The sequence below is a fragment of the Humulus lupulus genome, chromosome 4, assembly GCF_963169125.1.
Source record: "Humulus lupulus chromosome 4, drHumLupu1.1, whole genome shotgun sequence".
NCBI lineage: Eukaryota > Viridiplantae > Streptophyta > Magnoliopsida > Rosales > Cannabaceae > Humulus > Humulus lupulus.
Genome location: NC_084796.1, coordinates 25,482,896 through 25,554,984, shown reverse-complemented (window position 1 = coordinate 25,554,984; position 72,089 = coordinate 25,482,896). Strand labels below are relative to the sequence as shown.

General features: G+C 38.3%; 2 protein-coding genes across 2 annotated transcripts; one reads left to right on the top strand and one right to left on the bottom strand.

Annotated features, from left to right (window-relative positions):
- The first annotated feature begins 33,124 nt into the window (after positions 1–33,124).
- Positions 33,125–36,752, top strand: LOC133830229 (pachytene checkpoint protein 2 homolog). Its single transcript, XM_062260159.1, has 14 exons — positions 33,125–33,392; positions 33,515–33,578; positions 33,728–33,834; positions 34,171–34,238; positions 34,602–34,705; positions 34,788–34,892; positions 34,976–35,065; positions 35,151–35,226; positions 35,322–35,391; positions 35,490–35,560; positions 35,717–35,807; positions 36,001–36,128; positions 36,224–36,349; positions 36,441–36,752. Exons 1-14 carry the CDS (start codon positions 33,266–33,268, stop codon positions 36,579–36,581), a joined length of 1,368 nt encoding a protein of 455 aa, XP_062116143.1. The 5' UTR covers positions 33,125–33,265; the 3' UTR covers positions 36,582–36,752.
- A 50-nt stretch (positions 36,753–36,802) lies between these two features.
- Positions 36,803–38,899, bottom strand: LOC133830227 (pentatricopeptide repeat-containing protein At3g48250, chloroplastic). Its single transcript, XM_062260158.1, has one exon. It carries the CDS (start codon positions 38,800–38,802, stop codon positions 36,913–36,915), a length of 1,890 nt encoding a protein of 629 aa, XP_062116142.1. The 5' UTR covers positions 38,803–38,899; the 3' UTR covers positions 36,803–36,912.
- Positions 38,900–72,089: the final 33,190 nt, after the last annotated feature.

The window sequence follows — 72,089 nt, the reverse complement described above, 5'->3', positions numbered from 1 at the left end:
AAAACTTGATTTTTTAAAAAAAAAAAATAGGACAATCGGTTTGGGTTATATGGGAATATATTTATAGTGTGTGTTATGAAGAAACAATGCAACCTTTCACATTCTTAATAAAATATTTTGGATTTCTTTAAAATAAATAATAAAATATTATTGAAAGAATAAATAATTAATATGTGGTAACTTCCCAATGTAAACACTAATCATGTATTCACATTAATTAAATATTATTTCTATTTTATAAAAGAGACTCATTAATTTCGGCCACCTATATTTTAATAAGCAATTTCACAAATTAAATGCATTTAACAAAAAACAAAAAAAAATTCAAAAACCGAAAAAATAATAACAATATTAAACTATGTCATTTAATACAAGAACCACACTTTCTTAATTTAATGAATAAATAATTAATATATTGTTACTTCCCAAATGTAATTAGTAATCATGTAGCAACATTTAATTTAATATTGTCTTTTTGAATCATGTATCAATAAATTTTGGCTACTACCAATTTTTATAATTTAATATTAAATTTTTAATAAAAATCACCCATTAATTTCAGCCACTATAATTTTAATTACAAATTTGACCAAATAAATGCATTAAAAAAAAATCAAAAACCGAAAAAATAATAACAATATTAAACTATGTCATTTAATGCAAGAACCACACTTTCTTAATTTAATGAATAAGTAATTAATATGTTGTTACTTCCCAAATGTAATTAGTAATCATGTAGCAACATTTAATTTAATATTGTCTTTTTGAATCATTTATCAATTAATTTCGGCTACTACCAATTTTTATAATTTAATATTAAATTTTTAATAAAAATCACCCATTCATTTCAGCCACTATAATTTTAATTACAAATTTGACCAATCAAATGCATTAAAAAAATAAATACAAAATAGCATTAATAATTTAAGACACTTAATACAACTACCACAATTTTTTGATTTAATGAATTTAAAAAAATAAAATTAAATAAAAATTTGATAAGGTGAAACTGTATAATTTTATTATTGGTAGATATTTACAAATTTAATTAATTCTTATCCTAAACTAAAAAAAATTCGAGAATTTAATAAATCATTAAATTATAGTATTGATTTGATTTGACTAATAATGAGAATTATTTTAATAATACAAAACGAAATTAGAATTAAAAAAACCTTAATTGAAAATTTTAAAATAAAAATTTGTTTGTTGTTTCAAAATAAAATATATATATTTGTATATTAGGGACATTATATTTGCACTCCAATAATATATAAAGACACTCCATTAATTAAACAAAAAATTAATTTTATATTCATTTCTAACACTTTTTCTCAAAAACAATTATTGACATTATTTAATTTTTTTTTTGTTAATTTCAAAAAGCTTATTTTATATTATTTTCATCATTATTTTTAAAAAATAATGTCTTTTTTTTATGAAAAAGCCTCTTATTTTAACAAGTTTTTAATATATATATATTAATATTATTTATTTAATATTTAAAAAAATATTATTTATATGTATTGTTTAAAATATGAAAAATAAAAAAATTAGAAAAATGTAAGCACAAGTTGAAAAAAATATAATGCACTGTATATTATTACATATAGTATAGGTTATCTCGGTGACTAGTGTACGTTGGAACGGTTCATTATGTCATAATTAGGTCTGCTTAGTGCAATGTTATCTAGTAATAATTTTTCAGGATCGGATCCCCTTCTAAATTCACTACTATATCTTAGTGAAATGTTATCTAGTAGTATTTTTTGGGATCGGATCCCCTTCTAAATTCACTACTCTATCTTACTCAGCATGACAACTATATGAGACCCTAGCGGTAGTATTGGTTTACTAGTGTACGTTGGAACGATTAATTATGTCATAATTAGGTCTGCTTAGTGCAATGTTATCTAGTAATAATTTTTCGAGATCGGATGCCCTTCTAAATTCACTACTATATCTTAGTACAATGTTATCTAGTAATATTTTTTCGGGATCAGATCCCCTTCTAAATTCACTACTATATCTTAGTGCAATGTTACCTAATAATATTTTTTCGGGATCGGATCCCCTTCTAAATTCACTACTATATCTTAGTGCAATGTTATCTAATAATATTTTTACGGGATCGGACCCCCTTCTAAATTTCTTCTTGTCACCCCATAATTTCAAAATTTGTGTGTAAATTAAGCTTTGAAAAACAAACCAAGTAATTTATTTCCCTCCATTTTGAAATTTGAATTTTAAAAATCATGATCCTTAATTTTAGGGTTAATTTTTTATTCAATGTTATTTTCAAGGCACGTGGCGACCCTCTCTGCCATGGTGGCAGCCTCGGCCTCCAGCTACTTAGCCCTGGGCTCCTCGAGCTCGGCCTTCGTAGCGGCCAAGGTGACATGCGCAACCTTTTCGCCTTCTTTGGCAGCCGTCAAGGCAACCTTGGCACTTTGCTCTTGTTGTTGAGTAGATGCGAGAGTGGCCTGAGCAGTCTGGAGCTCGCCCCTGAGCTCGTTAGTCCTGGCCCTGGTCCGGGCTATGCTGCGGTGTAGAGCCAAAGCCGCCTGCAAAGAAATAAAGAGAGTAAGGCACATGCTGGGAAGAAAGCAAAGGAATTTAACTAAGTAAGCTTACCGTGAGGTGTTGGGTTTTATGCCCTTAATAAAACCATATTTCTTATGTAACACGTTATTATTATCAATAAAAGAAGTAGAAATCGTTTTGTTTATTCAATTGCATTGTTCGCTTGTTTTATTGCATGTTTATTCAATTAATACAAACATTCATAAAATCTTGAGCATATGGATAGTTACAATTATAGTGACTAGGTCACAGTGGATTATAGTTGTAATTATATGTTCAAAAGAACGAGTCCTAGATTAGATCAGTGCATTGGATTTTCACTGATTAGGAAATCTACGATATGATCTACTTACACATTAGGAGTGTGATGTCTTGTCCAAGGCATTGACCAAGTAGATATGATCGGATGTATTTGGTTACATCGGACTAGGACCGATATTGATTATTGATTGATAAATAAGTATCGTTGTTATTGAATCTAATCAATATCACAATGTTGACCATAGGTTAAGTCGATCTTAATTCTGAGTGATAATATTCTGCTAATTATATTATTTAAATCTTTTGACTTGTTCGTTACCAGCTTACCCTACGGTCTAGCCCATACTTACATCTTGGAGATTTAGTAATGAAATTGAGTGGGAGTATTATTCATAGATATGAAATCTATAACTTCTGTATGAGAAGTGAAAAGATGATTTCCTTAATTGCTTTGTTCAAAAGGTTAAATGATTGAGATCTCATTTCTGTGATTAAGTTCACGGAAATATCATTTATAAGGAACTTAGTGGGAGTTAAGGATAAAATACTGATGAGGGGTAAAACGGTAATTTTCACCCAACTTGTTAGTAAGTCATCGATAGAGGATTGACTAACTGTAATGGTTATAACAATGGATAACGTATTTATGGTTTGGAAAATACGTTCTATGAATTCAAGAGTTCAATTCCAAGTCTATAGTGGAGTCACGAGGAATTAATAAGGTAGTGAAATTATTCGTAAATAAATTCACGGTAACTTATTGGAGCTTGATTTCATGGATCCATGGTCCCCGCATCACCTTTGAGTAAATCATCTAGAATGTCTCAATTAATTGATTTAATTATCAATTAGGATTTTTTTTAAAGTTGACTAGGTCAATTTTGGAAAATTTATAGAGATATAAGATTTAGAGAATAAAAGAGAATATTTGGGTAAATTTATTAATATTGATAAATTGGTGTCAATATAAATAAATAAAAATTAAATCAAGTTTCAAATTATAATTAGTTAATTTGAATAAGGATTTAGTTAATTAATTAAAATAAATAAATAAATAAAAGGTTTTGAATTTAGGCCCAATTGAGATTTAAATTCAAAATAAAAGTATTGGGCCCAAGTCCTTTTGTGGGAGCCCAAGGCTTTTATCTTTTTGTTTATTAGTTTAATTAATTCAAAATTTAAATTTAAATTTAAATTTAAATAAAGCCCATTAAGTTGTCTATATAAGGAATATGATATCTAGGGTTTTCAGAAGTCAGTCTCAGTTGATTTATTGGGTAAGTGAAAACCTAGACACTCTAATCCTTTCTTAGCCACTTTCTCTTCTTCTTTTCTAGATCTCTATCTCATGTGTTGAGAACCAGCCCACACTAGTTCTAGATTGATCAAAGGATTGGTGAGGAAGACTGTGTTGCTGATCTAGTTCAATCTCTTGATAATACTCTGCTACAGAAAGGAATCAAGGGTTAGAGAGATTGAAGGAAGGAGTTGTACCAGTTCCGCTGCGTATTCGTAAGTTTCTACATCATTGTGTTTATGTTAATTTACGAATCTAATGTTCATATGTATGTCATGTTATTCTATGTTTCTATTATGTGTTTGAAAAATAATAGGAAGCATGCATCTAGATTTAAATTCCAAGATCCTACATGAGGTTCATCCCCAGCGCGGACTCTATGACATTCTCGAGGCTCCTCGCCTCGATCTCCCTCAAGTCCCTCGGGTTGGCCTTATAATAATGCTCCACCGTGTAGCTCACGGTCTCATAGATCGTCCCTCGGAAGGTGTTTGGGATTTTCTCCAGGTCTTGGGCATTAACCGGGATGTGCACAATGGGAGCGGGGACTGACGGAGTTCCAGCTAGTGCCTCCTATTCCCGAGTAGGGGCTGGAGGTCGCGGGGGAGGTGGAGGCATACTCCTTGTGGAGGCGGGGATCTGACTTCTCCCTTTGGCGGGGGACTTGGAGGTTGTCTCGGAGGTAGGAGTCTTCTTGGTCAGCCGGGATCTCTTGACCAATGGCCCGGATGGTCCGAAGGAAGGGTTTCCCCCCTGGAAGATGGATTACATGGCGCTATCTCCAAGTTGTGCCATCTCCTTGCCTGAAGCAAAAAGAAAGGAACATCAGCATACATGTAAGGTTGTTTTATTATAAGAGAAATCTAAATGTGTATTGAAAAAGTCCTACCCTCCGAGCTGGAGGAGGAATCTATTGCCACGACCTTCGGCCTTGGAACTTCTATAGGGGAGTCTAAGGTTATTACTTCACGAATCAGAGAGGGTTCTGGGTCTGGATCTACCTCAGGACTGGACTCATCTACATATTGTCTAAGTCCTGGAGCGACTACACCCTCCAGAAGGGAGGGCCACGACCTAAGGTTGGTCACGTACTCCTCGAAAGGGAAGTTTAAAAGCCCCCGCTATGAAGATCAAAGATGACGTCATAGGTCACGAGCAGGGGCTTGGGGGGCAAATGTACGCCCTGAATATTCGCACACACTTTGGCGGGCTAGAAAAGGGCCTAAATCGATCTGCCGCGTGTCAACCGTCCACTCGGATATAATATGCATGCATTTTTCATCATATCATAATATAATTCACATAAACATATATATAATCATTTAATAACATCAATTATGGCCCTCCCGGCCTCCTAATCAAGGTCCTAAACCTCATTAGGAAATTTGGGGCATTACAACAACTATCTGAGACTCTAACGGTAGTATTGGTTGACTAGGATACATTGGAACAGTTCATTATGTCATAATGAGGTATGCTTGGTGCAACACTATCTAGTAATATTAGTTCGAGATCGGATCATCTTCTAAAGTCTCTACTGTCTTAACTAAAAACCTATAGGAGAACTATCCAAGACTATGCGATACTTAGTAATATAAGATCGATTTGGATCACCTTCTAAAGTCATAACTCTATCTTACTCTATAGGATAACTATTTGAGACTCTAGCGGTAGTAATTGTTATCACGGTGACTATGGTACATTGGAACAATTCATTATGTCATAATTAGGTCTACTTGGTTTGATGTTTTTTAGTAATATGAGATCAGGATTTGATCACATTCTAAAGGAACATGTATATTAAGTGTAACTCTAGGTACATCTTGTTGGGTAAGTATATATCTTTTTTTAACATAACTTAGAATTTTGTTCTTAAAAGAAATAGTTTTACTCATTTCTTTATTTTTTTGAAAAAATTGCCAAATAAAATTTTAATGTACATTACATGAATCTAAAAATTTCAATCCAAGATTACCCTAAAAAATGAAATTAACAATAGATTAATCACCCTCAACGAAAACTTAAATTTTGTATGCATGTACACGTACGTTTGGCCTTATTATTTTTAAAAAATAAAAAAAAACAATAATAATTTATGCAATTTAATACAATTAGCACAATTTTTTAATTTAATGAATTTAAAAAATTGAAATTAAGTACAAATTTGATAAGGTAAAACTTTCTAATTTTATGATTGAAAGATATTTAACAATTTAATTAATTTTTATTAAGAACCAAATAACTTTTGAGAATTTAATAAAACAACCAAAATATAATATTAACTTAAATTTATTAATAAACAAAATTTAATTTATAATTTAATTATCGCTTATTTAAAATCTAAAAAATAATATTCTAAATTAAATAATCATATCAATAGAAATTATGATGGTAACTTATCCATGTCACCAAGTGACCACTATTTATCTTCCCTATATTTTTATCATGTAACATATTTCAATCACTGTTATTAATTGTACCTATAATTTTTATTAAAAAAATAATAAATTTTAATCTTTTATTCTCTCTATTTTATTTTAACACACAAGTTTTTTCTATATATTTTATAGATCTCCTCCTCTTATATTCTCTATACATCTCATCTTTTGCTTATAGTTATAATGAAAAAGTAACCATTCTAGCCCACAATTATGGCTCCTCCTGAAATTCTAGGAGAACCATACTACCAAATAGTAACAGGTGATACTAATAACACCATCAAACTAGGTGAAGGTTTCGATTCTTTCTTTATCATTCACATTTTCGCAAAAATTTCATGTCATCCACTGACTAGTAGGGAGCCAAGTTTTCCAAATTGGATGGTCGACAACGGCATGGAAGACTCTATTTGTTGCGATAATATTGTATTTCTTTCACAACAAACGTTGATGGCCAATGGCAATAATCATGCCAAAGTTATCATTGACGAGAAGCTAGGTGAGACCCATCTCCATCCTTCTATATTTTTTCTTTCTGATAAAATTATTGATCACGCTCGAAAGATGTGGAACAAAGAGGATTTTTATTTTTGTGTAAAAGTGGATGTTCATGTTTTTATTTATGATCCTCCTCCACAACACGATTCTAACATTGATGTTAACGTTGATAGTGAAGATTACATGGATAATATGACTATTAATCTCGTGGCAGCAAGCTAGCAGACCATTGAAAGATTAGAGAAAGTTTTGAATAAAGATGTTCAAATTGTATGTTCTGTTTGCTTTGAGAATGTTCATGTTGGTTTGGAAGCTACGAAGTTACCTTGCACACACACATATCATGATAAATGTATTGTTCCATGGCTACAAACTAGCAAATTTTGTCCAATAGGTAGATTTGAGATAGTTTAAAAAAAATCATTTTTATATTTATTACACAAATTTCGGCATGTATAAAATCATATTATATACTAATAATTCGATTTATTATTTACAATTTTAAAATTTGATTTTGAAAATGTGGGAACATTTGAATTTCAATATTCATAGAACAAAGCATTGCATGTTTCATTAGAAATACAATTTTTCATTTGAAAGTGACATATTCATCTTCCCAATAAAATAATAAAAATAAATATAATAGTTATATATTTTCATAAATGAATTAATCCACATTTATTCCACCAACACAACTTTATGTACACTTATTAAATGACATGTTCAATTTAAAAGGCAAAGGTTCATAGAACCTATACGTATTTTTGAAAAACCCTACTTTAATGCAAAAAATAAAATAAATCCAATAATATTTTGAAATTCATAATTTTTTACATAAAAAATAATTATTATGGATGTAAATTGTTCAACTTCTCATATTAATTTCCTTAATTCTCTCATTTTTTATTCATTCTTAGTTGTTATTATCTAAATCCTATTATCATGTTTAAATATAATACAATATTTAATATTTTCAACCACCGCATTAATAATATTAAATGCTATTATAATTTCAAAAAATTTAAGATTAGTTCTATTGTTTAAACATTCTGGTGACTCTTCATGTCATGTGTGTTTAATTAAAAAGCAAAGGTTCATAGAACCTACACATATTTTCGAAATTATCTATTTTTTCACCAAAAATTCAATCATAATTTTCCAATACGATTATCAATACATTTATTACACTGCATGAATAATTAAAAAGAAAATGTTCAAAGAAGCACACATATATTTTGAAATTTATATTAAAGAAATTATAGAAATTTCTTAAAATTACAACTTTTCAACTTCCCATAAAAACACATACATTTAAAAAATTTATAACAATTATATTATCATACAATAATTAATTTCTTTAATTCTCTCATTTTTGTATGAATTTCGAAATTAATTAATAAATGTTATTGTGTAACTCCTATTATCATGTTTAAATATAATATAATAATTTCAAATTTTCAATCATCCCACTAATAATATTAAATGCTATTATAATTTCAATTTTTTTAAGTGAAGTTCTATTGGTTAAACATTCTGATGACTCTTCATGTCATGTGTATTTAATTATAAGGCAAAGGTTCATAGAACCTAGACATATTTTCAAAATTTTGAAATTATATTAAATGCTATTATAATTTCGAAATTTGTAAGTATCAACTTTTCAACCACCCCACTAATTATATTAAATGTTATTATAATTTCGAAATTTGTAAGTATAAACTTACCAGTCAATTATTTTTATGACTTTTCATCTCATGTGTGTTTAATGTCTTTCTTCATTCTAATATTAATATAATCAATTTAAATATAAAAATATAGTATTGAGAATTGGGAAAGCTCAATTAATTTGCATAATTAGGGTTTACACTAATTATTATTTTGAACAATTAAATATTGAATATATCTTAAATATAAAATGCACATTTTCATATTCAAAGCTTTAACCAACTATCTATATCCTAGCATAAAATAAAAAATTATTAAATTAATTTTATTAAACCTATATTTCGGCTACTACATTTATTAGAGAGAATAATTAAAAAAAAAACTAAATATGGTATTGAGAATTGGGAAAGTTCAATTAATTTTTATAATTATGGTTTACATTAATTATTATTTTGAAAAATTAAATATTGAATATATCTTAAATATTAAATGCACATTTTCATATTCAAAGACTCTAACCAACTATCTATATCCTAACATTATATACAAATTTATAAAATTATTTTTTTAAACACATATTTCGACTACTATATTTATTAGAGAGAATAATTATTTTTTAAAACATAAAATAAATATAGGATTGAGAATTGGGAAAGTTCAATTAATTTGCATAATTAGGGTTTACAGTAATAATTATTTTGAAAATTTAAATATTGAATATATCTTAAATATTAAATGCACATTTTCATATTCAAAGTGTTGACGCCGTTTTTCGTCAACAGATAAAAGAAGAGCACAAAAACAATGAATGACCAAACGAAACAAACAAATCAAACACACGATTTTTTACGTGGTTCAGCAGTTAAATCTGCCTAGTCCACGAGTCTCTGTTATTAATCTAAAGATTATCTCTGAAAAATTCTTTAGTATGAATTCTCCAGAGTTTTCTCTCAAGGATCAGAGTTTTTTGTCCTTTACAATGGTGCATGGCTTCTCTATTTATAGAGAAGGATGCAGAATACTATCCCACATATTTTGGGTAGTTACTCTTTTGTGAATAAAAATAAATGGCTTTAAATGCCTATAATCAGATAAAAAAGGAAACGTCCCTGAAGACCAGGAAACGCATAACTGATTAAATAATATCCCACGATTCTTGGGGATTTACATTAATAAATGAGGATTACATCTCATGTTTATAATACTTGTTGATATTCAAAGCGGCGATCGCGTATCTCTAAGGCTCTTGCCTCCCAAGTTTCCCATCATTGCCCGAGCCAGTGACATCTCCCGAGCTAACGTGGCTTTCGAGATAGTACATCGAGCTCAAGACCCCTGCTCCGAAGTTGTTCCTGAAGATAAGGGTGCTCTCAGAGCTACCTTTCGAGATCGAGATCATTTCGAGGTCACGATACTCGAGGTCATGTATTGTACTTTGCAGGCTCGATTTACAACCCTAGAGCATGCCCTAACCCTCACGAGACCATTTATTTCGAACTCAGCTTTCGAGGTCATATTTACTATAGCTCGAAATCTGGGTATAACACAAAGAGTCTAACCAACTCTAGCATTAAATTAAAATTAATTAAATTATTTTTTAAACCCTAATTTCAGCTACAAAGAATAATTGTTTTTTTAAAAAAAAATTAAATATAGTTTTGAGAATTGGGGTAGTTCAATTAATTTGCATAATTAGGGTTTCAAGCATTGAGTTACTATGCATTGATATTTAATTACCAATTTTTAAATTAAATTTCAAACAAATTTCGAAATATATTTAACTTTTCTGTTGACGCCGTTTTTCGTCAACAGTGAAAGAAGAGCACATAAACAATTACTAGTAATGACCAATTAAAAAATGACAACACAAAACACGATTTTTACGTGGTTCAGCAGTTAAATCTGCCTAGTCCACGAGTCTCTGTTATTAAACTCAAGATTATCTCTGAAACTTCTTAAGCATGAATTCTTCAAAGTTTTCTTTCAAAGTTCAAAATTTCGGTCCTTTACAATGGTGCATGACCTCTCTATTTATAGAGAAGGCTGCAGAATACTATCCCACATATTTTGGATAGTTACTCTTTTTGTGTAAATAAAATAAATGGCTTTAAATGCCTATAATCAGATATAAAAGGAAACGTCCCCTGAAGACCAGGGGGCGTATAACTAATCAAATAATATCCCACGATTCTAGGGGATTTACAGTAATAAATGAAGATTACATCTCTTATGGACAACACTTATAGATATTCAAGGTTTTTATCATATATCTCCAAGGCCTTAGCCTCCCAGATTTCTCGTCAGCTTTCGAGCTAATGACATCTCCCAAGGTCACACGGCTTTCGAGATCATATGTGCGTCGAGCTCAGGACCCCTGATTCGAGGTCATCCCTGTGGATAGATGCGTCTCCGGAGCTACCTTTCGAGATCGTGAACACTTCGAGGTCACCATATTCGAGGTCGTCTCAGTCTTGCAGGCTCGATATTTAGTCCTAGAGCATACTCTAAACCTTACGAGTCCAATCGTTTGTGAATCCAACTTTCGAGGTTACATTTAACATAGCTCGAAATCTGGGTATAACATCTTGCCCCCTCAAAAGTATTTGTTCGAATCCTAAGAGAAGGAAACTTTTGAACTACTTTCTTCGGGAACCGTACCGTCATACACTTTTGAAAATGGACACGCGTCAGCTGGGTATTGCTCATTTGTGGTACTTGAGTACCTTGGAAACCTGCCCACGATCATCCGTCTGCCACCTTTTCAGCGCCATCTTGTCATTGATCCCCATCCGTTGGATCTTGCAAGGATTTCATTCAACGCCCCGGATTAATCCCCTTTTTCCATCTATATATATGAGACCCCACTCATCATCTTCTTTTTTATTTTCGTTCACTAGGAGCAAGAAAAGAAAAGAAAAAAAATGAAACCAGAGACCTTCCTATAAAGCTTCTATCCCGTGCATGTTTTCTCAGCCAAAGAAACAAAGAAACCTTGGTTTGTTCGAGTCCGTGAGTTCTTATTTGCAACCTCTCCTTCATTCAATGATCTCTCTGCAATCGCCATTATTGTGTAAGTATACAATCTTTGTTTTCCATTTTGTCAATGTTTGTTCACACTGTTCTTGATGTGTCTGTGTATGTACTAGTTTACATCCTTAGCATAATATGATAGGAGATTTCTATCCGATAGGCTCTTATGCTTTTTAGATTACCAACACAGAATTTACATCACTGGTTCATACCCAGTTTTGATGTTTGAGCAAGATTCCTGTTTTCTGGGTTTTAAAATTTTAAGAGACGTTTCTTGTACACCAAGATTTCGGGTAAAAAACTTTGGCTTTGGCTAATGCACGAAACCCAAGGCTGCCTTTTCTGGTTAACCGCCACTCTTTTTTCCCCTGATTTTCAGGATTTTCAAAAAATTATCCACTCTCCTCTCTTTTTCGTGGAACGCACGTCCTGACTCTTTAATAAGGGTCCTAATATATAGCTTGTTTTGTTCCTAAACCCCGAGCTCGTCTTTTCGAACTCGTAATTCTTGCATGCATGGCCCTCACCATTTTTTCTTTCTCGCTAGATGTCACAGAATCTGGAAAGACGGTGGGGGTCGTTGTTGGCAATTCCTTACGAGCCAAAAACCCCTAGCCCAGAATTGCTGTTCGCCCGGAATCAACGTCGGATAAGGGAGTACGAGATTACGCGCGAGCAGGAGGATATTCGAGCTCATTATCGCCGTCAGATAGACGAGGTTATTGAGAAGAAGAGGAGAATTATTTGGGAGGCCCTTTATCCGGAATCCAATTCAGGACCTAGGCCGATTCCCCTCGACCCTGCACTAAAGGTCACTGTCGCATACAATCCAGGAGAGCTTCAATTTTCACTAATGGGGGAACCTTCTTCCTCACAGCCGAGGAAGGAAATGTTCGAGGTCGAGCACTATTGGAGCTCAGTTACCTCGACTAGTCAGATAACTGACATCTTGGCCCTCCATGGCCTCAGCTTTTCAGGTTCGTTAAAGTGTCGAGCTCCGACCGACCACAAACGAAGCTGCTTCGCCCCTGGGGGCCGCGACGCCAAGGTGAAATACGCGGCATGGAGCCAGGAACACATGAGGGTGGGAGCACTGTTGCCCTTGAAGTATTTTTTCAAGGACTTCATGGATTTCATTGGGTTGGCTCCGTTCCAACTTAACACCAATTCTTACAGGGTGTTGTCTGCCCTGAGGTCGTTATACCACGAGCTGACGTGGGAAGGACCTTCGCCTCAAGAGATTTTATATCTCTTTTGTCTGAAAAGCAACCCCTCCCGAGCTCAGGGAGGAGATGGCTTTTATTATCTTTCGAGCTATCCCAAGGAGAAGAAGGTCTTTGAAGATCTTCCCAATCATTCGCCTGATTTCAAAAGGGCCTTCTTCTGGACAGACGGTCTGTCCCCGTCTCGACACTACTCGTTCAGGCGGATTCGTAAGTATTCTCGTTATTTTTGTTTCTGTGCTCAGGACTTTATCTCTTAGATCCGTACTTAGTTGAAATATGTTTTGTCTTTCAGCCAATTTTCGGCGTCCCACTCCTGACGATACAATGAAGGAGCATAGAGAGACCCTGCTCTAACTCCCCCATGGCAGGAGGTCTCTCTTATTCCTTTTACACGAGGATAGGCTCCGAAAATGCGGACTTTTGGGGGAGGGCCAATCCACCTTTGACTAGTCCAATAAAAAGTATGAACACTGGGAGCAGGTGCCTTTGCCCACAGGCGCCCTCCCTCCGAGGAGAGAAGCGAGGCCGCCACTTCCAGTTCGCATAAGGAGTCCGCTGTCGGGTAATGAGGCTAATGATGAAGCCTCGAGCTCAGATTCGGATGAAGGTAAAGCCCTCCCTACCTTGAGAATGTGGTCCCCCACCTTACTAAAACATAAAGCCCAATAGGTTAGTCTCATGCCCACAGGATAGATACCACTTCTACATATGGAGTTAGGTAGACGACTGTGTCCATAGGTTTGATAGTGGGCTCGGGAAGTATGACACCATGTATACTATGGACGAGGTGTGGAACGGGATAGCTGTTAGTACGGGACCAACGATTATAGGGACCTTTCGAGGTTATCACCCACATATAGGGAAGGCACTCCCCCTGTCTCCTCTGAAGACGGGGGGATTTCATGGTCCCCAAGCTCGAGCTCGGGGGAGAGTTCCAGTTAGGTTTCCTCTATCATCACTTTATATGTCTGTATGATACCGAAACAACTTATGCTTTTCTCTTTTACTGACTCACACTGTGTTGTGACTTATGCAGGCAAGATGGATTCCGACCTCGACAACATCATCGAAAGTGGTGGCGCCAAGAGGAGCAAGCGTCCCAGAGCAGGGTCGCTGAAGACTGACCGGCCGAGCAAGGGCCCCAAGAGGTCCAAGAAAACCCCTCCTCCTGCTCCGCCGGTTTCGAGCTCCATCGCTGCGGCGACTTCCCAGGCCGGCGCTTCCACAGTGGCGCCGTCCTCGCAGGTCGTCGCCTCTGCAGTGGCGCCGACTTCGCTGGTCGGTCCCTCCATTATGGTTGAGCCCCAACCTCCTGTGGTGGTTCAGTCATCCTTTGGTCCGCCTTCTAGAAAGCCTTCTGCTTCTCGAGCTCAGAAGCTATCAGTTTCCACCCACATGGATGCATATGTGGTCAACAATGCCGCTGGGTCCCATGGGTCTACGCTGGTCTCGGATGTTATGTCTCGGATCGGCCAGAGCTTTGGCAGTCTTGAAGCTCCCCAATGGAAATGCTTGAACGATACCCAAGACTGCACTGTCCTCTATGAGAAGAGTATCGAGCTCGCTGCCGCGGTAAGTGTCCTTCTACAATCCTACTTCTTGGTTATAATCACACTGACCTGGTGTTAATGATGATTTTTTCCTTTTTCAGTCTCTTGCCTTTACTGTCCAGCTCAATTATAAGTTGAACAACGAGATCCACTCGAGCAGGTCTCATGCTCAGGAGGCGAAGGATCTCCACCTCAAAGCGAGCGATGATCTGAAGGCAGCAAATGCAAAGCTTGAGGCAGGAGCAAAGGAACGTGAAGGCATGGCCACCGAGCTCGAGAAGCTGAAAGCTAAGCTCGAGGAGCTTAAGAAGGAGAATGCCGAGCTCGCGGGTCTTAAGAAGGAGATCACCCAGCTCCAGGAGACCAACAAGAAGCTTGAAGAGGAAAAGGCTGCCACCTTTGATATCATGGAGGATGAAAAAGCTCATCTCCTTTCTGAGTACAAAGAGAAGAAGGATCAGGCGGTTGACTCGGCCATGTATCGAATGTGGGCCAACAATGAAGATCTGGACACCAGCTTCTTAGGTCCTCACGAGGCGACACTTCTTGACAGGTGGAATGCTCGGCTCGAGAAGGAAGAGGCTGCTCGGCTCGAGAAGGAAAGGGCTGCTCGGGAGGCTGTTTCGGAGGGAACCCAGGAGGATAGCCATGCTATTCATCCTGAGGAGTCCGGTGCTGCTGATGCTGAGAAGGCCAAGGAGACTCCTCTTCCTTAAATCTGATCTCGGGGAAACCATCTATTGGGGCTGCGTCCCCTTATTTTTGTAATTATTTTAATTTATGCCCACGGGGCTGATACAATTCCTTTAAATATTGACTTATATGTGCTTTACATTTCTTGGCTCGAAATATTTTGCACATTTTTTATGGATGAATCATTTATGTTTATTTATTCATACAAACATATTGTGGATTTAGGCTCGAAGCTCAATGCATTCATGCACAGTTTGTTCAAATTATCTGCTTCCGACCTCGTTATTTTTCAAAGTCGGATATTACTTTAACCATGAACCCGAAATTATTTATATGGTATGTAATGTGAATGATTTGGTTATATCTTTCTTGCTTAGTCACTTTTCCTCATCCTCGGTCTTTGCTCCAAGGTTAAGAGTTCGAAACTATTATTCTTTAAGACATTCCAGCCTCGATCTCGATTTATCTCGAAGTAGGTTTAGGTTCCTACTTATCGTCGATTAGTTTTTTGGCTGGTTTGTTCCAAACCTGTTAAGTTTGCACATCTGGTTAACAACAAACGTTTTCTGTTTTTGATAATTCAGTTATGTCCGAATTATCTAAGCTCGCGTATCTGGTTATATCCAAATACTTTATGTTTTTTATAATTTGGTTATGTCCGAACTATCTAAGCTCGCGTATCTGGTTATATCCAAATACTTTATGTTTTTGATAATTCGGTTACGTCTGAACTATCTAAGCTCGCGTATCTGGTTATATCCAAATACTTTATGTTTTTGATAATTCGGTTACGTCCGAACTATCTAAGCTCGCGTATCTGGTTATATCCAAATACTTCATATATATATATATATTTTAAGCTGATGGTATATATACCAATGATGCCCCCTTAATATCCTATGAGTACGACCATAGGTTATTAAATTAAGAGAGATTGCAAAAATCAAAAATAAAAAGAGATAATATACTGATCGAAATAAATCTTTATTTGATGGAATTCAAAAAGCAAACAAACTAATACAGATAGAAACTCATGGTTATAGGCAACACTTTTCCTACACTACTGATAGTAAGGTCTAAGGTGTTCGCCATTCCATGCTCGTGGTACCATGCTCCCGTCCAATCTCGCAAGTTTGTACACACTGGGACGGATGATTGACTCTATCTGGTATGGTCCTTCCCAATTCGGCCCGAGCACCCCAGCTGCTGGATCTCGCGTTGCCAAGAATACGCGTCTCAACACCAAATCTCCCATTTTGAACTTTCGATCTCGAACCCTCTTGTTAAAATACCTGATAGTTCGTTGCTGGTAAGCAGCGTTTCTCAGCTGAGCCTCTTCTCTCTTTTCTTCAATCAAGTCTAGGGTTTCCTCGAGCTGAGTGTGGTTAGAACTTTGATCGTAAATCTGAGTTCGGATCATTGGGATTTTGACCTCAATGGGCAACATTGCCTCGCAACTGTATGCTAGAGAGAACGGGGTATGCCCTGTTGATGTTCAAGCCGTGGTCCTGTATCCCCAAAGGTCTTGGGGCAATTCTTCGGGCCATCGTCCCTTGGCTTCCTCCAACCTTTTCTTCAGAGAACTTTTGAGAGTTTTGTTTACGGCCTCGACCTGGCCATTCGCTTGAGAGTAGGCTACTGACGAAAAACTCTTTATTATGCCGTTCTTTTCACAAAAGTCGGTGAACAAGTCACAATCGAACTGGGTTCCATTGTCGGATACGATCTTCCTTGGTACCCCATAGCGGCACACGATGCTTTTTACCACAAAATCAAGGATCTTTTTTGAAGTTATAGTCGCCAACGGTTCAGCCTCTGTCCACTTTGTGATGTAATCCACGGCGACCACATCATATTTTACTCCGCCCTTACCAGTCGGGAGAGAGCCTATGAGGTCGATGCCCCATACCGCGAAAGGCCATGGGGAAGTCAACATGGTCAGTTCGGATGGTGGAGCTCGGGGTATCGTGGCGAATCTCTGGCATTTGTCGCATTTTTTCACGTATTCGAAAGAATCTGTTTTGATGGCTGGCCAGAAGTATCCTTGGCGTATGATCTTTTTGGACAGGTTATGCCCCCCGGTGTGATCTCCGCAGAACCCTTCATGAATTTCTTCAATGATTTTCTTAGCTTCGGGAGGGGTTACGCACCTAAGTAATGGCATGGAAAATCCCCTTCGGTATAGTTTTCCGTCCAAAACAGTGTAACGAGGAAGTTGATACATCAACTTTCGAGCCTGATTTCGGTCTTTTGGAAGAACTCCATTTTTGAGATAATCAACTATCGGGGTCATCCAGGTCGGCTCTGTTTCGATCATACACACATCTTCCTCTTCTGGCTCATTAATACTAGGTGCTGATAGGTGTCTATGGGTACAACATTCAGCTCTTCATTTTCGGTGGATGTGGCGAGTCGAGCTAAGGCATCTGCATTTGAGTTCCGTTCTCGGGGAACCTGTTCGATTGCATAAAACTCGAAATACTCCAATGCGGATTTTGCCTTCTCCAGATAAGCTGCCATTCTTGTGCCACGAGCCTGGTATTCTCCTAGGATTTGATTAACCACGAGCTGGGAGTCACTGTAGCAATGTATAACTTTAGCTTTGAGCTCCTTTGCTATACGAAGTCCCGCGAGTAAAGCCTCGTATTCGGCCTCGTTATTCGACGCTTTAAAGCCAAATCTTAAAGCGGAGTGAAATCTACTCCCTGCGGGGGTTATCAGAATAACCCCTGCCCCCGCTCCATTTTCATTTGACGAGCCGTCGACGTAAAGTTTCCACAGCTCGTGGGCCATGGTTATTACCTCGTCGTCGGCTATACCAGTACATTCCACTATAAAGTCCGTCAATGCCTGTGCCTTTATGGTCGTTCTCGGGTGGTAGGTGATCTCGAACTGTCCGAGCTCAACAGCCCATTTAAGAAGTCGACCTGAAGCTTCGGGTTTAGACAAGACTTGCCTAAGTGGTTGATCAGTCAGCACATGGATGGGATGTGCCTGGAAGTAGGGGCGGAGCTTACGAGATGAATGAATTAGACTGAGCGCGAGTTTCTCCATCAATGGATATCTTGACTCTGCCCCCAGTAATCTTTTACTGATGTAGTAAACGGGCCTTTGCACCTTCTCTTCTTCTCGAACGAGCACAGTGCTTATCGCGTGTTCGGTGGTTGAAAGGTATAGGTACAGTATTTCTCCTGTTTCAGGTTTTGACAGGATGGGTGGTTCTGCAAGGTGCTTTTTGAGCTCCTGAAAAGCCAGCTCGTATTCCTCCGTCCATTCAAATTTCTTACCTCCCCTTAATAAATTAAAAAATGGGAGGCCGCGGTCCGTAGATTTCGAGATGAATCTGCTTAGGGCTGCCATCCTGCCAGTCAAGCTTTGGACATCTTTGTGCCTCTGAGGCGAAGGCATGTCAATCAGGGCCTTGATCTTGTCAGGATTAGCCTCGATTCCACGAGAGTTTACAATAAAGCCCAGAAATTTTCCTGAAGACACCCCAAAAGTGCACTTCTGAGGATTTAGCTTCATGTTATACTTCCTGAGCACGCCAAAGCACTCTTCGAGGTCATCAACATGGTTCTTGTTAAGTTGAGACTTGACAAGCATGTCATCAACATAAACCTCCATGTTTTTCCCTATTTGTTCTGAAAACATCATGTTTACGAGTCGCTGGTATGTGGCCCCAGTATTCTTGAGCCTGAATGGCATGACATTATAGCAGTATAGCCCTTTATCCATTATAAAGCTCGTATGTTCTTGGTCGGGGGCGTGCATGGGAATTTGGTTATATCCAGAATAGGCATCCATGAACGACATCAGGCCGTGCCCCGCCGTGGCATCCACAAGCTAGTCAATCCTCGGTAGCGGAAAACAGTCTTTTGGGCAAGCTTTGTTGAGATCTGAATAGTCAATACAGGTTCTCCACGTCCCATTGGGCTTTGGGACCAACACCGGATTGGCTACCCAGTCAGGGTAAAAGGCATCCCTAGTGAATCAGTTTGCCTTTAACCTGTCGACCTCCTCCTTCAGTGCTTTCTTTCTGTCTTCGTCTAGCTGTCTTCGCTTTTGCTGCTTCGGGGGGAAGCTTTTGTCTATGTTCAGTGCGTGGCTTGCTATATTCGGGCTTATCCCCACCATGTCTGAGTGTGACCACGTAAAGACATCCTAGTTTTTCTTCAAAAAGCAAATTAATTGCTACTTTGTCTCATCTGGGAGGTGTTTTCTGACCTTCACCTTTTTCGAAGGATCAGCTTCCTCGAGCTGAACTTCTTCGAGCTCCTCTAAAGGTTCAAGGTCAGCTTTCTCCTCAATTCTTGGATCAATCTCTTCGTCAATCTCTAAGACCGTTCCGTCTTTGTTTTGTATGATGACGAGTGCTTGTGCGCTTGTCTGTTTCTTTCCTCTCAAGGAGATGCTGTAGCACTCCCTTCCTGCTAACTGGTCTCCTTTCAATGTCCCAGCTCCGCTAGGGGTTGGGAACTTAAGGGCCAGATGCCTCACTGATGAAACTTCCCCCAGCCCAACCAGGGCGGGTCTCCCGAGCAGCACATTGTAGGCAGATGGTAAGTCTACTACCACGAACTCCATTATCTTGGTTACCGAGACTGGATAATCTCCCAAGGTCACGGGGAGCTCGATGGATCCCATGCAGGCGGTTCCTTCTCCTGAAAAACCGTACAATGTAGTTGCACACGCTTTGAGGTCGCGAAGGGAGAGTCCCATCTTCTCGAGGGTTGCTTTGTAAAGTATGTTGACTGAGCTCCCGTTATCTATGAGAACTCGGTGGACCCTCCTATTGGCCAGCTAAAGAGTAATGACCAGCGGGTCATGGTGAGGAAACTGGACATGGGAGGTGTCTTCCTCGGTGAAGCTTATTGGTTTTGTCTGAATCCTCTGACTTTTGGGAGCCCTAGGCTCGGGTTCATAAGGGGATCCATCCCCAGTCTTCAGCTCGTTAACATATCTTTTTTGGGCGTTCCTGCCCACTCCTGCGAGATGAGGCCCTCCTGAGATGGTTATTACATCCTCTCCATCTATCGGCGGGGGCCTGTCTTCTTCCCAAGCTCGGGAATTATTGTTTTGCGTCGTCGGAGGCGCGGCTACTCTCTGGCTCGCGGCCGTCTAACCCGTACTCTGGTTTTTGACATACTGTCGGAAGTATCCTCTCGAGATCAACCCTTCGATCTCGTCCTTCAATTGTCGACATTCATCGGTTGTATGCCCGGTGTCTCTGTGGATGTAATATCCAACATTTTCATTATACATTTTTTTATTATAAATCAGAGTTTTAATACATAAAATGTACAAGTTTACAAATTTAAGAAATAGTAATGGAAAAATAGTGTTTAAAATATCATTTTATGTTTTTAATGAGATTAAAGAGAGAGAAACTTGAGTAGTCAAGTATTGGACCCAAATGTAATATAATTTTAATTGGGGATTTTTATAAAATTAAGAAAGTTTTGCTAAAGGGCTTATTTGAAAAGAATTTTAGTATTTTGGGTCCAAGTGTAATTTAAAAAAAAATAAAAAAATAAAAATAAATAAAAAATAAAAATAAAAAAGAAAAGAAAAGGCTTCAGCCTTTCTTTTTACCCGAGCCCCTCTCTCTCTCTCTCTCTCTTTCTCTCTCTCTGCGTGCTACTGTTGCCGACAACGCAGGAGTACTTTCCGGCCACCACTTTTAGCCACGCGCCGGACCGTTGGATTCAGAGGCCTCCGAACTATCGTCCCACGTGGGAATCTAGAGCTCACTCACCGATTAAACGGCTCAACCACTCGATTTAAGTTCGGCCACCCCGCGACTTCAAAGTTGCGATTCGGCCACCTCGGGCATCCGTTTGCCGATCCGTCACCACCATCGTGCTCCTCGTGTTGTGGGCTTCAAAACCCAATAACTTGTTCCTACATCTACCATAGTTGGGTGGTGGGCCCACCACGAGCCACCGCGATCCACCGAGACCGACGGTCAAAACTTAGTGTTCGAGGTTCCGAAGTACGTTTTGAGTTTCAGAAAATCACCGTTTGACTTATTGTGGAACTCGATCATTGTGGTATAATTTCTTTGACCTATATTGTGATTTGATTGTGATTGATTAGAGTAATTGTTATTATGTGTATTTATAGTATATAATTATATATTATTGATATATGGAATATTTTCTGTAATTTACTGGCTGTCTGTGATTATATGTATTTTGTATACAAGTTTTGATTTTGGGATTGACCACTTTATAGCCGTTGTGCTGTCCAATTTTCTAGAAAATATTAGATATTAAATAAAGTATAAAAATACATATTTAATTGATTTTATATTAATATGGAAATTTTTATGATTAAGTAATTTTAATTATTATTGTTATTATTTTGTTAAGTAAATCAATAATATAGTTTTATATATATATATATGAAAAGTGTGATTTATAGTAAACCTATTATTTAACAATTATTCTTATATATTAATATTTTGTTAATATTTGAATATCAAAATAATATCAGTATTAGTTTCTTACAGTTATTGATATTTGTAAGACCAGTAAATTTTGGATGAAGTATATTTATTATATTACTGGAATTTATATTATGACTAATTAATAATAATATAAATATTTATATTTATATTATTATCATTATATCGATTATTACAACTTTATGTTAAAAATATGATTTCTTTTATAAAATGACTATTTGAATATATACATTCATATATGTATTGTTATTGAAGTATTTTTGTTATCAATATTGAAGTAAGTTTGTTTATAGACGATAATTATTATTCTTATTATTATTATCATAAGAGTACATTATCTTATGAGCAAGGTTTAAAGCATGGTTTTATATGAAGAGTTATTTGTATTATGTTGATAATAATTATTATTATCATTCATATAGTTTATGGTATTGTTAATATACACTATCAATAGTGTATATTTACGATTTTGATAGAATTTAATAAATGATGTGCCTTGAATAGGATTTGTATGGATTTGATTGATTGACTCTTGCTGAGCAATTTTAAAATAAGCTAAGGACCTAAGGTAAGTAAATCTCACCTTTTTGTGCTTAAGTGTAAGATGCATGACTACATTGATTGTGTACATCTAATGGGTTAAGTATGGTATGATGATGATGCATATGATAAGTATGTGAAGAATGATTATATGAACACTATAAGGGTGTTGTGTGATATGTAATTGATGAATTCCATGATATGTGAAAGATGTCTTACTTGGTTAAGAATGATATGAATTATGTGCAAGTATGTGTTCTTATGTTGATGGATATGTGGATTACTTTATGTTCATGATTTGTTATATGTTATGATATATGAAGCGTTTAAGTTTTTAGGCTGGAAACCTTAGACCTGAGCCATAGCTCTACGTTAAGGTATAACAACGCCACCAACCCAAAGCTTCATGTATTATGACTAAAGATGTTTTGAGTTATATGAGATGTGATACAATGCCTTGATTGAATACCATCAAACATGAATCATGAACATGAACATTGACATTTCAGCATCAGCATGTATGCATGGCATGTACAGTTATGTGATATATTATTATGTGATATAAGACCATGCATATAAATATGAGGAAAATTGTGAAATGCATTGAAATGTCTTATGTGAAGTGAACATTTTAATGACACAAGACTTAAGCAAAGTGATAATAATATGTTTAAAAAGGGTGCCACTGTTTTGATGAAGCAATTAAGTAAGTTCAGCAAAGAAGACGGAGGTCTATAAGACTAATAGTGGCTGCCCACTAGTATGGGCTAGGTCAGAGTTGATCATTCAGACATGCTTGCCATGTTCCCGTCTTTCTCCTCCATATGTGTAATAAGTATGGCAGCTATGGCGACGATGAAATGAGTGTTATGATGAGCCTAGCTGAGATGATGGCTAGCCGGAGGAGAACCCATGGGATTCTATATGATATGTGTAACAAGCCCTGCAGGCATTGGCCGAATCAAACAGTGTGCACAAGTGATATTGGGCCCATAAAAATGTGAAACTAAAAGAAAGAGCATAAAAGTAAAGTTTGAAAGTGCTTGAGCAATAAATGAAATGCATAAGTATATAAGTTAGCATATTAGTATATGTGCACTACAAACTCACGACATTCATGTGTATGTGTATGCATGAGATTTGCTTACTGAGCGTTAGCTCATTATGTTATTTTCCAACATTTTTCCAGGTGTGGCTTTAGCTGTTGAGCAACTTGTGGAGCACGGACTCAGTAGCAATGCAATAATGGTTTAGAGTTTTCATATGGCTGCCTTAAATTTAAAGTATTCATACGTGTAATAATTTCTACTAATAAGTTTATATAAAAGTTTTAAATTTTTCTGTATTTCTTCGTATCATTTTATTTAATTCTTTTGGTCAAGTGCCTTACATACTCGTAAACCCTAGAATTACGAGTATGTGGCAGACGTACCCTACCTTAGGGATGTTACAGTGGAACCGACAATATTTACTGGAATCCCTCTTGGATTTTTGATTTCTCATCGGGTCCGGACGCCTAAAGGGGACCTGGTTTTCATTAGCCAGGTATATGTTCTCCCGAGACTCATTGAGCTCGGTGTATACTCTATACACGGAGAAATACCTCTCCACTTTCTTCTTCTTTCCTCCCTCGGCTTCGGGGTTACTTCCTTCGTTCTTTTTCCTCTTGGAGGGGTTCTCCGTGGCAGGCTTTGGAGCTGCTGGGTCCGCCGAGGTTGAGGCAGAGTTGATGTTTATCGTTGTAGTTTCGGGCTGGGAAGTCGCATTGAGCGTCGACCTCGCTTCCTCTACATTGACAAATTTCTGCGCTCGTCTGTTAAACTCGGTTATTGACCTTATCGGTTTCCCTTGCATGTCGTCCCAAAGAGCACTTCCCGGCAATACACCAGCTCGGATAGCCATTAGGTGCCCACTGTCATCCACGTCCCGAGCCCGGGCGACTTCCAGATTAAATCTCGTTAGGTAACTCTTTAGTGTTTCGCCCGGCTGTTGTCGGACGTTAGTTAAGGTGGATGCCTCCGGTCTGACCCCCATCATTGCTCTGAACTGCTTCTTAAAGTCTTTAGACAACTGTTCCCAAGAAGTTATTGAGTGCCTCTTATATTTTTCGAACCAACTTTTGGCAGGTCCTGCCAATGATGTTGGAAACAACATGCACCTGAGCTCGTAACCCACGTTACTGGCTCTCATGATAGTGTTGAACGTGCTCAGGTGACTACACGGGTCGGTCTTTCCTTCAAACGTTGGGACGTGAGGGATCCGAAACCCTTGAGGAAATGGAGTGTTGGAAATATGGGGAGCAAACGGCTCGAGCTCCTCGTCAGAGTCCTCATATCGACCATTTCCTCGTTCATTCTTCAAAAGCCTAAAGGCTTTTTCGAGCTGATCGATTCTTTCTTGGACTGGGTCAGTAGGAGGTACTGTCTGGAATTGATTGTCATTGATCATGATTCCAGGCTCGTGTCTCCGCGAGGGATCTCTACGCCTATTCAAGTGATCCCTCAGGTCCAGATTTGTTTGATCTCCATTACCCCGACTCTGATTCAGGTGATTTCGCAGGTCGGGACGATTCTTGCGGTTTCCAGTATTCTTACGACCTCGGTCATGCTTACTGACCGACCTGGTATCTCCGGACTCATCATTGGTAAAACTCATTGCTCGGTTATTTCGTGATGGATTCTTCCCACGTTGCCTCGTCTCCGCCGTGCGAGACCGAGACGTTTGGCTTTTCTCAGATGGGGCGCCTCTCTGCTCCGGGAAAGTCTCCCTGTTTCCTTGTCTTTCCCCTGCACGCCCTTCATCCTGATCTCGAATGGGTTGAGTGTTCCTGCGGGGGGGCGAAGGATATCTTATGGGTGACGGAGGGAACCGTATTGGCGACGGTGGTTGCCACCCTTGTCGTGGCCTAGAGGGTCCAGAATTTGCCCGAGATGGGTCGGTCGCATTTGGTGCGCTCCCAGGTACCTGAGTCTGAGCCTCTGCAGGGGTTCGGTTATTCTCAGCTCCTGCAGGCACTTCCACAGGCGGGTTAGCCGGGGCCCGAGCCCGAGTACTCCTCTGGGGCCTAGGTGGAGCGGATGGCTCTGCTGGTGCCGGAGGTTGAGTCGGCCTCCTTGTGGCAGCATCTTTTCGTGGTCACCCACGGGGTCTCCGGGGAGGAACATGCACGTCCCTTGGAGGAGGGACTTGGTTTTCGCGCGGAGGCGGGGGTTGAGCCACCTGCGCCTCTGCGGCTATCCTTGTCAACTCCTCATTCCGTTTGTTGGCCTCTGCCAACAGCTGCTTCAATTGCTGGTTTTCAAGTTCCACAATAGGAACGTACCGCTCCGGATTGTAGTACATATCCTCATCCCTTGGTGGAGGAGGTGGTCCCCGGGAATCAGAAGACCCACTTCTCTCTTCAACATCCGGGTTCTCCATTGGTTGTTTTCCAGGACGTCTTGGGTAATTTTCCTCAGGTGTGTTCTGATTGTTTGTGGCCATGAATTTTTCAGGGATGAATGCTTAAGGCTCTCAATGAAAGCACCAAACTGTTGACGCCGTTTTTCGTCAACAGTGGAAGAAGAGCACATAAACAATTACTAGCAATGACCAATTAAAAAATGACAACACAAAACACGATTTTTACGTGGTTCAGCAGTTAAATCTGCCTAGTCCACGAGTCTTTGTTATTAAACTCAAGATTATCTCTGAAAATTCTTAAGCATGAATTCTTCAGAGTTTTCTCTCCAAGTTCATAATTTCGGTCCTTTACAATGGTGCATGACCTCTCTATTTATAGAGAAGGCTGCAGAATACTCTCCCACATATTTTGGGTAGTTACTCTTTTTGTGTAAATAAAATAAATGGCTTTAAATGCCTATAATCAGATATAAAAGGAAACGTCCCTTGAAGACCAGGGGGCGTATAACTAATCAAATAATATCCCACGATTCTAGGGGATTTACAGTAATAAATGAAGATTACATCTCTTATGGACAACACTTATAGATATTCAAGGTTTTTATCATATATCTCCAAGGCCTTAGCCTCCCAGATTTCTCGTCAGCTTTCGAGCTAATGACATCTCCCGAGGTTACACGGCTTTCGAGATCATATGTGCGTCGAGCTCGGGACCCCTGATCCGAGGTCATCCCTGAGGATAGATGCGTCTCCGGAGCTACCTTTCGAGATCGTGAACACTTCGAGGTCACCATATTCGAGGTCCTCTCAGTCTTGCAGGCTCGATATTTAGTCCTGGAGCATACTCTAAACCTTACGAGTCCAATCGTTTGTGAATCCAACTTTCGAGGTTACATTTAACATAGCTCGAAATCTGGGTATAACATTTTCTAATAGAAAAAAAGTTTTGTTGAGTTAGTTTGTGTAAATATATATAAATAAAATTTATCTTAAAAAATGTGTGCAATTAATTTAAAAAATGTCAACTAATTTCATTAAATATATGTATTCATAAATCCATTCCAATACCCTAACATCATGCTTTAATTCTGATTGGTTGAGTTATTAATCATTTCTCATAAAAAATGTGTACAATTAAGATCATTCCAACTAATTTCATTAAATGCATGTTTCCATAAATCTATTCCAATTCCTTAACATCATGCTCTAATTCTGATTGGTTGAGTTATTAATTATTTATCATAAAAAACGTGTACAACTAAGACCATTACAATTAATTATATTAAATGTATGTCTCCATAAATCCATTCCAATCTTTAACAGCATGCTCTAATTTTGATTGGTTGATATATTAATCATTAAATTCGAAATTAACATACATAATTTTTATTTTTATTTATTTAATATGATATTAATGTCAACAACTACCATTTTAAACTTCCAATAAACATTAACACTTATGTTTTTAATATTGTTAATAAATAAGTAATTTAGAAGTAAACTATTCAACTTCTCCCAAATATTGATCATCTTCTAATTTCTCAAAAATGATAAATAATAATTAAAATTTCTTTATTTTACACAACATGATTGAGAATAACAAAAGCCACTTCATAACATGAAGTAAAGATCCATGTCTCTAGTACTATATTCCTATGCTTGAAATGAACTCTCGAACATATTTCAATAATTTTGCTCTATTCTTGTTGAAATTTGACCATGCAATCCATGAAGCTATGCAACATCTTTCTTCATTAGAGTCGAACTACAATAGAGAAATCTTTTCCACTCAAGTATAGTATCATAAGAACAAAGTAAAATAAAACGTACCATTCAATTTCGAATTTTAAAATAGGAGAAAAATATGATAATTTGTTTGTAAGTATAAAGAAAAAAAAATTGAGAATCTTAAATGAAACACTTTAAAATATCTTGAGCTTTTTCATTAAACACTTGCGAAATTGTTCTTGTGGGTTTTTACTAAACAAGTTTTTCAAGAGAAATATGATTCTCATCTTTTTTAATTTCAAATCCTATATAACAAATAAAAATAAGTTTGAATCTTTTTTAAAAGAAAAAAAAAAGTTCTAGTAGTGAATTTCGAAATATGAAATTGGAGAAATAGATGATAATTTGTTTGTAAAAATAAAGAAATCACAAAAATGATTGAAAGTCTTACAAGAAACACCATGAAAAATCTAGAGCTTTTTCATCAAACACTTTAAAAAAATATGTTCTTGTGAGTTTTTACTAAACAAGTTTTTCAAGAGAAAAAAGATTTAGTCATCTTTTTGAATTTCAAATCCTACATAACAAATAAAACTAAGTTGGATTTAAAAAAAAAAAAAAGATCTAATAGTGAATTTCGAAATATGAAATTGGAGAAATAGATGATAAATTGTTTGTAAAAATAAAGAAATCACAAAAATGATTGAAAATCTTGCAAGAAACACTATGAAAAATCTAGAACTTTTTCATCAATCATTTTTAAAAAAAATTGTTCTTGTGAGATTTTACTAAACAAGTTTTCAAGAGAAATAAGATTTAGTCATTTTTTTGAATTTCAAATCCTACAAGACAAATAAAACTAAGTTGAACTTTTTTTTTTTTAAAAGAAAAAGCTCTAGTAGTGAATTTCGAAATATGAAATTGGAGAAATAGATGATAATTTTTTTGTAAAAATAAAGAAATCAAAAAAATGATTGAAAATCTTACAATGAACACTATGAAAAATCTAGAGTTTTTTCATCAAACACTTTCAAAAAAATAATTCTTGTGGGTTTTCACTAAACAAGTTTTTCAAGAGAAATATGATTTACTCATCTATGTGAATTTCAAATCCTACATAACAAAAAAAAGTTGGAATTTTTTTGAAAAAAAATAGAAAATCTACTAGTGATTTTCGAAAATGACTTAGAAATCTTACTTGAAAACACTTTAAAAAATTGGAGCTTCTTCAATAAACAAGTTTTTTAAGATGAGTAAATTTTGTATAAAAATATATATAATATATATAAATTTCGAAATATGCATCATTAATTAGCCAACTAATTGTAGTTGGGAAGATAGGAGTCATTAATGCATAAGGAATGAATATGGAAAGAACATGAAATGAACAAGGAATGAAATGAATGAAGAAGGAATAGAGATAAAGAATCTTGGAATGAATCTTAAATAATGATATTTTTAATTATTTAATTTAATTAAAAGGTGACCGCCATGTCAGCAGGTAGCCCATTACCAAGTTTGAAAAAGTCAAAGATAACATTAATTAACATCTTTAAATGTGGACCACTGGATCTTAATCCAATGACTATTAATTGACAACCCATCCATGGGGAAAAAACTCAATCACCATTAAGAGTGAACCCATATATATATATAAATGATATCACTACTTGTATTTAGGTGAAGAAGAAAGTGCAACTTTTTTTTAAGAAGTCACATTCATAATTTTCCATGCATACATATGCTTAGTTGAATAAGTGCATTATATATATACATATATTCAAATAAATACTAATTAATCTCACTGCAACCTTAAGTACAAGCTCATGGAACCCAGTGAAACCTCAAATGCAACTAAATTAAGTTAAGCAACCTCATTTTGCAGCTTAATTATCCTAATGCTAGTCATGCAATCTAGTGCAACCTTAAATATAAGCTAATGAAATCCCAAGCAACTCATTATAACCACAAATGCATGATTCTGCAACCGAATGCAACATAAAGCAACTCATTGCAACCTCAAATACAAGTCCAATACAACTCAATGCAACATAAAACAACTTTAAAAATCTCAATTGCAAACTCATGCAACCCAAAGCAACCTCAAATGTAAGCTCAATGCAACCTATAGCAACTCACTGCAATCCCATATGCAAGCTCATGCAAGCTAAATACAACCCCAAACAATCTCAAATGCAAGTCTAATGCAACCTTATGCAATCTCAAATGCAAGTCCATGCAACCTAATGATTCAACTTAAAAACTCATATGCTAATTTTATCATTAAGCAACATATGTAATCCATTGCAACCTTAAATGTAAATTATAGCATGTTAAGTAACTTGTTATGCAACTAAAGCATCTTAAAAAAATTCATTTATAAATTTTATCATTTTAAGCAACTATAGCAACTTCATTATGCAAATTAATCATCCTTATGCAGCCTCATGCAACCTAAAACAACTTGTTAAACAACCTAATTAACATGTTAAAAAAACTAAGTTGACTTAGAAAAGCAACAAAAAATAACATGTAAAGCAACCCATAAATCGCCTTAAGTTACCCATAAATATATCCAACCCAATGCTTATTCTTATGCAACTCATGCAACTCACTACAACCTCAAATACAAGTCCAATGCAACTCCGTGCAATCTCAAATGCGGCTCAATGCAACTCGGTGCAACCTCAAATGCAACCCAATACAACCTAACAAACCCATTACAACTTCTAAAACAAGCTCGTGCAACCTAATTATAAGTATAGAGAAATTCTTCTCAACTTTATAATGTGAATTATTTGATAAGTGGATCAAACTTTTTTTTTAATCTGAAATAAGTGGATAAAATTTGGGCATGTGATGTAGATGACTTTTTTGGATCCCAATTACGTGTGAATTGCATGAGTTGTATAACTTGATTCTAATTGTCAATATATTCTTAATTTTATTTTAACATTTTAGGAACACTATCTTAATTAATTGTGTTATTATTACCACTTTATAATTAAATTGTTTATTACTCAAATACTTTTTAGTACACATGATATAGATAGACTTTAATAAAGGATAAAGAAAAAATCTTCACTTAGTCCACATTAAATGAGTCATATTTCTATAAATGTAAACATGTATATTATATATATATATATATTTATTGGTTTTAACGGTTTGTTATGCTAACTTTAAAATAATATTATAAATATTTAACAGAATATACCTTTAAAATTAACTTAAAAATAAATATTTATCAATCATATTAATATGAATTAAAATATTATAAAATATCATTATTATAATAATGATATTTTATAATATTTGAATTTGAATTTATATTAATATAAATATTATAAAATCTTAATTTTTATTAAAAAATTATAATTTATGTTTAAAAATGTTATCATATTATATATATTAAAAAAAATCGTAAACAATGTTTTGGTTTAATTTTTCATTTAATATGTTTATGCTATTTTTTATATATGTAATATTATTTATTTATTTGAAATATTTATATGACAATAATACAAATTTAATAAATATAATTAATAAATTATATAAATAAAACTAAGCAAACGTGCATTGCACGTTGCTTGTTTCTAATATATATTTTCTATATAATAAGTGTGTAGATAACGAAAATTCTTAGTTTTAACATTTTTTGATTTTTTTAATGTTAACTTTAACGGAATATTTTTATATTTACCATAATATTATTATATTTAACGGTAGTTTGTAAACATTTAAACTTAAATAAAATAAAATAAATAATTAAAAAAAATTAAAATATGATATTTTTGAGATATTTTACAATGATAATTATTTAAAAATAATAAATAATTAAACAAATTAAAATCAGATATTTTTAATATATTTTACAATGATAATTATTTTAAAATAATAAATAATTAAACAAATTAAAATATGATATTTTTGAGATATTTTACAATGATAATTATTTAAAAATAATAAAATCATACGTTTTATAACTTAAATAAAATTTAATTAAATTTAAACTCACTTATTAGAATAATATCATATTAAACATATAATATAATATATTGTGAATTAGCAACAAATTATTTTTTAAGAAAAACTAGCAAGAACTTAAATTTAAAATCCACTTATAATATTTAATAGGGTTTATACATTTTTGGACCCTGTGTTTTGTCTCATTACCTGTTTGGACCCTGTGTTTTGACAAATTACTTTTTGGACCCTATGTTTTGTAAAATGATTAAAATAGAACCCTAAACTCAATTTTAATGAAGAAAAAATTGAATATAACAACACAATTTTTAAGCAGAATGATTTTATTTTTGTTCTGAATTGTTAGTTTGGTAAATTATTTGTGATTTTAGTTGAGAAAACATTGACCAAAATCGGGTTTAGGGTTCTATTTTAACCATTTTACAAAACATAGGGTCAAAAAAGTAATTTATCAAAACACATGGTCCAAACAGGTAATGAGAAAAAACACAGGGTCCAAAAATGTATAAACCCTATTTAATATTACATTAAACATATAATATATAATATCTTGTTGTCACTCCTAAATTAAAAAACTAAAACAAACATAAACTTAAAAAAAAAATTATTTAATTAAAATAAGATATTTATTTCAAAATTTATATGACATTAATATAAATTTAATAAAAATAATTAATAAATTCTATAAATAAAACTAAACAAACGTGCATATTGCACGTTGCTTGTAACTAGTATATATATATATCTTCTATATAATAATTGTGTAGATAACAAAAATTATTGGTTTTAAAGGTTTTTTATTTTTTTTAATGTTAACTTTAACGGAATATTTTTACATTTAACGGTAGTTTGTAAATACTTAAACTTAAATAAAATAAAATAAATAATTAAAAAAATTAAAAAAAGATATTTTTGAGATATTTTACAATGATAATTATTTAAAAATAATAAATAATTAAACAAATTAAAATATGATATTTTTAAGAAATTTTACAATGATAATTATTTTAAAATAATAAATAATTAAACAAAATAAAATATGATATTTTTGAGATATTTTGCAATGATAATTATATAAAAATAATAAAATAATACGTTTCATAACTTAATAAAATTTAATTAAACTTAAACTCATTTATTAGAATAATATCATATTAAACATATAATATAATCTATTGTGAATTGTTAACAAATTACTTTTTTAAAAAAACTAACAAGAAACTTAAATTTAAAATACACGTATAATATTTAATATTACATTAAATATATAATATATAATCTCTTGATGTCACTTCCAAATTCAAAAACTAGAATAAACATAAACTTAAACAAAAATAAAAAATTTATTTAATTAAAATAGAATATTTATTTCAAAATTTATATGACATTAATATAAATTTAATAAAAATAATTAATAGATTCTATAAATAAAACTAAACAAACGTGCATATTGCAAATTGTTTGTATCTAGTATATATATATATATATATATATGCCTTTACCATGAAATATATATATTTGTTTAATGATTTATTTAGAATGTGTACAAAGAAATCAACACAAATCATAATTTTGTAAAAAAATACTTTGAGTTATATATAAATGAAACCATTTTTGAAACACAAATGAATTAAAACTTTTCTACATTATGAATTATTAAAAAATCCCCTAAAAAAAAGGAAATCAGATTTCTAAAACAAACATAACATAGATAAATCAAATTTACCAATACTGAAGTGTGGTGTGGGAGTGAGTGGGTCTCTTACAAATTTCCCGCTCATTTTCAAAGATTGACCTTTATCTTCATTTGTGCCCTAACTTACTGGCTAGGGTTCAGTCAAAGCTAAGCTATCTTCCTGGTTCTCTGTGATGCCTTCCACCTACTAATCTCTGAAACTCAAATGTCTGCTTCCATGGAGATCCCTCTGCAAAACCCACCAGATATCCAAATGTCTGAACAAAACGGAGTCGTCCCAGAATCAGCTGTCTCTCCTTCCACTCTTCCCGAAGAAAAATTTCTCGTTTCAGGTTACAAGAACTCTATTCCATTCCTCTCCTTTCTTCCAATTAGCCTCTCAATTTCAGTACCGATTTCTATTTTCTTCATCGGTTCAAACTTTTTTTTTTTATTTTGCTTGGATGGGTTGCAGTTGAAGTCTGCTTAAAGACCTCGAGCACAGCTCGGATAGAAGATGTCCGTTTGGCCGTGGAGAAGTACGTTTTTGAATCCCTGTTATAATTGGGATTTTTTGTTGAAATTATATAAATTAAACTATTGATCTTGAATTTTTGTTGAAGATGTCCTGTTTGTTAAATTGATTAATTGGATTTGCTTTTTTATATGATTATTATTAAATGCTTAGAATGCTTGAGAAGAGGAGCTTAAGCTATGTAGATGGACCCATTCCTGTGCCTCTTGACAACAAGTTTCTCACCGATGATGTGGAAAGGATCCAAATTTGTGACACAGGTATGCTTTCTGTATATTTAATTTTCCAACTTTCGAACACTTAAGGGGGCTTGCTTGTATACATTTATGTTCTTTGTTTTAAAAGTGAAATGAAGGAGTAAGGTATTTCAAGATGTTTGATAAGTATCCACATTAATTTTTATTTTTGCAGACAAAATTATAAAACAAATTCTAACAGCTTGAGTTATTACTGTAGTCTTCTGAATTTTCTTTATCATAGATAATGAGTTATTCGGGAGAAGTATAAGTTTTTATCTTAGGTTGCTTAATTAACCGTACATAGGAGATTGTGTTGGCATTTTCCAGTTGTGATAATTGAGCTGTTTCTTTCTGCAGATGAATGGGTGCAGAATAATGACATACTTTTGTTCTGGCAAGTCAAGCCTGACGTGCACGTTTTTCAGGTAAAAAAATGTATTGTAAATAGTACCATTTCCAGTTCCAGCATTTGTGTTGTCTTGTTTCTTTTGCCCTCCTTATTCTTGGCATCCTGCTTCAACATCCTTGCTAACTACAATAATAATTTTATTGAGAATTGAGTGGACTTGTCCCATATTTTGACTGGAGAGTCTAATCATAGATTTTCTCTCTTAAATTCCTTTACTAGAAACTATATTTATTTTATCATCATCCTGAATTGTACTTTGTTAAGTAGTAAACCTGAAATAGTTTTCCATTACCATGATCTAAAAAACTTCTGAACTTAGTTGTCTGGGCCTTCTTTCTGTGTTTTTTTTCAAAGTTTTTCACGATACTTGTTCTTTTAGCTTAATGAGGAAGGACCATCTGGGGATTTAAGTGGGGATGGACAACCTTCTACCTTCAACGAATGGAGTCTTCCCGCAAAGGAATTTGATGGCATGTGGGAAAGGTTGATCTACAACTTTTCTTTTCCCTTGAATAATTTTCAAATCAATTGACATTGCGGTATTGCATTTTAAATTGATATGCAGCTTAATTTATGAACCTGGTCTCAAGAAAAGGCTGCTGCGGTATGCTGCAAGTGCATTGCTCTTTACCGAAAAGGGTGTGGATCCATTTCTTGTTTCATGGAATCGGTAGGGATTAGTTTGTTGATTTCATGGATATTCATATGCATTTACCCATCAGAATTTGTAAAGTTTGAGAAATTTTTTGGCAGCGTTGTGCTTTTACATGGACCTCCAGGGACCGGTAAAACTTCCTTATGTAAAGCACTTGCTCAAAAGTTATCTATTAGGTTTAATTCCAGGTTCGTTAACATTTAACCAATGAGTAGACAGTTATTAAGTGGACTATTTTTCGATATCTTTCCTCATTATTATTTTTATTTGCAGATATTCGCAGTGCCAATTAGTTGAAGTTAATGCACATTCTTTGTTCAGTAAATGGTTTTCTGAGAGTGGCAAGCTGGTATGTAGTAGTAATTCCTGAACCCTTGTAGATATATTTTTCACAGTGGAAAGCAATGTTAAGAAATTTAGTTCACACGGCTAATTTTTTTGTAGGTTGCAAGCCTTTTTGAGAAAATTCAAGAAATGGTAGAGGAAGAAAACAATCTGGTATTTGTTTTGATTGGTGAGATTAAATTAAATTGGGCTTTTAATTTCACACTTTTATCTTTCTTTCTTCTAGCTTTTAGTTATAAATATTCATGGATCATGGTGATGCTGCAGATGAAGTTGAGAGTCTTGCTGCAGCTAGAAAGGCTTCTCTGTCTGGTTCTGAACCTTCAGATTCTATTCGGGTACTGACATGCAACTCTCCTCTTCTAAGATGGTTCTGATCTCTTTATTGTTGGACTTGCATAAATCTATTTAATGTTTTTTTGGCAAAATCATTTTGAACAAGATACAAACTAAATCAAAATTTACCCAATTGCCTCTCAAAATTGGCATTCCAGGTTGTGAATGCACTGTTAACTCAGATCGACAAACTAAAATCATCCCCAAATGTGATAATTTTGACTACATCTAATATTACTGCTGCTATTGGTAAGTTTAGAAGTTATTTTTAACTGGGTCAATTTTATAGGATTTCGCATCCTCCTCAATCCTTTATACTCATTTTCCATCCTCCTTTGTCCTTTATAATATTTTTTGCTGATTTTTATCCTTTGTTGCATGAGAAGTTTTCCAAAGTTTCGCAAGTAGCCTGACCAATTTTTTTTTTTTTTTTGGGTTTCAGACATTGCATTTATTGATCGGGCTGATATAAAAGCATATGTTGGTCCTCCAACACTCCAAGCTCGTTACGAAATTCTGAAAAGCTGCTTGCAAGAACTTATTAGGACCAGAATATTATCAAGCTTCCAGGTATGCATTTCTCACCTTGTCCAAAACCATATACAGCCCTTAAATTAAAATGCTTAAAGTACTCATGTGTCTTAATACAATTGAAAATATACTAGGATTGCGATCAATTCATGCTTCCAAACTATACTAGTTTGAAGGAGAAAATGAATATGACTGAGGGTCAGGAAGCTCATACACTTCAGTTGTGCAAACATTTGCTTGAAGCTGCAGAAGCATGTGAGGTAAAAGCAAATATGCTTCAAAATGCATAATTAGTCAGGCCTCCCTTAGTTGATTCGACCTTTGATTTGATTTTGATATTGTTTTCTGTAGGGGTTGAGCGGACGGTCCTTAAGAAAGCTCCCGTTCTTAGCACATGCAGCCCTTTCAAATCCTTATAGTTGCGACCCCAGCAAATTTTTGTGTACAATGATTGAAACAGCGACAAGGGAACGTTCTGAGATCGCTGACTGATTTTTGTAAATAGTGTATTTTCATGTGCGGCTAGCGACTGAATTGCAGCCTCTTTTGCAAGTCGGTTTACTTGTAATAGATAGGGATATGATATTTGCAAGATGAGAACACTTGTAATAAAGAAAATGAGGAAAGAAGTTGCTATCTGATTACAACCATTTTGATTACTCAGCTTATGGGATCCTTGCTTGCCATTAAAGAGTTATTCCTTACTGTTGACATAGTAAAGAACTGCATTTAACATAAACAAAGATTGTTGTACAACTAAAATATGTCTATAGTTGAGTTCAGCAAAAAACAGAAAATAATAAATAACATAAAGGGAATACAGTTAGACAGCAGCAGATTTGCTCTCCGCAGAGCCAAAAAGATCGCAAATGTCGTGATGTTTGCGTATATGATGGGGGCACTTGAATAGCAAATCTTTGGCCTCCGAGTATCTACCCTCCTGGAAAAATGACTTGAAAACATGAAGATATGCTGATGAAGTTGGATATTCTTTCACACTAAGAGCCTTCAAAAATTCATAAGCATCCTCAACAGTCCCAAACTTTGAGATGTATTGAATGAAAGGTTCAGGGTAAGGAGGGTACTTTTGTTTCTTCATCAAACGAAGAAGGTCCAACGCTTCTTCAAATTTCCTCACACCTAAAAGCTTTTCAATAACATTTTTGTATGTAGCTTGCCAAGGTCTTAAACGACCTTTATCCACCATCTCAACCAGCAAATTGTAAGCACCCTCTATTTTTTGTTGACTGAGAAAACCATCTAATAATACATCCAACAAATCAGCATCGGCCTCAACATTCTTCTCTATCATATTCGCGAAACAAACAAATGCTTTGCCAACTTCACCAGCAGCACAATGCCCTTGAATTAAAATGGTCCAAGTCTTGATATCAGGAGTACATCCAAGTTCTTCCATGTCAACCAGCACCTTACAGGCATCTTCGAATCTCCCTGCCCTACAATATCCAAAGACCAATTGGCTATAAGTGAGGTTGTCTGGTTCATACCCTGCATTTTTCATAACCTTGAATATATTTTCTGCTTCTTCAAACCTCCCTGATTTTGTCAAAGACCTATGAATCCCATCATAAGCAGCCTTAGAAAGGGTATGACCCATAGATTCATACTTTCTAGCAACTCTGAAAACCAAATCCAAATCTGGATTTTCACTAGCTGCAATGCTTTTCAACAGAAGGCTGCAATCCTGAAGCGAGGGCTTATACGGGCCATCCATCATAAACTCGTAAAGCTTCACAGCATCCTCCATCATTTTATTCTTCTGAAATGACCTTGAAATCTTTATGTAATTGTCAATATCCATTTCGTGACCAGCACTCTTCATTTTCTCAACCACAATCCAAAATTCTTTAATTGAATCACTTCTACTAAGAACTCTTACAGCTGCATTATAAGTAATTGTATTGTGTTCATAGCCTGGACTCTGGCCAACCCATTGAAAAAAGCTCCAAGCTTTTGATGGGCAAGACCTAAACTCCTTAAGCACCCTTATAACAAAATTATCTGATAAATCAACTATGAGCTCCGCTAATTGTTTCTCAACCTTATCACTCCATTCTTGCCCCAAAACAACACTAGCCACCTGTTTTACAACCCCATCCATGGCATTCTCTTTAATCATTCTGTTGTAGAAATGGGACAACGCGGCAACATCACTAGCCATTTTTTCCTTTTTCAGTTGTGCTAGCATCGTCAAATAGGTTTCTTCATCAATATAATAGCCTTGTTCTTTCATTTTCTTTAGAATGATCCAAAACTGTTTCATATCTTTCTGAAGTAAAATTCTAAGCAACAAGCTATAAATTGAAGAACTTGGTCTGAACCCATCTTTCTCACATACCCAGTTGAAGAAATCCGAAGCTTTTCGTGGGTATTTATTCAGTTTCGTCAAAACATAGATGACTCTTTCATGGTTCCATCCAAGATGCGAATTATCTAACTCGTTCTCCAACTCAGTAGACCACTCGTTGGCCACAACGAGCTCCACAAACGAGTCGGGCTTTGAAGAGAAGAGCAACCTTTGATGGGCATTGATGAATTGAGAAGAACAGTCAAATTGATTTGGAATAGATGGAGAAAGTTGAGAGAACTGAATCACCTGTGAATAAGGTCCCCGAGTTGCGCTGCGAATCTGAGCCGAGATGTACGAGTTGGTGATTCTAAGGCAGGTGAGTATAGTCCTTGCTCGATTCATGGCTGCTTTGGAAGTCAAAAGCTATGAACTTTTACAGAGACAAATGCCATTTGCCCATTTCAAGCTCTAGGGTTTAAGGTTTCAAGGTTTAAGCCCTGGAGTGAGAAAAGAGACATTTAAGTTAAGCTTTAAGTCGGGTCGGGTCGGTCCGGTTCATGAATTGGGTTTACATTGTTCCTCAATTTTGAGAAATAACGTTCATTTGCGAGTTCTTTTTACGGCACTTTATATTTTACTCTCTTACATTTTGTTGTTTGAATGATTGTAAAATCAATTATTGAAATCTAAATGTCGAATAATGAAGGAAAAATATCAATTTGGCTAAAGTATTTTTCCCCAATACGCAATCTATCCATGTATTTTGTTAAATGACAATTTAGATTTTGTGTTTTACAAAATGGATCAAAATAATACCATACACTTAATTTTGGTCAAAATATTTTCAATTATAATATTTTTAATTTTGGTCAATTATAATATTTATTTAGTTAACAGTAGCGGTGATCGAGGAGCTGAGAAATAAATATTATAATTTAAAATATTTTAACAAAAATTGAGTTTATGGTACTATTTTGATCTATTTTATAAAACACAGAATTTGAATTGCCATTTAACAAAACACAATGGTCTGTCGCGTATTCAGAAAAAATATAGTGGCCAAAATGATATTTATTTGTTTTCTTCATATAATTTTAATTTATTGAAATATTAGTATTTTTATTTAATTATTTATTTTCAAATTTTGATTTTAATTTTTAGAACAATAATATTAAACTTTTATCCATAAATGATATTTTTATACTGAGTGTAAACTTGTACTGAGTTTAATGATATAATCCTAGAATAAAATTGTTACACCCAAATTTCGAGAACATAAATTATAGTATTAAGAGATAGGCTTGTAAAATGTAAGCTCGAAATAAGCAAGTATCAGTTCATCATAAAGTGTCAGAAGCCACGTTATACGACGATGGAATTGGTAAGCTCGAAGCTACACACGGTCTCGAAGGTATTCCGAGGTTACAAGTCAAGCTCGAAGCCACGACTGATCAACTATAAGGGTTCGACACTTGTATAAATTTCCTGATTTGTTCTTATTGGCGACACTAGTCAGGAAGGTTCGAACCTGGGCATTGCAGGCTCGAAGATGATGATCTCGATAAATTGGCTAAGGACGAGGTTAACCAGAATGATGAGCTCATGATATTGGTCGATCTCGAAAGTGTGTAATATATGTTCGAGGTCGGTAATCTAGTTTGAATACGTTTAATGTTTGAAAATCCCTATTTCTTAGGGATTTGTTGTAATCTGATAATAAATCCCGAATATCATGGGATATTATGTATTTAATGCATTTATTTGTATTTATTTCAAATTAGAATTGTAACTTCCCGAAATAAGAGGGGAGATATTTTGTCAACCAGTCTATAAATAGATTGAAGAATTTCATTTGTGGACACAGGCAATTTGGTACTGAGAATACTCTGCGAAAATTGCTTTCTAAAAGCTTTAAGGAGAATTCCACCACTCAATAATATTAACTCGTGGACTAGGCAGATTTTAATTGCTGAACTATGAAAAATCTCGCTTGTTTTCTTATTTGTTTTCTTGATTTAGTGTTTAGTGCTCTTCTTATTTAAGTTGACGAAAAATGACGCCAAAAATTTGGTGCTTTCATTGAGAGCATTAAGCAAGTCATTAGACTGTTTAATCAGAAACATCCTGAATTATCAATGGCCGCCACCAACAACCCCAGCATTGGTGGGCGATCATTGCCCCAAATACCAGAGGAACAAACTCCTTGCACTGAAGACTACCCACATCGACCTGGGAAGCAGCCCATGGCTGACCAGGGCCTTGAGGAGAGAAGTGATTCGTCCGATTCCCAAGGGCCGCCTGCTCCCAGGCCTGATGTGGATCTCTACTATAATCCAGAGAGATACATTCCTATTGTTGAACTAGAGAATTGCCAACTGTGCCAACAATTGGCAAAGCGACAAGGCGCAACGAAGAGTTGGCCAGATAGGCTACTGAGGCCCAGGCACCACCTTAGAGGCCAAGAGGACGTCCCCGAGGGAGCACGACCTCCAGGAGAGCTGGGTGTGAGCACCGCAAATTTGATATGATCCTAAAAGACCCAAGCTTCACGCAAGGCCTTCACGAGACTGACCTGCCTCATCCCACATGAGGCCTCACACTTACCTTGCTGAAGGTCCTATGGACCCATGCCTAAGTGCTACGCTCAAGTGCCCAGGGGCCTGCCTCGGCCGCGCCCACACACCTGTCTCCGCGAGGCCATCTCGCAGGGCACGCCTCGGCCGCGCCCACACACCCATCTCTGTGAGCCTCCTCTCGTGAGGCCATCTCGCAGGGCACACCTCGGCCGCGCCCACGCACCTATCTCTGCGAGGCCCTTCTCGCGAGGCCATCTCGCAGGGTACGCCTTGACCACGCCCACGCACCCATCTCCGTGAGGCCCATCTTGCGAGGCCATCTCGTAGGCCACACCTCTATGGTATAAGTATATGCCCCGCTGGTGAGGCCTTTTTTGTTTAAGGAAGGTGTCACCAACTTAGCATACTCAAGGCTACAAGTCCTCTTATACTTAACAAAATAAAAAGGGGTTTGGAGTAAGGGTTTATCTTGGATATACGAGAGCAACCTTCAAATACAAGGCACACGTACGGGAATAGGTTGTACGACCATGAAGAGCACAGAGGCGTGACTCTGAGGTCCGTACTAGACAGGTAGTGATGGTACAAGTTAGTACCAGTGGTGGAGGCACTACCTATACGTCACCGACCATGTGTCAGGGTCGACACCACAACCACCTGTGCCACTACGTCTGGTGCCACTCCTCTGACACTCGTACTAAATAAGTAGTGGAGGCGTTCCCACGGACCGTGACTACGTACCAGAGCCGACACCACGACCCTTTGCGCCACTACTACCTGTGCCACCATAGTGACGACGTACTTATGAGCAATCTTGTCCCCTGGGACCACAATGTATTAGGGGCCATAAGAGCCCACTATAAAGGGAACCACACTTCATCATTGAGGGGGGTTGGAAAATTCTTGTAAAACCAGATTGATCTAAGTGCAATAAATGAGTTTTCTTTGTATTTTCTATTTCCTATTTGCAATTTTCCTTCAAGTTTCTATACGTTCATTTGTGTTCATTAAATATTGATTTAAGTTTCTGAGTTTTCCATCCATATTTCGTTGACGAGTTCTTACCGTCAACACTGGGCAGGGGCCCAACAAGCTCAGCTGAGGCCCAGAACAATTCTTGGTGATGAACACCCCAGGAGAAATACTCGGGCTGAAGCTACTGACAATTCGACTGCGGAGATGTCTACAGGAACGGGGAACAACCAAGCTCCTCCAGTAGCTCGGAACTTGAACCCTGAAATAGTAAGAAACAACCCGGAACCTATCCAGACCCATTCTGGACCATCTAGGCCCAACAATGGGAGGCCGCCACCATCACCAATAATACATCCACCATCTCCAATAAGACACCCATCACCAGTCTGAGAGGCCCCACAACCTGCATTGTAGAGGCCCTATCGCAGTGGCAGTCGAGATGGAAATCGTCAGGCCAGACCACGACATAGGAGTAAGAGGGAGGCTACCTAAGAACACAGGGCTCCCCAACCATCGGGAAGCCATGTGTCGAGATCACAAATGATTGGGGCGAGGAGGCCAGTGGATGATCCCCCTCGTAACCACCGAGCCTCTCAGCTGAAGAGAACTGTTAGCTTCGTAAGCGGGAGCTCAGATTACACCCGGTCCGTAAGCATATATAATACCGAGCCTAGGAATTTTGGGAATCAGGGGAATCATCCTGACCTTTGGGATCACCTAAACCATCATCAGGGGCATGCTAATCCCACAAACCCTGACTTGCACAACCATTTGAATGGTCGAAAACAATCGGCATATGGAAACCAGAATAACCCTCCACAAACCGGAACAAGGAGCTAGAGTTTTTATAAACAATAACCAGCTCCCTCAAGCTCAAGCTCGACCCCCAGTGGATCCGGTCTAGGAGAGAATTGACCAGATCAAAAGGGCGCTCAAGCTCTTACAAGATGAGCGAAGTAGAGATAAGGTTGAAGACTCTGATGAGGAGTTCGAGCCTTTTGCCCTGCATATCTCATACACTCCATTTTCGCAGGTATTTAGGATACCTCATGTAGCACCATTTGATGGGAACTCAGACCCGTACAATCATTTGAGCACATTCAATACCATCATGCGAGCCACCAATGTTGGTTATAAGCTCCGATGCATGTTGTTCCCATCTACTCTTATATGACTAGCAAAAAATTGGTTCGAGAAGTTTAGAAGACATTCGATCTCTTCTTGGGATCAGTTAGCAAAGGAGTTTAAGAAACAGTTCAAAGACATGGTTGGTATGAGGCCCAAAGCCTCGGCCTTGACTAATGTCAGACAACAGCAGGGAGAGTCACTGAAGAGTTACCTTACAAGGTTTAATATAGAATTGGCTTGTGCCCGTAATGTCGATGATAGTGGCCACCTAATGGCTGTCAGAGCTGATATATTACCAGGGAGAACCCTTTGGGATGATATGCAAAGAAAACCCATAAGGTCATTGACCGAGTTCAACCAGAGGGCCCAGAGGTTTGTCAATGTAGAAGAGGCGAGGTCAGCATTAAACCTGGCCTTTCAGCCCATAACTACAACGACAAATGTTAACTCAGCCTCGACCTCGGCGGCCCCATCGACGTCAAGACCCTTTGGGGATAACCCTTCAAAAAGGAAGAAAAATGAAAGGAATAACCCCGAGGATGATGGGGGGAAAAAGAAGAAAGGAGACAAGTATTTCTCCATTTATACAGTGTACACCGAGCTTAATGAGACACAAGAGAATATATTTATTGCCAATGAGAGTCAGGTCCCATTTAGACGACCTAACCCAATGCAGAATCAGAAGGCAAAGAGGGACTCCAATAAATATTGTAGATTCCACAGAGACGTTGGACACATAACTGATGAGTGTCGACAGTTGAAGGACGAGATTGAAGGCTTGATCTCGAGGGGGTGTTTTGGACAGTATGTGAGAAACTAGAATCCCAACCAAGCCTCAACAGGACAAAGGGTAGCGACTGCGCAACCTTCCCAATAGAAAAACTCTCGGGCATGGGAGGATGATCTACCTCCCCCTACCGATGGGGAGGATGTGGTAACCATTTCTGGGGGGGCCACATCTTGCATGATCAGGCAGAAAAGCCCAAAAGAGATATGTAAACAAGCTCAAAATTGGGGACGGTTTTCCCTACGAGTCTGAACCACGAGCTCCGAAACAGCAGAGGGTTGAAACTCAACCCATCACTTTTATAGAAGAGGATGCGTCACACGTCCAGTTTTCTCACAACGACCCCCTAGTCATCACGCTTCAGCTCGCGAACAAGTGGGTATGCAGGGTCCTAATTGATAACGGGAGCTCTGTGAATATCCTTTACAAGACCAATCTAGAAAAGATGGGACTCACACTTCGAGATTTGAAAGCTTGTGCAACCACGTTGTATGGATTTTCAGGAGAAGGGATTGCTTGTACGGGATCCATTGAACTCCCCGTAACCTTGGGAGACTATCCAGTCTTGGTAACCAAGATGATGGAGTTCGTGGTGGTAGATGCACCATCGGCCTACAACGTACTGCTCAGGAGACCAACCCTGATTGGGCTGGGGGCAGTATCGTCTATTAGGCACTTGGCCATCAAGTTCTTGACATCTAGTGGCATCGGGACGCTGATAGGAGACCAGCTCGCATGAAGGGAATGCTACAACATTTCCGTGAGAGGGAAAAACCAAACAAGTGCCCAGACATTTGTGATCATTCAGGAGATGGACGGATCCATCTTCGAGATGGAAAAAGAGATCGACCCTAGAGTCGAAGAAAGGGCCGATCTCGAACCAATGGAGGAGCTCGAAGAGGTTGAGCTCGATGAAAAGGATACCACAAGGGTGGTGAAAATAGGAAAAAATCGTTCTGAAAAAGCAAGATAGCAATTAACTTGCTTTTTGATCAAAAAACCAGGATGTATTTGTGTGGTCGCACTCGGACATGGTAGGAATTAGTCCGAATGTCATAAGCCATGCAATTAACATCGATGAAAGCTTCCCCCCGAAGCAGCAAAAACGAAGGCTCCTGGACGATGATAGAAAAAAGGCCCTCAAAGGGGAGGTCAAGAGGTTAAAAGCAAATTGGTTTATGCGAGATGCTTTTTATGCTAATTGGATCGCCAATCTGGTGCTAGTCCCAAAACCCAACGGCAAATGGCGAACCTGCATCGACTATTTAGACCTCAACAAGGCATGCCCCAAAGACTGCTTTCCCTTGCCTCGAATAGACCAGCTCGTAGAAGCCACTGCAGGCCACGACATCATGCCAAGAACATACGAGCTTTGTAACCGATAAAGGATTGTATTGCTACAACGTCATGCCTTTCTGGCTCAAAAATGCTGGAGCCACATACCAAAGGTTGGTAAATAGGATGTTTGCTGAACAAATAGGGAATAACATTGAAGTTTATGTGGACAATATGTTGGTAAAATCTAAACATAACAATAACCATGTGGATGATCTCGCTGAGTGTTTTCCTGTACTTTGAAAATACAACATGAAACTTAACCCACAAAAATGCTCATTCGGAGTATCTTCAGGTAAGTTCCTTGGATTCATAGTAAATGCTCGAGGATAGAGGTTAATCCCGATAGGATCAAGGCGTTAATAGACATGCCCTCACCTCGAAAACATAAAGAAGTCCAGAGCCTAACTGGACGAATGGCGACCTTAAGTAGGTTTATCTCGAAATCTACAAACCAATACCTTCCATTCTTTAATCTTTTAGGAGGGGGCAAAAAGTTTGAGTGGTCGGAGGAGTATGGGCACTCGTGTTTCAAAATCTCAAGAAACACCTCGTCGAACCACCGATCTTGTCTAAACCTAATATAGGAGAAATTTTGTACTTATACCTCGCCACGGCCGAGCACACCATTAGTGCAGTACTGGTACGAGAGGATAAGAAAATACAAAAACCTGTATACTACACCAGCAAGAGATTACTGAAGGCAGAATCAAGATATCCATGAATGGAAAAATTGGCTCTGTGCCTAATGCATGCATCTCGAAAGCTTCGACCCTATTTCCAAGCACACCCTATCCATGTGTTAACTGACCAGCAACAGAGGCATGTTTTATCCAAGCCTGAAGCATCCGGAAGACTGTTGAAGTGGGCTATCGAGCTCGGACAATTCGAGATCACTTATCACCCAAGAACGACAATCAAAGGACAAGCTCTGGCAGATTTTTTATTGTTGAATGTGCTGGGATCTCCAACCATGAAGTCGTAACCCCAACCTGCGAGCTGTGGAAATTTTATGTCGATGGATCCTCTAATGAAAATGGATTGGGGACAGGCAGCATTATAATTACCCCAACAGGAAATCGCTTCCACTCGGCACTAAGGTTTGGCTTTGAGGTGTCAAACAACGAGCCTAAATATGAGGCGTTATTAGCAGGACTTCGAATAGCCACTGAGCTCAAAACAAAGGCTATACATTGCTATAACGACTCGCAGTTGGTGGTTAACCAAGTCCTGGGGGAGTATCAAACTCATGGTATAAAAATGGCCGCGTACCTAGAGAAAGTAAAGGCAACACTCGGAAGGTTTGAGTTCTACGCTATAGAACAAGTCCCCCAAGAATAAAATTCAAATGCAAACGCATTGGCTAGGCTTGCCACAACTAACGAAGCTGACACACTGAACGTGGTCCCAATAGAATTTCTATCGACCCCGAGTATTAACGAGCCTGAAAAAGAAGATGTATGTATGATCGACTCACAACCAACCTCGATGGCCCCAGTAGTGGAATACCTCGAAACCGGAAGTCTCCCAGTAGACTGGAACGAGGCTAGAAAGCTGATGTACCAAATTCCAAGGTACACTATTGTGGAGGGGAAATTGTATAGAAGGGGGTATTCTATGCCATTACTTCGTCGTGTAACTCCTCCTGAGGCGAACAATAATTTGGAAGAGATCCATGAAGGATTTTGTGGAGATCACACTGAGGGGTATAGTTTGTCGAAAAATGTGATTATGCATGGGTATTTCTTGCCCACAGTCAAGGCAGACTCGTTCGATTATGTAAAAAGTTGTGATAAATATCAACGATTTGCCTCAATTCCATGAGCTCCACCCATCCATCTCGCCATGATGAGTTCCCCATGGCCATTCACAGTATGGGGGATTGACCTCATAGGCTCCTTGCCAACTGAAAAAGGTGGAGTGAGGTATGTTGTGGTCGCAGTAGATTATTTTACAAATGGACCAAAGCTGAACCCTTGGCCACTATTACCTCGAAGAAAGTCCTAGATTTCATAGTAAAGAATATCATCTGCAGATATTGGATGCCTAGGAAGATAGTATCAGCTAATGGGACCCAGTTCGACATCGATTTATTTACACATTTCTGCGAAAAAAATGGGATAATAAAAAGTTTCTCCTCTGTGGCCCATCCCCTGGTCAAAGGAGTCGCCTAAAGTCTCGTGGGCTTATAGAACCACAGCCCGAACGTCAACAGGGCATACCCCCTTTTCCCTGGCTTATGGATGCGAGGCCATGTTGCCTATCAAGGTTGAAATCCCCACAATAAGGCACGATGCATACAATCAGGCCTCGAACCAATCCCAACTCGAAGAAAGTCTGGACCTCATTGAAGAGATCCGAGTTGAAGCCATATTAAAAAAATGATGTATACATCAATGAGCTACTAGGTATTTTAACAAGAAGGTCCGAGATAGAAAATTTGGATTGGGAGACCTGGTGCTAAGGCGTGTATTCTTAGCCACACGAGACCCGTCAGATGGGGTACTAGGACCTAACTGGGAAGGACTTTACCAGATCGAGTCCATTATTCGACCTAGAGTGTATAAGTTGGCGAGGTTAAATGGAGAATTGGTTCCGCGAGCTTGGAATGGTGAACATCTACGATCTTATTATCGGTAATGTAGGAATGATGCTTTCATTGTAACCAAGCATGTGCTTGATTTTTTACTTTTTATCAATTAAATTCTGAATTTAGTTCCAAATTTGTATTTTTTGCAAACTGTAACAACCTAAATTTGCTAATAGGGCTTAGGGCCTTGGTTAGCATGCCTGGAGGGCAATAAATGATTTAATATGCTAATATGTGAATATGTAATAGAAATGCATGTTTAGTTGAATTAAATATGCATGTGGGCCCCGTTTGGATATTAGGGGCATAAATATGATAAATATGATATGTGTGTGATATATATCTGTGTAGCACGATCTGAGACAGTTCTCGAGAACAGTTAGCCAGAAAGTCACAACGGGGTTGAGAATCCGACTCTGGGCGAGTCGAGGGGTACTTTGGGTATTAGATGTATTATGGGGTTATCGAGTTATGGAAATAAATATTTGGAGATATATTTAAGGTTAGAATGTCTAGGAGGGGATATTGGGGAAATTTACCATTTTTCCCTCGGGGACGTCTTTGGTACCCCGAGCCTTGAGGTAACCTTAAAGCTTAAGTTAAATAAAACAAAGCCTAGGAAGCTTTTGGAGACTTAGAAACCGACATTCACTTTCCCTTCCTAGCTAAAGATAGTTTCTAATCTCTCTCATCTTTACTCTCTAAGACAAACTCAAGGAAACTAGCAAGGGAAAGAAATCAGTCAAGAACTAGAATTGGGGCAAAGCTTAGGAGACTCTAACCAGAAAACCAGGGCTTGGAGCTTGAGGAATTGAATTTGGGAATTTAGGGGATCAACTCTGAATCAAAACTCAGCAAGGGTAAGTTCTAACTCTGAGAATTATGGTTGATTTCTACTGTTTTCTTAGGAAATGCATGTGAGTAGGATTTGATCTGCTATAGGGTGTTTAGCTGAGTTTTTGATAGGTTTTGATGTTAAAACTAGGCTAGAACCTTTGTGATGATTATCTGGAATTGCTAGTTTGGTTTTGGGTGAGATGGTTTGAAGAAAATGCAGGAAAATATGGAGATTTCTGGGTTTGGAGGCGAGGGCCGCGGCCCGTGTGCATGCGAGGCCTTGGGAGGCCATGGTGTTCAAGGCGCGCCGCGGCCCATGTGTGTTTCAGGGAGGTGCTAGCCTCTGTTTTGAGGCTAGCCGCGGCGCTTGTGGGGTAAGGTCGCGGCTCTTAGTGCCATTTTGTGTTTTTAAGTGTGTTTAGGCTTGGGAACTCAAAGGTTAAGGCTCGGGATGGATTTTATCACCCAGATTGATAGAATTCAAGGTTCAGAGATTAGAGTTATGGCTCGAAGTTATTTAATAGATTAGAACTTGATGGATGAATATTGTTAATGTGTTGTGACTAGGGTTTTGGTGAGGCTCAAGTTAGGGGACTGTGCCCGGGATATCAGTGCTCAGAAAGCTTGGGACGCAGGTAAGAAAACCACTGTTCCCATAGAGCTTGTATGCAGGGCTGAGCCCCAATATGTTTGAATTGCAATGTGTAGCCCTTTGATTGATTTTTTTAGTGTTCTATATATGTTTATTATGCTATGAATGCTATTGTGTAAATGTTCGGCAAGGGCTGGGAACGGCACAGGCCGAGGTCGGCAGGGGCCGGGAACGGCAAAGGGCCCAGAACGGTGTTGGGTACGTTGAGTGCAAGGCCGAGTATGGCAAGGGGCTGGGAGCAGCGTTGAGCATGTGGAGTGCGAGTTGCCAGGGTGAGACCCTAAAGGATACCTGGGATATCCTCACGGTGTGGACTGCAAACCCAGGGCCTGGTAAAGCGCCTGGGACGACTTGGCCGTATGTGTTTAGCCTATTGATGGCCTGTTTATATGCTATGTGTTTGTTATGCATATGTTTTCTGCTTGTGAGGCTTTTCTTGCTGGGCTTCGCTTCACGGGTGCTCTGTGGTGCAGGTAAGGGCAAGGGAAAATTCGACCAACCATGAGTACGGAGAGTGTGAAGCGGCGCGTACATGTTTGGCCTGCTTGGCTGCCACAACCAGTGGTTTTGAGAGATGATTGTATTAAAACCTAGATTTTGTTGTTTAGTCGACGTTGTTTGTGCTCATATGTTGTAAATATTTCTAAATAATATTTTGGGATCCCAAGTGTCAAAACACTTTATGATTTTCAGTATATGGAATTACTTTCAAAGTTTATAACTCTGTTTATGGCCTTATTACACCTTTTGACCTAAAATATCGATTAGCGAGTTGAATGCAGATTTTAAACTCACTTAGTAATGACTCTAAGGAAGTAGTGTGTTACACAAACCCTCAAGTTCAATAACCTAAGATCACAATCATAGGATATTAAGGGGGCATAAGTGGTATACAATCATACCATAGGTTTGAAAAAATATAACATAAAGAAAACAAAATGTCTGGATTATTAACCCGACATGAAAATAAGTGTATGGATTATAAACCAAACACGTTAGCTAAATAAGTTTGGAACAAACTAGCAAAACCTAACCGACAGTAAAAAGTTGGAATTCTAGATAAACCAACTGTAAACTAAGTCGACACTAGGGCTGGAAAGTTTTGCAAATAAGTTTCAACCTCGCAACCTCGAGGCCGTACTTGAGGATGAGGAAAAGTGACTGGAAAATCAAAATATAACTAGTCTACTAAAATTACATGCCAATTAAGTACTTTCAAGTACATGGTAAAAGTAAGGTTCGATCTTGACAATAATGAAGTCGAACATGGATATTTTGAATAAACAGTGCATGAATGCATTGAAATTTGAACCTAAATCCAATAGATATATTTGTACGAATAAACAAGTATAGAAGCAAGTCCTTAATAGTGGCAGGCCTGAAATATTTTGACCCACAAATGTAAAGCATAATATTAAGGCAAAAAGCTAAAGGTAAAATCGAGTGCATAAAGATTTTCGAGCTAGAAAAATGTGTGCATAAAAATTACTATTGTTATAAATTGATAATTAAGAAAGCTCAAGATCAAGCTATAAATTGTCTTTGCCCAAAGAGCACAAAAAATATAATTACAAGAAATTCTAAGGGACACATACCTGTTTAAATCAGTTTATTTATTGACCAAATTGGACTCAACCTCCTCGCCTTTCTTTACCCCATTCCCACCATCTTGAGTGGTGGCTGTGACCTCTTCCTCGGCCAACCGAGCCTTCCATTTGGAGACGAACTCCTCTTCTTTGTCCTGGAGGAATGAGGTGTCAATGTCGAGATTCAGGGACCACATCACGTACATGGCTCAGTCAGTAGCCCAATCTTTCTTGGCCTTAAAATCCTCGAGCATGCGTTTTTTCTCATCCTTAAGAATTTCAAAGACAGAATTCTTTTATTCCTTCAAACGCTCGACCTCAGCCTTAGCAACACTGGTCTCAATCTTCAGGCATTCTATCTCGGCCCTGGAAGCATCGAAGTTTGCTGTCTTGGTGTCAAGTTTCACCTTTAAGTCATTGACCAATGCCTCGGAGGAGCCAAGCTTGGCTTGAAGAGGTTTTAGGGCATCCTTAGCTTTGGCACGGGCTTCTTTAGCTTTTGACTAGGCTTCCTTGGCCTCCTTCAGATTATCCTCAGCTTGAATACGAGCATGGTTTGCCTCGTAAACCAGGTTCTCCACCGTTACCATCTTGGAGGAAAACACTGAGTTTTGACGAAGTACACCAAGAAGGGCCTGGAGCAAAAAATTTGCAAGGGTTAGGAACTAGACAGATGATAAAGGAAGTTAAAAGACAATAAAAACTAGAATTCACCGAGATCAAAAGCTCCACTATTTGGTCAGTGAGGTGTGTGGGATTGTCACCTTTCAAGAACCACCAAACATCAATATCGAGGTTGCTGCATGCCTGGCCAGCTCGAGACAACATGTCCGAGCACAAATCGGCTCCTAGAGCCCCCGCCCCATTCTCTAGAGGGTACTACCACATGTGGGTGGCGGCCACGAACTTGTGGACCACAATCGGGGCACCCGTGGCCTTGGGGGCCCAAGGAGGCATCATCTATTTGCCTTTGTTCGCGACAAGATTTTGAATAGAAGGAGTCTTCTTCTCCTGGGGAGGTGGCATGGTCTCCAAAGGCTTGGCAGTGGCGGCAGCTGAGGTCGCGAGAGTGATGCCATGAACAATGTTGGTGGAGGCTGGAGCTTGGGCCTTAGGCTCGGTAGAGACAGGTTTTGAGGAAGACGAGCCCTCCGCGATCTTGGACGAATTTGAGGCAGGCCCTTTCTTTGAGGTCACACAACCTTGTTTGGATCCACGGGGTTTGGGGGGCTGCCTCAAGAGGCTGTCAAGATCCGACTCCATATCACCTAAGAATATAAAGTATATTGGTTAAGCCAAATACAAGAAAAAAAAAAAAACAATTAGAGATCAACACATTTTTGAAAAATGACTAAGTCACAACATAAGATCCTAACAAGAAGACTCACTAGAGTTCGAGCTTGGGGACTAGGAAATTCCCTTATCTTCAGATGAGGCTGCGGGAGTCCCCTCCCTAAAATTGGGGGACATCCTTGAAAGGTGTTTACCTAACAAAGATTCACTTGATGATGTGGAAAAATAAATATGCACGTGGGGTGCACGTGACTATTCAAGTGGGTACGTTCTGTTTGACCAGAAGAGGATTCACTCAGCAGAAGGCATATTTCATAGGCAACTAGGCTGGTCGTAGTATGTCAGATATCTTTTATAGATTTGTAATCTCGCATTTATGTAATAATTGTAATTTCCATTATTATTTGAGATACACTTGTATTAAATGTAATCAAGGCCCACCGACCCCTAAGAAACTCCTTGAGCCTATAAATAAGACTCAAAGGGGCTCAAGAAAGGGGACTTTTGAATCTTGAGAGAGAGAATTATAGTGTTTTTATCCGCCAAATTTGTATTCATCTTCAAACTTGTGAAACTCGTGAATTCTAGTTCATTGATCACAATTTTTGGAGTTCTACATTAATACGAATACTTAGTGTACGTAGGTCATTACCATCTCTGAGGTCGAACCACTATAAATCTTTGTGTAATGCCCCACATCACTATGGCTGCTTCCTGGAATGATGACTGGCACTACAAACCAACACGAGTCTTTCCAGCATGCTTTTTCCTCACTCGCACGCTTCCTGGGAAAACTTCCTAGGAGGTCACCCATCTTGAGGTTACTCCAAGTCAAACACACTTAACTTTGGAGTTCTCAAGTGATGGGCTACCGAAAAGAAGATGAATCTTGTTGATATAGGTAGTACCCATCAATCTATTTAAGCCCTCTTCAAATGTATAGTCCCATACCTACACAGTCTTAGAATCATCACACTTGACCTTCCCCAGGCGGTGTGGGATTGCACAGCTTTACCCGATCTTTCCCTTTATGGATCACGAGATTCTGACTGTCACAATCACCCCCCTTAGGGGTCCGATGTCCCCGTCGGCCACATTTCCGGCTGGGTGTATGCTCTGATACCATTTGTAACACCCCACGTCATTATGGCTATTTCCTGGAATGACGACTGGCCCTAAAAACCAACACGAGTCTTTCCAGCGTGCTTTGTCCTCACTCACACGCTTCCTGGGAAAACTTCCCAAGAGGTCACCCATCTTGAGATTACTCCAAGTCAAGCACGCTTAACTTTGGAGTTATCAAGTGATGGGCTACCAAAAAGAAGATGCATCTTGTTAATATAGGTAGTACCCATCAATCCATTTAAGCTCTCTTCAACTGTGTAGTCTCATACCTACACAGTCTTAGAATCATCACACTTGACCTTCCCCAGGCGGTGTGGGATTGCACAAATTTTTACCCTGTCTTTCCCTCTACGGATCACGAGATTCTGACTGTCACAATCACCCCCTTACAGGCCCGACGTCCCCATCGGCCACACTTCCAACTGGGTCAAGGCTCTGATACCATTTGTAACGCCCCACGTCACTATGGATGCTTCCTGGAATGACGACTGGGCCTACAAACCAACACGAGTCTTTCCAGCATGCTTTGTCCTCACTCGCATGCTTCCTGGGAAAACTTCCTAGGAGGTCTCCCATCTTGAGATTACTCCAGGTCAAGCACGCTTAACTTTAGAGTTCTCAAGTGATGGGCTACCGAAAAAAAGATGCATCTTCTTTTCGGTAGCCCGTCATTTGAGAACTCCAAAGTTAAGCGTGCTTGACCTGGAGTAATCTCAAGATGGGTGACCTCTTAGGAAGTTTTCCCAGGAAGTGTGCGAGTGAGGACAAAGCACGCTGTAAAAACTCGTGTTGGTTTGTAGGGCCAGTCGTCATTCTAGGAAGCAGCCATAGTGACGTGGGGCGTTACACTTTGTGTAATTTATCTTTTTGGCTTGATTTCATCTCATTTCTGTCATTTTACTTGACTCTGTGTCGTTGACAAAATCTAGGGTCAAAATTGAGAGATGAACTCAAGACTTCCAAAAAGATCAAATGGCGAAAACAACTAGGAAAACGGGGCAAACCTCAAGGAATGCGCCAACCCAACCTCATCCATAAAATATGGTTGAGGATGAGCTGCAAGTAGAATTGGAAGAGGAGGAAATGGATTATGAAACTTTGAGGATGACTCTGATTGTATTGCAAGAGGAATTGGCCAATCTGAGGGCTAATCAAGAAAATGTGGTTGAAACAATGGCGTTGCAGCAGAGGGAGATTGACAGGCAACACCAAGAGTTGAATGAGTGGTAGGCTGACATGGACCATCGACAAAGGGATGCCACTATCGCCCTAGAGGCAGCCATTCAGTTGGCCCGAGGAAAGCCTGCACCTGCCTCCCAACTGGATTATCCACCTAGTATGCACCCACAACACGGTCCACAATCAGATCATCCCCAACATCACCACACTCCACCTCAACCAGCAAACCCTCAGAGGCTAGAACAACCCCTTGCTGCTCAACAGGAGAGGCCTTTCCAGGATCGTGGGTAGCAGCCACCCTCTCGTGCTGGTCAAGACAATCCCCAGTAGCAAAGGAAGAATAGGGTCGAGCAACATCTTAGAAGCCCTAGATGCCAGACGACTGAGGAGCAAAACCCTTCGAGCAGAGGACAACATCCTTCTGCGAGTAGAAGGCAGGTGGAATCAGGCTCTACGATCAGGGGTCCCCCACGACATAATAATGCCCGGTGACCTACTGACCAACGCAGGCCTCCAACCACCTATCGAGACATTCCAACAAGGAGAGAGGGAAATAATGCAAACAGCAGATCGCACCATCATCGGTCACAATTTAAAGATGGCCATGATTATAACGAGGCAGATTCTGGCAAGAGGAATGCTGGAAGGCGGCAAGAAGAGAGGGGCAAAGAGCAGAACCCTCCACCAAGGGAGAACTGGCCAATGAGCCAAAATGCTGGGGGGCAACCTAAACAGCCAAATGTCTTTGATTGACTGGGCGCGAGTGAGCAAAGACATAAAGAGGAAGACCTGAGGGATGTCCTCAATGATAGAAGGGAAAGACACGATGAGTATTTCCCTAGCGCCAGTTGCTCCAACAGTACCAGATGCCTTGCAGGCCCAGCTCGATGCTTTAAATCAGGTCGTCCAGCAATTAGTTAGGAACCAGACTTCCCATATTGAGTTTGATTAGAGAAAGGGCACACCATTTGTGCAAAGAATTGCGATGGCTGAGACTCTGAGCAAATTCAAAATGTTGGTCTTGCCCAACTTCACTGGATTAGAAGATCCTGTATCTCACGTGAACAAATTTGAGATATAGATGGACATCCAAAAAGTGTCAGACGATGCTCGGTGCAGAATTTTTCCTGCCACTCTATCTGAGACTGCCCAAGAGTGGTTTTTCAAGTTCCCTCCAGCCACTATAGTCTCTTGGGAAATGTTTGTAAATGAGTTTTACAGGCAATTCTATGCTGGTCGGGTACATCAAACCGAGGCCAAAGGAGAGACCCTTAAGGGATATGTTCAATAGTTCATGCGAGCAGCTGTTAGGGCCAAGACGGTTGTAGATGAAGGTAAGATGATGGCTCTTATAGCTGGGGTAAGGCGCCACTCATCCCTCTGGAACAGTTTTTGAAAGAATGGGGTAAAGAGTACCCAAGAATTTCTAGATCGAGCAGACAGGTACATCAAGCTCGAGGAGGCCATTGCCAACGAAGGGAAGTCTCCCACGGACGGCCAGGGACCAAAATGATCTCTCGCCAAAGCTGCCAATGAGTCTGGAAAGACCAATGGCAACAAAAAAAATAATGGAAAGAATGGGGGAAAAGGGCAAACCACGAGTCAACAATGTCTGAGAACAAGCGCCCAAAAAGTAATAGATACGAGCCAAGGTTCACTAATTACACAGCCCTGGTCGATAGCCGAGCGGAGGTATATTAGGCCAATCACACTACTGTTCCCTTTAGGCGACCAGCCCCAATCAGGAAAGATATCTCTAAACGAGATACTCCTAAGTTTTGTCGTTTTCATAATGGCTATGGCTAGGACACCAACGGATGCAACCAGCTTAAGGATGAGATTAAGTTCCTTATTAGACAAGGACACCTGAGGAGGTATGTATGAGCAGATGGAGGTTCTCAGCGAGAGGCTCAAGGAGGCAATGAGTAGGCATCTGTACGCCAATGCTCACCTCCTTTACAGCCAGCTCCAGTTGCTGGTACATTGCTGACCATCTGCGGAGGACCACACATAGCAGGTAATAGTGGGAAGGCGAGGGAGATATACGCCTGAACCTTAGGTCACGACCAGGACATTGAATGCTGAACGTAGGGGAGCAAACTCCCAAAAAAGCTCGAACAGAGGAAGAATCGATAACTTTCTCTGAGCTTAACGCACAGCATGTTCGGTTTCCTCATTCGGATCCTCTGGTCGTGGACGTCCAAATTGTCAATATGATGGTTAAGCGGGTGTTGGTAGATACAGGAAGCTTAGTCAACATTCTGTATAAATCTTCACTGGAGAGGATGAAATTGTCAGTGCAAGATTTGAAACCATGCAACTAAACCATTTATGGTTTTTTCGACGAAGGGCTTGCCCCAACTGGGTCGATTAGGCTTCCGGTCATAGCAGGAACTGCACCTGTGAACAGGACATTACTCACTACTTTTATAGTAGTTGATTGCCCTTCTGCGTATAATGCTGTGATTGGAAGGCCTATTCTAGTCGACCTGCAAGCCGTAACCTCAGTCTAGCACTTGGCCATGAAGTTTCCAACCGACGCAGGGATAGGGTACATGTTGGGAAACCAGCGAGAAGCACGAGAATGTTATAATCCCTCGATCACCTAGGCAAAAAGGGGCGGATCGAGGGAAAAAGCCGAGAAAAGGTTGTTGTTAGTAAATGAAGGACAAGCCCAATCAGGTGAACAAGTCTTAGATCCTCACTTTGGGAATTTTGAAGAAAATGTTGGACCAGTGGAGGACCTCGAGGAGGTCCAACTAGAAGAAGCAGATCCGACCAGGGTTGTGAAAGTCGGTAAAAACTTAGAGACAACAACAAAAAACAAACTGGTGGAATTTTTGAATGAGAACCAGGAGGTGTTTGCCTGGTCGCATGAAGATATGGTTGGATAGACCCAGCGGTAATCAACCATGTCTTAAATATAGACAAAAAATTTCCTCCAGTACAACAAAAAATAAGGCTCCTCGACAAAGACAGATTAAAGGCCCTAAGAGAGGAAGTCGAGAGGCTGAAGGAAAACAGATTCATCAAGGTAGCGTTTTATCCATCTTGGGTATCTAATCCCGTACTGGTTCCCAAGCCGAATGGTAAGTGGAGGACGTGCGTGGATTTCACAGACCTTAATAAAGCATGCCCAAAGGATTGTTTCCCACTCCCAAGGATCAGCCAGTTGGTCGATGCTACATCAAGACGCGAGATTTTATCATTCATGGATGCATACTCTGGGTACAATCAAATCAACATGCATCCTTCTGATGAGGACCACACTAGCTTTCGAATAGATACAGGGCTATAATGTTACAAAGTAATGCCCTTCGGTTTGAAAAACGCTGGTGTGACTTACCAACGACTGGTCAACCATATGTTAAAAGAAATGATCGGCGTTAGCATGGAGGTATATGTCGATGACATGCTGGTTAAGTCAAAGAAAGCTAAAGAACACATCGAGGACCTTCGAAGATGCTTCAACATCTTGAACAAATATCAGATGAAGCTAAACCCCCTCAAGTGTTCGTTTGGTGTTGGATCAGGGAAATTTTTGGGATTCATAGTGAACTCCTAAGGAATTGAGGCTATTCCCGAAAAAATTCAGGCCCTAATCGTGATGAAGTCTCCCGCCAAGATTAAAGATGTTCAAAGCCTAACTGGGAGGAACGCCACCCTGAGTAGATTCATATCCAAGTCGGCTGAAAAATGTGTCCCATTTTTCGATCTACTCAGGGGGAACAAGAAATTTGAATGGACAGAAGAGTGCGAACAGGCTTTTCAGGCGCTAAAGACCCACATGTCGCAACAACCAATCTTGTCCAAGCTGGTCAAAAAGGAAACTATGTTCTTCTATTTGGCAGTCACAGAATATGCTGCTAGTGCTGTTTTAATCAGAGAAGAAAACAACGTTCAGAAAGCAGTGTATTATGTGAGCAAGAGGTTAGTGGGAGCAGAGTTGCGGTATCCACCCATTGAAAAGTTAGCCTATTGCTTGATTCTGGCCTCAAGGAAGCTGCGACCTTACTTTCAGGCTCACCCCATCGTGTTACTCACCGACCAGCCATTATGGAAAGTCTTGCAGAAACCAGAAGTCGCTGGTTGGTTATTAAAATGGGTAGTCGAACTAGGGCAGTTCGACATTTCTTATTCTCCACGGGAAGCTATGAAAGGACAGACTTTAGTAGACTTTGTCGCAGAATTCATCGGGATCCCAATTAGCGAGCCGATGGAAGAAACTGAAAGTCAAATTCAAGTTCCTTCCTGAAAATTGTTCGTAGATGGCTCTTCCAACGAGCACAATGCAGGAGCAGGTCTGATATTAGTTACACGAGAAGGACATCGATTCCATTGTGCAATCCAGTTTGACTTTACAACGTCCAATAATGAAGTTGAATACGAAGCTCTGCTCGCAGGATTAAGGCTAGCCAAGGACATGGATATAAAGTCACTAGAAATTTATAGTGATTCCTAGCTAGTGGTTAATCAGGTTATGGGAGAATATTAGGCTAGGGGTCTCTAAATGGTTGCTTATTTGAAAAAAGCAAAGGACGTATTAGCACAGTTTGAAAGGTATACTCTTCAACAAGTGCCCCACGATCAGAATTCGAATGTTGATGCCTTAGCCAAGTTAGCAAGTGCGAAGAATGCTGACACCTTGAACATAGTACCAGTTGAACATTTGTCGGCACCAAGCATTCAAGCAGAAGAGTCTTCACTAGTGATTCAAGCGACAGACACATGGATGTCGTCCATCATTAGATTCCTTGGGCAGGGATTGCTGCCAGCGGAAAGAACCAAAGCAAGGACTCTCCAGAGGCAGTCGACTCGATTCATTCTGGTCGACGAAATTTTATATAGAAGAGGGTACTCAATGCCTTTGTTACGATGTGTCTCTAAGGAGAAAGCTAAGGAACTAATGCAAGAAGTCCATGCAGGTTTCTTTGGAGATTACTTGGGGGGCATATAAGATACCAAGCAAGCAAAGCATATCAACATATATATGTGAACACACGAGCAAAAGAAGGGAAAGCATACTACAGTACTTAGAGTATTTTTCAAAAAATTTACTTTAAATTTTGTAAAAATCAAAACAAAGTGATATGCTAAGTTTGGTGACACGTACAGATGTTATAATAATAGCAAAAATTATAATATCAAAATGAAATGTTTTACACCGCGAGCAGTTACTACTCAGATGTAAATTAATAAATTAAAAGCAAAGCTACCTTGAGCAGCAAAATTGTCTTAACATTACGAACCGTAGTTCGTATGTTCCAGTTACAAAAATGAAAACAAAAATAAATTACTGAGCAGTAGGAGGATCTGGCTGAGATTGCTGGTCGACGGTGGTCCCTACATCATCTTCGACAGCCTCGGTGCCAGTCGCCAAGGAGATTTCAGGGGACTCCTAAGCTTTCTGTTCCTCCGCTAGATGAGCAGCACACTTTGCTAGCTCAACCTTCTTTACTTGCTCGGGGAGATAGTCAAAGTTTGCCTCTGGATTGTTCTTCCAGAACAAGTAGAAGAAATTGAAAGTCACTCATTTGAACTTGTCCAGATTGCGAGCATTGGTTTCCTCGAGCAGTTTTGTTCGCTCCTCTAGCTCAGCAATTTCCTTTCGGCTGATTACTAGGTCATCTTGAAGTTTGGATGCTTCTTTGAAGTTAATCTCTGAAGCCTCCTTAAACTTCTCCTTGACCATGGACTCTTGGCATCTCCTCAGCTCCTCGTTCAGGTTGGCAACCCTAGCCTCGGCCGCCTTAAGCTCTTTGGCAACTCTGGCCTTGATCACCTTCACCTCTTCGGCATGTTTGGCCTTGACCGCCTTCATCTCCTCGGCGTATCTGGCCTCGATCACCTTGATTTCCTCAACAAATCTGGCCTCAGTCTCCACGGCTCGGCGCCAGCTATGTCCTATGGTGAGGATACCCTGCGAACAGAAAAAGAAAAGTAAACCAGTCAAGAGTTGTTAAAGAAGGTATTGTTCGATTAAAAAGGAAAAAGAAGAAACACACTTACGCTGAGGACTTCAGATAGTCTGCGGCTGATGACCTGGTTGTTCAGTAGTGGAGGAAGAAGCAAGAAGGTTTCCTAGCTGCGGTGATGCTTTGAAAGCCTTTGCAACTTCTCATAAGTAGCGTTGAAGGCGCTACTCAGCGGGTCATTGGCCGAGGTTCACCTCGCTGGTTCGGGGAGGAGGCTACTGCGAGGAGGAGGAGGTGGTGTCATATTCCTAGAAGGAATGGGCGTTGGGGGAGGCGCCGGAGGATCCTCTGTTCGGGATTTTTTCTTAGAGGGATCGCTGTTGCTCTCCCCTTGGTGTCTCTTGCTCGCCTTCTTTTTGGTCGCGGGACCTTCGACGTTGGTGTATATGTCGAAGGATTCCTTAGAAGGCACGACTGCAAGATAAAAACAATCGATCAGACAATATAATTTTGAAGAGCAAGGAAATAATGGAAAAGGGAAATTCTAAGTAATATACCCAAGCTATTACTACTGGTCGATACATTATTTATAGAACTACTGCTACACTCACTCTCTGGCTCAAAGAAGTCTGAATTAAAGTTACTGGTCGTAAATTTAAAGTTACCATTCGTGTCAAAAAAATGGCAGGGGATAGGCAGGCTATCTAAGAGTGAGAAATCTATACCATTTTCGTCGGAGGACTCGAGTACAGGGTCAATGTACTCTGGGAGTTTTTGCTTGCCTCTACCGTGTTGGGCAGGGGCAGCAGCAACTCGAGGGTTGCTGGAGGGTTCCCGAATGGTCACTCCTGTAGCCCTTTGTCTTGAGGGTTCTGACACATCTTGTTGCTACTTGGGGATTTCCTCTCTAGTAGCACTCCTCGTGGTGGACTCCCTCACTTCCTGGTGAGGTGCCAAAAGGGCAACCAGCCTCAGATTGCTTTCTGTGACCAGCTCTTTGACGCTTCTCAATATTCGTCATGCTGGCTAGGGCTATGGCCCTCATCTCTTGAGTAGGGTCTACTCGGTACCATGGACCTAGACACAACATCAATGTTCTAAGGACGGTGAAGAAAAAACTAGCAGAAAATAAGTGACCAGTGATTGAGAGATTTACCTCCTCGGGAGAAGGCCAGGTTGTCAGCGACCAGGTCCGTTGTAAGGAAGTACTCCTAGAAGTACTTTCCTACGTTGGATTTGTAGGTGACGTCACTCAGGCATATGCGAGTAGATTCCTGGTGATAGAAATGGAAAAACCCCGTGTTGTTTTTGTTGGGGTTGGACTTGAGATCGAACAGGTAGTTGATCTAGTGCGGTGTGGCACAAGCCACTTCTTATGTTTGTAAAGGATATAGAGTGTTGATAGTACTATATATCAGTTGGGAGTAATTTGGAAGGGGACGACCTCAAAGTAATTGGCCACCCCTTAAAAAAATTCGTGCAGGGGCAAGATTGCCCCTGCCTCGATGTGGAACCTTGACCAGGACCTGAAGGCGCCTCCAGGCACATTTTCCTGTTGGTCGGAGGTAGGTTTGATTAAGGTAACCCCAGGAAGACCATACTTCTTGAGGTACCTTGTCACCGTCCTAGCCTAAATGACACTAGGAGGCGCGACATACCAGTCAACTTCTAGTCGAAGGCCATCGCGAGGTCGGGCTTTGGGTTGAATTTTTGGTGGTGCAATATTTATGGGCTGAGGATCATTTGAAGGACCCTCGTTGTCATTTTGTTGGTCAGTTAGAAGGAGAATTTGTGGTTTTCTTTTTCATATGGGCTATTTGTTTAACACGACCCATGCGTGGCTGACAGTCTGGGGAGCTGGTTGTGGGTTTTTGTTGTGAAGGTGGAAAGTCAGAGAAAGGAAGTGGCGGTTGCTCTTGATCTTTGAACAACAATGCGAGAAGATCGTCGTCTATTGGCCTCTCACCCCCCCCCCCCCCCCCCAAGGATCGTGCATGAATATCTGAGAAGAGAAAAGGGGAAATGAGAATCTATGACCAATAGATAGAAGAAGAGGAAGTGAAAGGATAAAGTTGTTCGTGTATAAAAGTTAAGATTTTATACGACCAGCAACATCCTAACGTAAACACTAAAAACATGCGAACAGTTTGGAAAAACAGATCAAAAAGTGGAAGTGAAAAGTTTTTTAAGGAAAGCTTTTTGACTTCGAAAAAAGGCGGGGAAAACCCAGTTTTTCTGAAAACAATAAAATTGAATTTTTACTTCGATTTTGGGCCCTAAAACAATATTCTTGTTTCCCACACTGATTTCTAAGCCTCACCTAATGTTTTTTACTGCCTAAAAAACCTAGTCTATTATGTTTCTACGTACAAACCCGATCACCCAGAATTTTTTCTCAAGAATGTCAAGAAACTCAAACCAGAAAACTTACGCAATTTATTCTAGAATATATAGCAGAGAAGACGAGTTCAAAAACTTACTTTAATTGCAGATTGCAAAGGAGTCGAGAATGTTGTTGCTCGAAACTGATCGAACATGTCTCAGATCACCAACGTTTTATGGGTTTCTCTTGGGAGTTTTTTTGAGTTCTTGAGGAGAAAAGGATTTGGTAAATAGTAAAAAGTGGGAAAAATGACTTTTTTATACTGATCGTGGTGTAGTTAAAGAGGTAGTGATGGGGGTAAGTTTTTGATGCATGGGAAATCGCATTAGCTGTCGAAATATTTTTGGGAAATTGTAACGGTCATGATTGTTTACTTTTTTGAAAAGGTGCTGACAAATGTGATAGGTCAGACAAAACGCTGGTCGAGTAAGTTTATTATATGCTGGTCGCAGTAAAATAAACTTGGGGGCAAATGTTTACCTAAAAAAGATTTGCCTGATGACGTGGAAAAATAAATATGCACATGGGGTGCACGTGACTATTCAAGTGGGTACGTTTTATTCGACCATCAACTAGAAGAGGATTCACTCGGCAGAAGGCATATTTCACAAGCGACCAGGCTGGTCGCAGTATGTCAAATATCTTTTTAGATTTGTAATCTTGCATTTATGTAATAATTGTAATTTCTATTATTATTTGAGATACGCTAGTATTAAATGTAATCAAGGCCCACCGACCCCTAAGGAACTCGTTGAGCCTATAAATAAGACTCAAAGGGGCTCAAGAAAGGGGACTTTTGAATCTTGAGAGAGAGAAATATTGTGTTTTTATCTGCCAAATTTGTATTCATCTCCAAACTTGTGAAACTCGTGAACCCTAGTTCATTGATTACAATTTTTGGAGTTCTACATTAATAAGAATACTAAGTAGACGTAGGTCATTACCATCTCTGGGGCCGAACCACTATAAATCTTTGTGTCATTTATCTTTTTGGCTTGATTTCATCTCATTTCTGTTGTTTTACTTGACTTTGTGTCATTGACCAAATCCAGGGTCAACAAAAGGTATCCATAATCATTTGTGTTGTATTGTACTGCTATCCCATCCCAAACCTCATTTAGACTATACATGTTAGAGAATATATTTTATTGCTCAATGGAAAAGTGGAAAAACCAAAAATACAACTCTATGCAAAGAATTCAATGGACTAGATAATATTGATTAAATAAACATTACAACTCAATTGCTCAAAATACAAGTAAATAGAAATAAGATGTAGAGGAAGAAGATTACAAGCTCAATACTATAATAATACAAATAAATAAGAAGAACAAGAGGAACAAAAGAATGAAAACACAAACAAACTCTCACACAACCAAAGTGTAGAGTAGTGGGGATCACCAACTTGAACAAGGTTCAAGACCTTTGTCCAAAAGCTTATTTCCCCCTATTCTCTAAGCACTAAGGGATCTCTCAAGGAAATAGCTCTCTGGAATAATCAAGCCTCAAGGTGAATTTTTCAGCCAAGTGCTTTGTGGATGAAAAATGGTGTGTCATACAAGTGAGCATTAGGCTCCTATTTATAGAGTTCGAGATACCCTTTGGATTTCAAATTCCACCAGCCCCCATGGCTGTTACCAATGTTTAATTGGATTAATATGGAATTAAAATTGAGATTTCAGAATTATTTAGGTTTTTAGAACCGTTCAACACATTTGGAAAAAACTGAAAATTTGGCCTGAAATGCACCTGTGGCCGCGGCCAGGGACATCAGTGGCCGCGGCCACTGCTCTCTGTCCCCCAGGTCGTAGCCACCATCATTTAGTGGCCATGGCCACAGCCCATTTTCAGCACTTGAAAATGTGTTGTTTTTTCAAACGGTTCCAAACCCTCCCAAATGATTTTGTAACTCCCAAAACACATTATTGGGGTTAAAATCATATCTCCAACAGCCATATTTCATAATGGCTTTATGAAATCCAATCTCAAATGTGTAACATATAATATACACATTATTGGGTAATATTTGGGAGTTACAAATTTGTAACTGATTTTGTAACTCCAAAATATGTCACATTTGGGCACACACATGTATCCAATTTTGTGACTCTCAAAATATGTTACAAGGTGTGACAAATCACATTTTGTCATATTATTTAATCTAATATTATATTATATGAAATAATATAACAATACATTGATTGGTATTGACCTAGCTAGCTATCAAACCTATGAACCCTAAGGTCTATCCATGACCATACTAGGAAATTCTTCCTAGGGTCCTTGAAAAGGATCATCACGGTAGGTTTGTGTTTAAGTAAGGAGGGAGACCGCATGGAGGATTCGAGCACTACTTTAACTCCTGAGGAGCTCATCGAGGCTTCGTCCTAGGCATCGTTTCCCGAGCCTGAGGGTTCGAAGGGGCGAGGTCGGTGGACCCGAGAGGTTTGACCCCCATGGTTGCCTCTCGAAGGTAGTTTAGCAGTGGGCATGGGTACATCTTCCCATCTCGCATATTTGCGATAGCTGGAGTTGTCTGTGGTTTTGCCTTCTCCTATAAGATTACACTGCTGGAGCTTGTCCTCATGAAAGAGATAGGAGAGGGATCGTCGACCACAGGGGAGCTTGGGGATGGCTTCTCTTCACTCTCTCATGGCTTTCAAGGCTAAGGGTGATGATAATTGGCTATATAAAAGACTAAAGTCAGCAAGACACATAAGTATAAAATAAAATTTAGTTAAGGAATGTAAGGAACTAACGAATTATCTGAAAGAAGTAGAGCTGAGAAAGAGCGAGGCCGTCTGTCCAGAAGAAGGCAGTTTTAGAGTTTGGAGGATGGTTTGGCATGTCCTCGAATAGGCGCTTTTCTTTTGGGTAAATGGAAAGATAATAGAACCCATCTCCACCATGGGCTCGGGAAGGATTGCTTTTAAGGCAAAAGAGATATAAGATCTCATGCGCTGTGGGCTCCTCCCACTTCATCTCCTTGTACATCGACTTTAGTGTGGACAGAACCCTATACGAGTTCGTCTGAAGTTGGAAAGGAGCGATGCCAACATAATCGAGAAAGCCTCGAAAATAGTCCTTTAGGGGCAGCAGGGCCCCAACTCGTAAGTGCTCACAGCTCCGGGTCGCGAGTTTAACTTTCCTATATGGGTTGTCATCCCCAGGTGCAAAGCTGCTCCTCTCGTCGGAACTGGCAGGACGACATTTTAGGCTTCCAGAGAGTTTCAATCTGTGGCATGAGAGGAGCTCGGAAATTTGTCGAGTTGAAGTGATGGAGCTTCGGTAATGTTCAGCCTCAAAGAAAGAACTCTCCAAGATTGGGATGGATAGTGTTTTGGTAACTTTAGGTGGTTGGTTAGAAAGATCCTCCATTAAATTGAATGCGAGCTTACCCAGAGGAAAAGCTACAGTGACTTTGAGTTTAGGATAGGCCTAATCTCGGGGTCTAGCTTAGGGTAGGCTACCACTCAAAGTCCTTTTCTTTTTATTTCAATGAACTCGCCAATTTGACATTGAAAGTGGTCTCGTGTATCTTCTTGCTCGCATCGTTCTTCGTGTTCACGAATCAGATGCTGGTTTCGAGTGAAAGGTGATTCGGGATGAAAAGTTGGTGGGTGGTAAGGGATTGCAAACTTGGGCCCCCATCGATTCGAGTATAGCGACATCTAACAAGTAAGAAAATTGTGAGGGCCCATCATATAGAAAATGTTAGAGAATATATTTTTATACTCAATGGAAATATGGAAAAACCAAAATACAACTTTATGCAAAAATACAATAGACAAGGTAATTGATTAAAGAAATATTACAACTCAATTGCTCAAAATACAAGTAAATAGAAAGATGTAGAAGACGAAGATTACAAACTCAAAACTATATTAATACAAGTAAATAAGATCAACAAGATCAAAAGAATGAAAATAAAACCAATAAAAAGAACAAACTCTCACATAACCAAAGTGTAGAGTAGTGGGGTGTAGAGTCCAAGAACTTTACATAGCTAGTTAGATAGTAGTATTATAGTATGTATAGTATTATCTTTGTAACTGTGGATTTTTGGTTCAGACTGGGAATTATTTGGACACTCATAGTAGTACTTATAGACTTTCTAAGTTTAACCTATAGTTTAAGAATATTAAGTTTAACCTAAGGTTTGATTATATGACTGATATTAAGGGTAATATTTGTTATACTATAAGGTTTAGATGAGGACCAATAGGATTTTAAGCACATGTTATGAATGGGTGATTAATGATTAAGTATTTTAAGGATTTAATTTAATAAGGAGTAAAGTTTGAATGCAATAGGGTCAGTTAGCAGCTTTGAATACGTTGAGGGCTTAGTCAAGGCTATTTACTCCATTCAAACTTAGCTAAAAATGTGTAATTTCGTGTTTAAATATTCAGCGTGTGCCGATATATCGCAGCTATAGGGGGCAATATATCGCAGCACGTAGATACGGAAAACACGAAACGATGCACGGTCGCCTCGGGCATACTGGCCCAGGCGATATATCGCCTACAGGGGGCGATATATCGCCTCCTTCAGCATAATTCAAATGTTTTTGAATTCTTTTTCCTTTCAACCATTCAACTTCTTCATAAGTCCAGCATCTTTTGAACGAGTCTTCAGCCTCTGCTGAACGATTATTCAAATTATTTTCACCTAAAAAGCTATTATTTTTATTCAAGTAAAATTAAGATTCCTTCATTCCCAAACTCTATAAATAGGACCTAGTACCCAGCCATTATTCACCTTTTGCTCTAAAGTTCAGAAGCTGCAAGTGCTAGGAAAGTGTGAGAGTTAAACACTTGGGTGGGGAAATCATAAGCTTAATCATCTTAAGCTTATCAAACACTTTGGGAAGTAAGATTTCATAGTATTTCGGTTCGAGGGTTAGATTGATCTACAAGTCCTCAAGGTATTCAATACACTCTAGTTCATTGGTTTATGTTATGTTTCCCTTCTCTTAGTCTTCTACTCAGTCTTCTAACCTCATTCTTATCTTGGTTAGGGAATCTAAGTTCTTGAGCACATAAGTTTTGGTAAGTGTGACTTTCAATGGTTTAGTCTTTCCATTCCTTTCATTTCATCTCTTTTTCTTCATTAGACTCACCCTGTTATATATGGTTTTAGGAGTGTTCCAAAAAGTCCAAACGCTGTCCTCTTATCCCGGTAACTTTGGTAAGGAAAATAGGCTAGAATCAATATGTTATATGTTTATGTTATCTTATGTTTTATGTTATTAAATGCATTATGATATGTATGTATATATGTTTGTAGGCTTGGGCATATGACCCATATGACTAACAAGACCCCAAATGGGTTATGGGCATATGACCTACTTAGCTAGTAGGACCCCACTAACCCCATGGGCATATGACTTGTTTAGTCTATGGGACCCCAAGTAATAATGGCCATTATAATAAGTGTATGCAATAAGTGTATGTAATAAGTGTTACGATATGTCTTTATGTTTATTATGAAACTTTATGTTTATGACTATGTGTTAGATTTTCCTTGCTGGGCATTAGGCTCATTCCTTTTTGTTTTATGTGTAGGAAAATAGTTATTAGTGGCGGTAAGGTTCGTGGATGCTTGGAGATTGTGTATCGATGGTGAATGGATTCAAGGAGTCAAGAGTTCGATCATTCGAGGATGTAGTTTTGTTTTATGTCTTTTTACATGTATTTTTCGCACTATTTATGTAATGTCTTTTTACTTAAAGTTATGTTTTGTTTTAAAGACAATGGGTACCCATATCCTACTTATTTTATGAAAGTAACTTTTGTTTCTACAAGTTTATAATAAATTTATGGTATTTTCGCAAATGTAAGTCTTATTAAGGTTTGTATGTATAGTTTCATTAATGGTCCAAAAGTCTAGAGTAGTGGGTCATTACATGGGGATCATCAAGACCTTTGTCCAAAAGCTTATTTCCCCCTATTCTCTAAGCACTAAGGGATCTCTCTAGGAAATAACTCTCTGGAATTATCTAGCCTCTATGGTGTATTTTCCAGCCAAGTGCTTTGTGGATGGAAAATGGTGTGTCTTACACGTGAGCATTAGACTCCTATTTATAGAGTTTTGAGACACCATTTGAATTTCAAATTCCACCAACCCCCATGGCTGTTACCAATGATTAATTTGATGTTTATGGAATTAAAATAGAGATTTGGGAGTTACTTGGTTGTTGGAAATGTTCAAAATTGGATAAAACCAAAGTTGGAAAATGCTGTCAGCCGCTCAGGCTGCGACCCACGGTGTATTTTTTTTTGCCTATTTTGCCTCTTGGGCCGCGGCCTGAAAAACATAGGCAGCGGCCCAAGTCGTTTTTTCAGCAACCAATTTTCCAAATTTGCCAAAACGTTCCAAATTCATTCCCACTTGATTTTGTAACTTCCATACACATTATGGGAGTTAAAATCACATCTCTAACAGCCATATTTCACATATGGCTTTAAGAAATTCAAATAAAAATGTGCAATATCAAATCTACACATTATTGGGTAATATTTGGGAGTTACAAGTTTGTAACTCCAAAATATGTCACATTTGGGCACATACATGTGTCCAATTTTGTGACTCTCAATAATATGTTACAAGGTGTGACAAATCACATTTGTGTGAAAAATCACATTATGTCACATTATTTAATCTAACATTATATTATTTAAAATTATATAACAGAAAATCATAAAGAGATTGTAATTTTGATAACTCGAGCTCGAAAGCTCGAGATAACAAAGATTGCCTCAATCGAGACTGAAGGATCGAAAGCACAAGATTAATTCAGATGTTATTACCAAACTATTGTAAAGATCGGGCATCGAGTTCGCACCCACACAAGGGTGGGGAAGTTAATACCAGTTAAAAAATAAAATCTCGTGTTTTCAGGGAAAATGTTGGTAGTTACCCAAAAATGTGATATTTTCAAGATTTGTGCATTAAAACCCTAAACCAAAACCCTATTGCTTAAGCTACACGAAATCTCTAACAAAAAAAAAAAAAAATCCCCCATTGCCATAAAAATAAAACCCCTTTTTACATGTTAATGTCAGGGACTTTTGGTCTAAAACCATGTTTCTAAGCATACTACGGCTATATACAGCAGATAAACTTGCCTAATGAAAACCAGTGGAGATATTCTCACAAAACAAAAGGAACATGTAAAAAATTTATATATATATATACATGCCAAAGAAAAGGAATCAAGAACATGAACTTACACGAAATTGTTCGTGGGAATGATGAAATCGTTGATTGAAGGAGCGGTTGCAGGAAAGCTTTCACGGAGTCAAAAGTACTGAGGTTTCGTTGTTTCTTTGGTTTAGAGAACATGCACTAAAAAGATCTGGGTTTTTCTTCTTTCTCTGGTTCTAGTTTTCTGACGAATAAGGATTAGAATGAAAGTGATGAAGGAGAAGAGAGGGTTTATATATATATATATATATATTTATATATATGACCTAGTGGGATATCAAAGGTTGAATGAATCTGGATCTTTGGTTTGGATTGGGACTTGATCTGATGGATGGTGTAACGTCCTACTACCCAGGGATCGCTACGCTGTGTATTTTAAATAGTGTTAAACTTGCTAAATGAGTCATTTGGCCATAATCATGTAACTAAGTCTGATTAACGGTTAAAATTTTTGGTCAAAGATACAATGTTTCACTAAAACGTTTACTGTATACATTGGGATCCCAAAATACATTTAAAAGGTTAATTTAAATAAAATATTTACAACCAGCCGACCTAAAAGGAAAAATAGGGTTTAACCCTAGTGATGTGATTCTAAATGATTTGAACCCCAATAAGAATAATGGGACCCAAAAAAAAAAACAATTTAGAAGAAGGAGGCCTTGGATCGTTCAAAAATCAGATTCTAAAAAAAACAAAGAACCTCGACCCGTTATCTATAAAGAGATAAGAACCAAAGGTATAAGAAAGATATGAGATGCCACACTCAAGAAATGAGAAGGATTGTGAGTGATAAGTCAAGGATTTGAACACCACATGAAAGATCTTGATAAGTTCTAAAAAGTTCTTTGAAGAACCAAAGAGAAAACACTCTCAAAAATATATTAATTCCAATTTGATTGACAAACTCCCTTATTTATACTTGGAACAACCCTCCAAGAATAGGAAAAGTTATATTTTAAGCATTGAATTGATACATGCATTAATATAGACCAAAACCCTTCAATTCTAGACTATTAGACTTCTAGAAAGTAGCTAAATGGCTGAATACAAAAAGTCTTAATTTAACAAATAGAAATATAACTAAATAGCATAAATAAAACATAAATATATGCCCATAACTCCTCCAAACTGAAATGCCACGTTTTGGGAGGTTAACCAGCCATTTAAATTGCTTCAATAACATTAACAAGGCATTGATCTCCATTTTGAGTAATTTCTGACTTTATCTTTCCATAATTAGCCCATATATCTTGGATTAGCCCATTAAGTGCTTCTTTGAACCTTCTAGCTCTTGCTCTTATAATTGGCCAAATTGGAACTTGCAATGACTCTTTTAGTGTTGCTCCTTTGTTCTCATCATTCCCTCCCTCTTGAAAATTATTTGTCCTCAAATCTTCACCTACATCAAAAGGAGACAAATCAGAAACGTTAAAAGTTGCACTCACATTATACTCACATGGAAGGTCTAACTTATAAGCATTTTCATTGATCAACACTTGAAATGGCCCATCACCCCTTGGAAGAAGTTTAGATCATCTTTGAATAGGAAATCGTTCCTTCCTCATATGCACCCACACTCAATCACCAGGTTCAAATACAACTTTCTTTCGCCCTTTGTTGGCTTGGGCTGCATATTGTTCAGTCCTTTTCTCAATGTTTTGTCGAATTTTCTCATGAATCTGTTTTACAAAATAAGCTTTCTTTTCCATCTAAGTTAACACGCTCAGTCAAAGGCAATGGAGTTAAATCCAAAGGTGTCAATGGATTAAAACCATACACAATTTCAAAAGGTGAAAACTTAGTCGCAGAATGTACACTCTTATTATATGCAAACTCTACATGTGGCAAGAAATCTTCCCATGTTTTCAAGTTCTTTTGTATTATGGCACGCAACAAAGTAGATAATGTTTTGTTAACCACTTCAGTTTGACCATCAGTTTGTGGGTGACAAGTAGTAGAAAACAAAAGCTTAGTACCTAGCTTTCCCCACAAAGTCTTCCAAAAATATCTTAAGAACTTTTCATCTCTATCTGAAACAATGCTTTTGGGCATGCCATGCAATCTTACAATTCCCTTGAAAAAAAAATCAGCAATATGTGATGCATCATCGGTTTTA

Bases quoted from the DNA above. Each gene is read 5' to 3' on its own strand.
- LOC133830227 (XM_062260158.1), bottom strand. From the start codon at position 38,802: ATGAATCGAGCAAGGACTATACTCACCTGCCTTAGAATCACCAACTCG.
- LOC133830229 (XM_062260159.1), top strand. From the start codon at position 33,266: ATGTCTGCTTCCATGGAGATCCCTCTGCAAAACCCACCAGATATCCAA. The intron at 34,893-34,975 runs GTAGGGATTAGT...ATTTTTTGGCAG, and splicing joins TTTCTTGTTTCATGGAATCG to CGTTGTGCTTTTACATGGAC. The intron at 35,066-35,150 runs GTTCGTTAACAT...TTTTATTTGCAG, and splicing joins TCTATTAGGTTTAATTCCAG to ATATTCGCAGTGCCAATTAG.